General features: G+C 42.9%; 1 protein-coding gene across 2 annotated transcripts; it reads right to left on the bottom strand.

Annotated features, from left to right (window-relative positions):
* Positions 1-13,100: 13,100 nt before the first annotated feature.
* KCNJ16 (potassium inwardly rectifying channel subfamily J member 16) lies at positions 13,101-44,315 on the bottom strand. Of its 2 annotated transcripts, XM_051634854.1 has the most exons (3): positions 44,251-44,315; positions 32,071-32,173; positions 13,101-17,567 (listed from the first exon to the last, which is right to left on the bottom strand). In XM_051634854.1, exon 3 carries the CDS (start codon positions 17,489-17,491, stop codon positions 16,202-16,204), a length of 1,290 nt encoding a protein of 429 aa, XP_051490814.1. In that variant the 5' UTR covers positions 17,492-17,567; positions 32,071-32,173; positions 44,251-44,315; the 3' UTR covers positions 13,101-16,201. The 2 variants fall into 2 exon arrangements, with proteins under 2 accessions (XP_051490814.1, XP_051490813.1); XM_051634853.1 differs by lacking the exon at positions 32,071-32,173 and having other exon boundaries at positions 44,251-44,290.
* Positions 44,316-60,861: the final 16,546 nt, after the last annotated feature.

Here is a 60,861-nt window from a genome sequence, read left to right as displayed (position 1 = left end):
GCGCTGCCGCCTTCCCGGTCCCGCTCAGCCGGGACCGACCCTCTGGTGGTGCCTTCGGGTGCCCAGCACCTGCCACGGGTATATTCTCCCCCCCGATCCCCAACACCGGAGAAAAAGGCTTTTGCAAGATTTTACTGGAGACTTGGGAAGGCCCCGTGTGGGATCTGGATGCCCACTCGCTCCAGTTTTCTTGTCTCGGACTTAGTGTCCAAAGCCCCGTGTAGGAAAAACACAGCGGCGAGAGTAGTTTTGTTCCTTTTCTTCCTATCTCTATTTCAGTGGAAAAAGGCTCTAGAATGCAGGTAGCCCATAACAAACGTCCCACCCTGACACACACTAGAAGCAAGCCAGGCATACCACATCACAGCTATCAAACAACATCCTTCTCTTTCACTGAAATCAAATGTCCCTCCAAAACTAGAGCTTTGATACCTGAGCTAAGAATCTTTTGGAGCAAGGCTGGAAGCAAGAGGAGTGTTTGCCTGGCTGCAAAACGTAGGATCCCTTTATTTGTGTCCCAGATCACCTGTGGCCACTCAATCGTCAGGCTGACCAGCCACTGCTGAAATCTGCAGAAATCAAAATGATTTTTAATAGCTTGTCCTCCCTATGCTGGACCTGGCCTAAGACAAAGAAAACAAGGATGAAATGTCTGGCTGGGAGCCTTGCAGGAACAAAAACAGCCTTGTAAGCACACTCTGAAGTTTGCCAAACGCCAGCTCTGATGGACAGTGCAGGGGTGTGAGTTTCCGAGGCAGGTGTTGGTCGCTGCAACGCTCTCCTGCTGCCCTCGGAGAGCAGAGTTCCCCAGTGCTAACAGCTGAAATGCCTCACGGAGCCCTGTGTGGTGTGCTGGAAAGCTAAGAGCAAAGGGGGCTGCTGAACGGAAGGGTTGCAGACTGCTCTGGGCTTTAGAAATTGGTCTGAAGGTCTTGAATTGCAACCCAGGACTGCAAGGGTAATGGCTGCAACACCCAGAGAACGGCTGCTGGGGATGCTGCTGGGACAAGGCAGCATGAAGCAGCAGTCAGGTCTCCTGCCTGGAGATCCGGAGGGATATACTGGTCCGAGAGGATTGGCCACCCTCCCCTGGGAAGCTTCCTTACAATACCCAGAGCGGGCTCTAAATCTGATTCCCTACTCACCACAACAATGCCAGTGCCTGCAGTCCTGCCTAGTTGTTAAACTCTCCTCCTCCTCATTTGTTTTGTAATTTTACAGCTCTGACATTACCTGTGTTTAAATCCTTTGCCCAAGTGCTTGCTCATGGGGTGAAGGCTTTAGGAACACACTCCTCATATTGCTGCTGAACAATTTCCACTGGCTGCCTTCCCTTGCAGTGCTTGCTGAGTTCCCCATACCCCGAATGAGGAAGCACCACCTTGCTGCAGCAACAAATACAATGGCCAAATGCAGCTGGTTTTAAAAGTTCCCAGTGTTATGTGTGTGGGGTGTGCAAAATTTACAAGATGGGGAGGGAGGAAGAAAGGACAAGTGTTGTGTATATTAAGCAATTCAGCATGTTGGGCAATCACATGGTTTATGTGTTATTCTTGGGTGATGCTGTTCCTTTTAAGTGGAAGAAAAGTCATATAACAACACGGGTAGTTTTCTTATGAATGAAAAATCGGGGGGGGGGGGGGAGGGAATTGCAAGAGGTAATAACTGCAATTATTTTATTCATTCAGTCCACAGGACTTGAAAGCCATAGGCACAAATATTGCCCAGTCCATGTACCTATATCAGAAAAAAAAAAATCTCTCATTTCCCTGAGACTGTGCTTCCAGCCAAAACAGCAACAATCTGACCCACCTTGAAGAAGTACAAGCTCCTCTATATGTAAGTGAAATAAAATAGAGCTGTGATCCACTATTATTAAGAGTTTGTTGGGAGGTGGGTTTGACAAATCTCTGCATGACACCCACAGGATATGAGATTGCAGCCTGACCTTGCAGACTCTTTACTCAGCCTTTACTCATGCAAACCAACTGATGAAGACTACAGACCTACTAGACCCAGGGATCTGCCAATGTGAATAAGACGTATTCACAGCAGTCCAGCCTCCCAGGTCAAGCTGTGGAGCACTTCACCCTGAGGAAGAGTCCAGAATATACATCAGGACTATTTTATATCTCTCCTACAGTCGGAGCAGCTCTGCCCAGAAAGCTCTTCTTAGAATGAAATATCGATTCTAATCCGTTACACAGCAAATGAGAACCACAACAAAGCCTTCTCTTGGCTGCATGGACTTCAGCAAAGAGAAGTTCTTCCAAAACCCCCAAACAGGGAAGTTGAAGTTACAAGAAAAGTTGCTAAAAAACCCTTTCCTGTTGCAGCAAGCCAGGACAAAGAGGGTGAGAGACAGCTGAAAACTTAACCCTCAAGAGTGAGTGAGGGTTTGTTTTCCTTCTCTCAATGAATGGTTTTCTAATTTGAGGTAGTCTAGTTCCAGAAGTCTCTCCCTGCCCCACTACAGAGCCTCTTGATGGAAATACTAGAATAGCTACTTAAAATGGTCATAGTCTGAGGAGTTTTCAAGACAAGATCCACCACCTGCAGAAGAAATGGTATCAAGGGACTAGACGGGCTCTGAGAAGACAACACATTCATATTTCATACCAGTGTAGGAGGTGTAAGAAAAGGAGCCTGCGACAAAGCAGGATGGTTTTTCTGAGATAGATTTTGGCCAGTGAAAGCAGGGCCTTTTTCTCCCCATGTTTTCTTTTTTCTGGCATCCTTCTCAACTTTGCCCATGACAGCCACCCTGCCCCTCAGTCTTGCAGAGATCTGCAGATGCCCCGTGGAAGCAAATTCGAGAGTTGTATTGCAGGCATAGTCCTTGCCAGCTGGGACCAGAGGCTTTAGCCCCTGATCTGCTGCACGGGAGATGTTATTAAATTGCTTTTTCTGCCTTGGCGGTGAAATGACCTAATTATCAGATTGCATTAGTTGTCTTCAAGTGGCCAAATCTCCTTTGGTTCTCAAGGATTTTATTGCCAGCTGAAAATAGCTTAATTGTATTGTACTTGCAAAGAAAACATGCTCTGGTGGAATCAAAGCAGTCAGTTTCCACAAGATGAGAAGAAATGCCATAAATAACATGTTGGGCTCTTTTTTTTTTTTTTCCTGGTCTCACCATTTCCACGCATGTAAACTGGCATAAGTTTGCCTTTCTTCTCTAACCATTAAGTCAACTGGAAAAAATTCATCAGGAAAAGGTGGTTTTCCCATTCACAGTAAACCCCTGGGGTTTAGACATTAACTGGATCTTTATAGGTCTAACGCTGGGATCTCCAAGGAAAAATGAAGCCACATTTCTAATAGAAGAAATGGGTAAATCCAAGGAAAATTTCACAGAGAGGTGGTTACATGTTTGATAAGACTTGAGAGAGCAAATAAATATATTTTGTACTTTGCAAGCAAATAGGATCTACAGATGTGCAGCCAGTGACACGGTTATGTTGGATAATAGTGGTTTTGTTCATAGAAGGGGTGAAATACGACATGGGAAATTGAATTGTTTCATATATCTGAGAAGAGTGGAACTCACACGCCATTCAGATGTTTTTCTCTCCTTCTTTCTTTCCCACATACTTTGTGTCCAAAATCTTTGCTTAAGATTTAAGACTGTCTTGTTTAGTTTTATTCTAGAGTCAAACCACCTGCCAGTGAGTGTATTTTTTAAAATAATTAAGTATATACTTTTGGTCTGTTGCTGCAGATGGTGGATGTGGGGAGCAAGGTGAAGAAATCCTGAAATAATGAATTACAAACAGCAATCCATAGCTAACAGTAACTGTATATAACTAGCAAGTCAACAGCTACCCAGGAAGTTCTGCCAAAGAAAACTTATTTCCAACTCTGTATTCCATGTGGTTGAATCCTCAGTAAATTAAGATGACCAATTTAAAAGATCTTTAATTTCCAGTTAAACTTTCAGACCCAACAAAATATGATAAGTACCTGCTGGTAAAAAGTGAGCTCTCAGCTCTCAGCAGATGCTTCCGTGGGGTCAAAGACCTTAAAATTATTAGGAAATATTAATCTGATATTTAGCATACACTTGGCTAATTCTTTATTTTCCAGAAGCCTTGCTGTAGTTTCATTACTGTTCACTGATCTGTTTCCACAATTTAGAATCATGGACCATCTTTCAGAAATGCAGTAAGCTTAAGGGCCATCTAGCATTGTTTGTGACATGGCAATAATCTTTATTTTTCCTTGTCCAGCCCTCAGTCAGCTGTGGCAATTTGTCCTCAAAGGCAGCCATGAGGAATGTATGTTTGGATTAATGAGAAGAACCTTAGTATGAATGATAAAACTGACCAAGCAATTACATATTAATAAGGGTAATATTTTCCTATTAATCTCAAAGTTATCTAATGACCTTCCACAGTTCCCATTCTTCAGGTATCTCAAGGCAAAGGGAGTTAATGGTTAATAAAACTTGCCAGAGTGGTGAGAACATGCCCATGGAGCTGACATAGGGAACTTGACAATTCCTGGAAGGAAAAGGGTTAAGAGCCAGCAAGTTACACATACAGAACTGTGTGACCACACTTTCATTCTCTTCCTTACAACTCCAGTTGTTAATGTTACTGGCCTGCCAGGTTTTCTAAAATCAGGATAGGCTCATGCTCAGCTGAACAGAACAGGGTAAGAATATCTTTGTATTTCTCTGGTTTGCAGACTTGTGGTTATATAAATACTGTATGTAAGCAGGAGGGCTCTCAGGGGAGTCCTCACTGGTTTTTAACTGGCTAGCTACTGTGGGCTGTCACTGGTCAAGTCACCCACTTGCCCAAAAGCCCATTTGATGCTCAGCTCTCACCTACAGAGTCCTCTGTTCTCAGAGACAGTGACTGAGTGCCTTGCCCTCCTTCCTTGGGGGCTATCAGAGTTTGATGAGTTGATCCTTATAAATGGTTGTTAGCCAAGGGGTGAGGGTGAGGAGAGCTGCGGGAGATAAGGATGTGTTTCTAGCCTGCTTCTCTGCCCCCATGGCATCTTACCACCATCTTGGTGTTCTGTGCAGGATGAGGAAGGGGTAAGGATTACAGAGCCATGTTTCTTTCAATCACACCATGGCTGTAAGAGGAGGGATAAAGCAAAGATCTGCTTCGGCCTTTGTCAACCTCTGTGTGTCAACATCAGCAGAAAGGTGGACAATTTCCAATGGGAAAGAGAGTGGCAAAAAGAATAAAAAGTCAATTGCAATAGAAGAGCTAGAAGCCTTTCACCTTTTCTAAGCAAAACCCATGCAAAGTACAGGCCTTTTCTGCAGCTCTCCTGCTGACCCGTTTGTATTACACAACTTGGTTCACCAAAGTGATTCAAGTTGGGCAGCTTCACTTTCTCAGGTGACCTTTGGTAGCTCCTGAGAGGAAGATGATATGAAATCTGTGGGTAAGCAACGAAACCTGCTTCCAACAGCAGAACACTATACCCGGAAGTGACTCAGAGAACCTCTCTTAAAACCCTACCTGTTTTTCCTTCATTGCAATGTGCATGTTGCATTTCTGCTGATGTTCATTTCTTGTCACTGCACTTTACCTGTCAGTGCATCCACCCCAGTGAAAATGGCATTTATAAATTCAGAAGCATGTGATTGGTGTTAACATTGCATAAACTACTGCTCTCCTCACTTTCTCACACTTTTTAGTTTTGTATATTATCTTAGATACAAATAAATGTCCTCAGTGTTTTCTATCAGTTTGTACCAGAATGTAAGAACTTGCCTGCAGTCCATGGCTACAACGTAAATGACAATATCAGGGTTTATTTTCTCTCCTGGAAGGCAAATAAACTTTGCTAAAATCAGAGTTACATCATTGACCGTTGTGGAAGGAAAAGCCCAGTAGAAAACAAGCTAAAGTTTCCTGAGGAGCCAGAACTGTGCCCATTTGCATCAAATGTGAACTCCCAGCTTGATGGCAGTGGTGCAGACCACTCCCTGATAGGAGACTGGGTGACGGTACGTGTGTTTGTGCTGGCTGTTTCAAAGAACTCCCATCAAACACAGCAATTCCTCTACTGCGTCTGCAAGCACACCAAAGAGGGTTCTTGAGCTGCTAGAGCAGTCCCACCTTGACTGGGAGAGCCTCAAGACCTTTCATGGCCATGAAGCATCTCTTCTTGCCAGCGCCTGCCCTTCCCTGCTCAGGAAACCAAGCAGAGCAGGGAGAGCCTGGCCAGGAGGCCCGTCGCCTGGGCAATCAGAGGAGTAGGTTGCTGGCACAGAGAAGCAGTCCAGCCTGCTCCTAACTCCCGCCTGGCTGGGAAGGAGGTAGACAAATTAAATTAGCTGGCACCTTTCTAAATTCCCCTTAAAACTAAAATTGAACAGATGAGTAAAACCAAACCAAGCTCAAACTGTTTGTTAAGCTTCCTGATACTGTTTTTGACTGACTGTTTGGACCAGTCCTCCAAGGCCCACCCGCTACAACACCTCTGTCATTTGAAAAGTCTGTCTTCAGAGGGAAATAATTTTCAGCAAGTGAATGCCACAGCTTCCTTTCTTCTGCTGTCATGATCTTGTGCTACTTATTTGCTTTTCTGATGCCATTTCGTGCCTCCAGGCTAAATTCTGCATTTTATTTCTACGCAGACGCACAAGGGAAGAAAGATTCTTTGCCCCCCCTTGCCATCCTGCATCACAATTTGGGCTGAACTGCATGTCCTGTGCCCTGTTTTGGTCTGATCAAGAGGCACAGAGAGAGGGAAAGGACAGCCACAGAAGGAGGCTCTCCTGTTTTGTACTAGGAGGTATTTATTGCAACTCAAGGCAAGAGCCACAAGTTTCTTTGTAATCTCCCTAACACTTCAGAAGTTGGCTTTGATCCTCTGATATTATTTGAGCTGAAGCCCAAACCTTATTAAACAAACTTGTCACAGAGACCAGAGGAGAAAGGATCGTGCCACTTCCCATTAAGCATTAAAAAAAACAGCATGCAAAGTCGTGAAATGTCAAAGTCGCTGCAGCCCATGGTGACTGTGAGGCCCGGGGACATCACGGCCCGCTGGTGGCATCACAGGGCCTGGAGCTGTGGAGGCTTCCCTGGGCTGTGCTTGCTCTTTGTGCTGGCTAATGGGTGCTGCAGAGAGAGGAGGGGGCAGGGCTCGCTGCCCTGCAGACTGGGCTGGCACACCCAAATGCCAGTTTGCATTTTCTGCAGTTTGTTGCCGGCATCAAGAGATTTGCAGAACGTGCTGCAGCTCGGGGAGAAGACAGGCTGGTTACGAGAAGACCACACTCCTCCTTGGAGGCCTCAGACCAGCAAACCTTAATTCAGAGCAGCACTTTGATCTGTATTCCATGTTAATCTCATCACACACTAAACTTGGCAGCCAAATGCCTACCGAGGGCTCGGGCAGAGGGAACATTCAGCACCCAGCTTCTGGCTATCTTCCTTTGACAAAGGCTGGAGATCACATGTAGAGTCAATAGGTGGCAAAGAGTAAAGAGTGAGAGAGAAAGAGAGAGAGACAAAGAGATAAAGAGAATGGACAGAGGCTGGTTGTGTCGCTTGTTGCAGTACTGGAAGGTGCCAGTGCTCTCTGACAGCAAAGGTGACATAAAAATCCTTTGCAGAACAGACCAGACCAGAGCATAACCACTGACTGTGTTCATCTTTCCTGATGGGGTGACTGAGAATCGAGCGCCAACAATGCCAATAATTTCTGGGTGCTTTGTTAAAAAGCCAAATCCTCCAAGTTGACAGAAGTTAGAAATCACCAACCAGCTCACCTTTCCTGAAGCACCATCTGTGATGCTGGTCACCAGAACCACCAGTGCAGCCACAATGGGTGCACAATTCAGGTGAGCACATTTGAAAGCACAAGTGAAAGCTGCAGAGCTGTTTGCTTTGCATTATTCACACTCTTCAAGCTCTGGCAAATTGCTTTTCCTCTGGCTATACTTCACTATAATTTTTTCAAGCTGAACTTGTTTGGATAGAAGAAATGTCTGTTCTGAATCTTTATTAAAAATGTCAATTGACTTTGAATCTTTTTGGAAGGTCCAAAAGAAATAGAAGACTTTCAAGCATCTTTGTGCTTTTGGTGTCTGGAAGTGGCTTCACTCACAGGAGAGTAAAGAAAAGAAGCAGATCTCTTTGAGTAATTTAATCTGTAGAAGGTAATTTACTACAAGGCAACACTTACAGACAAGTATCCTTGACCTGGCTCTTCTCTACCCTCAGTTGTGTTTTGGCTAAGTCTTGTAGGAAGAAGCCTCCCAAAGGACCAAATCTACAAGGCAAAGTCATGACTTTCTTTGCTTAAAAAAGGACCCAGAAGACTGGATCAGCTGTATGTATCTTCTCCCTTTATATGGTGAGGCTGTTCCAGTGCTTTCATCGTCTCAGGTAAAATTAGCACTATAGTAATTACCCTGGGCCAAATATATGGGTGGTGAAAGTGCACATATTTCAGAGGGATGAAACCTGAGATGGAACTGGCAGGCACCACCCCCTTTTATTAAGGCTAACTTAAAGAAAGTGCTGGGGGCTATTTCAGTGCCACATCCCTATGTGCAGACCTACACTCACATAAAATCATAGAATGGTTTGGGTTGGAAGGGACCTTAAAGATCAACTAGTTCCAGCCCCCTGCTTCTACTCTGTTCTGATTTTCCCTATTAGAGCTTCACACCCAACTTCCTGAGGGTGCCAGCTTAAGGTTTTCCAACTCATCCCTCAGGTCTTTGGGACATACCACACCAAGGGAAGGCTGTGATTTTGGTATTGGGTACTAATCAGCCATAGGTTTGCTGGAGGGTGCTGGGAAATGACTTGTGGCTGGTTGTGTGTGGAGCTGTACGGGGCTGATATTTTGTGGGCTATTCTGGCAACTCAGATGTGCTTGTGAAGGATGATATTTGACAGCTTTACCTGGAACTTCTCCACTAAAAAGGATAAAATGAGAGGAAAGAGAAAGAGGAGCCAGTGAGGCAAGGCATGTGCCCTCTAACTCAGGAGGGGCACTCTGCTGTACCCTTGCAGGTGACACAAGTGACAAAAGAAAGGTGGCTTTTTGCCTCTGGAAGAGAGCAATCGCTGAAGAGGGGAGGTTTTAACCAGTATATACAGTCAGTAATTCCAACAGCTGCCATAAAGTGCTTCTCAAATTTTGTTTCCCCACTCACATCCTACCACAGGTCACTCTGGAAACTGCCCCATTGAAATTGGTGGGGTCACATTTACTTAACATGAGTAAGGCCCTTGATTTGGGTGGACAAGGAAGGTTTCCCCTCGGGTACACTCACCAGGGTCTTATTTGATTTCCATTTAGAGATCTGAAATGAGACCTACCCCTGTATTAATAATTGCTATTTTTAGGCCTTATTTAGGGCACACCTATCATCATGAGCACTTATCAGTTAAAATTTGTGCCAGACACCCAGTACAGATGTTCCACAGAGCCACAGCTCAGGGCAGTGGTATCAGGAAGGCTCTGGGACAGTCTCCTCTCTACTTCTGTTCTGTACAGTGGTCACATAGAGGCCGTCAGCTCATTTTGGCACCTGGACTAAGCAGGAATCGTGCCGAGTGAACATCAGACCAAAAATAGTCCCTCCCTTGTCAGGCAAGGCTGAGAGACACCCTGTGATCCAAGAAAGATGGGGAAACAGGAGGAAGAAATGCAATGCCCAGTAGTCACAGCAGCCCAGCTGCCTGACAGTTGTGGAGCTTCCTACAGATGCTGCTGGGAAGGAGAGTCTGAGGAGAGGATGTGAAGAAGGAGGATGAGATAGATGGTTCAGCAGATGTTTAACTGGAGCTACTCCCGTGCGTGAGAGAACGCACGAAGCTGCTCAATGGAAAATGTGCGTTCAGAAGTGGACATGGCACTGAATATGAGATAATTATTAAGGCATTTCTATTTTGGAGCCCTTCTGTGTGGAGTTTTACATAATCAACGCTAGCGTTGCCTTTATACGCACACACACAGTCCCTGGTCCAAACAAACAAGCAGCTTTTTGCTTCTTGTCACTGATACCTCTCGAAGTAAGTATCTTTGGCCACAAATAGATCATTGCCCTATTTGAAAAGTTCCTAGTGGAGGGTAGCCAGTTTTGACTGGCTATATATACCTAAGCTGGCAAATCAAGCAGCCTCTCAGCTTTTGCTTCTATATATAAAAAGGAATTACATAGAATAAATCACCTGGACGGCGCACACGTCAGATCGATTTTTCTAACAAAATCATTCACTTTCTGAGTTTGATTTATTCTACTGAGCCCGAGAAGGCAGTTAGAGGAATCCCTAACTTCTCGTGCCAAGTTTGGACCCTAAGATCGCTGGGCAACACCAGGAATTTGCTGACAACGGGTTCGTTGCTGGTGCCGCGGCTGTAACCGCCCCGGCCGTGCCGCGGCAGCCCCGGCGGGGCCAGCCTTGTCCGCAGGCCCTGCTGGCTCTCAGCCGCTGCGCAGCCCTGCAAAGCTGGGAACTAAGAAAACCGATCGGTTCGTTTGAATTTGCGGCGCTTTTCTTCTACCAGAGGCTCTTGGGAAGCCGCTCAGGGCCCTGCGAATGAGAGCGGAGCAAGTTCCGCCGGCCCCGGCCGGGACGAGCGGGGAAAGGGGCCGCGGGGACGCGGCGGGCGAGGGCGGCGTTGGGGGGCGGCAGCACCGCGGGCGGCCACCAGGTGGCGGCCAAGAGCCCGCGGCGGCGCTGCCGGCAGCGCGGAACGGGGAGAGCGGGGGGGGCTGCGGGAGGGTGCGGGAGATGCGGGGGCTGCGGGAGGGTGCGGGAGATGCGGGGGCTGCCGGAGGGTGCGGGAGGGTGCGGGCGATGCGGGGGCTGCCGGAGGGTGCGGAGGGTGCGGGGGCTGCCGGAGGGTGCGGGGGCTGCCGGAGGGTGCGGGAGATGCGGGGGCTGCCGGAGGGTGCGGAGGCTGCGGGAGGCTGCGGGATTGCGAGGGCTGGAAAGGCTGCGAGGAGCAGCGAGGGTGACGGGGACTACGGGGGCTGCGGAATTGCGAGGGTTGCGGGGGATGCAGGGATTGCGGGGGCTGCGGGATTGCGAGGGCTGGAAAGGCTGCGAGGGCGGCGGGGGCTACGGGAGTGGTGCGGGGGCTGCTGTGCTGCGGGAAAGGTGCGTGGGCTGCGGGGCTGGGTGCGAGCGAGGCAGTGGTCACCGGCAGGAAAAGCTGAAGCCCCGCTGGGCCAGAAAGGGAATTCTGGGGACACATCAGGGTTCCAACCATCCTTGGGCATTTCTGACCATTGTAGCCTTGGAGCGAACATCGACTGGCAGGTGGTAATATCGGGGCTTCAGAAACTCCCAGCTTTCAGGGAGAAACATGGGTCCCAGCTGGAGTTACCCAATTTCATTCCATTTTCACCTGATGTTTATTTACCTCCTTCCCCGTCACCCCCCCTCAGCCCTGGGGACTGACCCCAAGAAAAAGCTTTAACTTCTGGAATTAGCTTCTGTGTTGTGATTTTGAGCCCCACCAAGACGTTGATCCACATATTTCAGCCCAGACTAAAACTGCAACTGCTTCTTGTTTCATTCTTGTTTAATTTCTGTCACGCTTCCTGTTGTCTGCTTGGAAGTGAATTTGTTGTCAGATGCTTCCCTAAATGGGCCCACCACAGAGACACCAACTCTTTCTGTTTGCAGGTTCCCAGCTCTAAACCAGCAAAGTTTTAGGAGCTAAAAAAAGCTTACAAGCAATTTTTTCTTCCCACACAAACACTTCTGATAGCCTGAAAGGTACCTGTTATTTCCTGAAGTGAGTGTGTGTAAATGTGATGCTTCGAGTCAGGCAGGCAGCTGGAGTCAGACCTCCTGCACAGCCTGTCAGAAACAAGGGATAAATATTATGTCCCACATCTGAAAATCAACTTCACAAAAAGTATGCACTAAATGATATATGATAATGGGGAAGGAAATGCCAGCTGCCTTAATGAGCAGTGCTAGGCAAAGCTGGAAAAATAAATTATATAATAATCTCTTATTATATTCTCTTTCACATAAACTAATCTTGACCCACAACAGTGCTACTTTCCAAAAGAAAATAACCAAGATGTGGCCATAATCATGATACAGGAGTCCAATGCAAAGTGGTTTGTGTTTTCTCTTTGTTGTTAAAATTTTGCTTCATCTGGTACATTTTGTGGAAAAGACAGGAACAGGGTGAGGAACTTCCAGCTGAGGCAGAAAGAAATGCTGAGTGCTGCCTCGTGGTGGCTGGGAAGAAACTCCTGAACTTCAGCTCCATGTATTTGCTTTCTGAAGACCCAAGGAGCACGTGCAATGCTCTGGGAGAGCAGGAGGGTACTTGGGTTTCACTTCAGGTCCCAACTCACTGCACAGCCCACAACGCAGCCAGACACTGACTTTTGGACTGGTGGGCACTTCCAGCCATTTCTTAGGGATGAGTCAAGGGTTAGAGCTGTGTTTCTGCTGGGAGGTTGCATGAGTTATTATTTTTGATGGGTTTCTGAGAAGCTTGCTTGCTTCTGCATCGCTCAGCTCTGCAATGGGGATGAAGAAAACAACAAAAATCTAAATGGAAATCCTTGGAAATTATCCTCATCAAAAAGAGCAGACAGGTGGGGAATATCTTCTCTCTTACTTCCACAAAGCTGCTGTACACCAGTGTACTGCAAGGGTCTCTCCTAGGTCCTCTCGTAGGAAAGAGAGATGTAAGAACTGGCTCTACCAAGAGCACAGTCAGGCCCTACCTAAATATAGTTATGGCAGAGTCTGCACACTTTGTGGGCTTGTGTATCCCTTCTACACCTCTGTCCATTCCTGCCTTTGCCACCTGGAGCTATCAAAGATCCTTCATCAGGTGAGAAGCTTGCACGTTAAGGATGCAAGCTCTGAATGCCACAGCCATGCAGAAGTGTGTGTGTGTGTCTGTGAGCAGGGCTCAGTCTGGCTCACCCCTCCTAAGAGTTCAGCTAAGAAGCTTCCCCAGAATGCAGCTACAGCTTTGTGGGCTTGCTTGTGATTTGGCATCTTTGAAAGTCAAAAGATTACTCTGCACCTTATAAATCTTTCCATCATTTCTTAATGCATAAGATACAGAAGCTTAAAACTGTGGCTGAATGGAAGAAAAGTAAAAAGTGCTCTCACAAGGTGTGTGGTAGAGGCATGTTCTTTATTTCTGTGTCTTTATTCATAAAAATGCAACGCATGCTTTGCTATACATTATTATACATGGTTTTTATACTGTGATAAATGACATTAAAATATCAAACAGAAAACCCCAGAAAAAGCCAGACTGGTTGAGACCAGTGGTTCAACCAGTATCCTGTCTCCAGCACTGGCTGGTATCAGATGCTGTAGATAAAAGTAGGGGAAACTGTATAGTAGCCTGTTATGAATTAACATGCCCAGGAGAGAAGTTTCTTCCTGACCCTCATCAGTTAGTGGTTGACTTCTATGCCAAAGCATACATTGCTATACATGCTCACATATTTATATCTATCTATACCAAGAAGCATGTGACCAAATGCTAAATCAGCCTCCTGGTACATTCACTTACAGGAAAGTCATTCAGAGGAAGGAATTTTCTTCACCGCATGAGGCTCATGCAGCAGAGAACTGGGAGGGGGAAAGGCAGCTGGGATTCACAGCTCCGAAAGGGAAATTACTTTTACAAAGAGCACCTGAAATTGGCACCTTTTGAAGGTATTTTGGGGATTTTGATTACATCAGTAGTATCTCATCTGAGTAGCTTTACCCATGCAGTTAAGTGAATATTCATGTGTGTAAGTACCTGTAAAGTGGCCCATGAGGCAGATTTCAAGTTGGACATTCCCTTTTTGATGAAAACCATAAGGGCTGGAAGTTCAAGGCTGGCCATTCTGCATCACTCCTGAGAGCTGCTCTCTCCAAAGGGCTCCTGAGAGCCACCTCCACTGAGACTACACACCCCGCAGATCCATGGATGCTTCACCTTCTTTACAAAAGTCTGTCCTGATTAACTTCAGTCTCTTTAGCTTCAGTTGAAACCCATGTTTTCCTGTCCTACCCACCAGATATAGGCAACAGATTATCCTTCTCTCTTGAATTGCAATTTTTTCTGTTTGAGAATTATTTCTTTGTTTTCTAACCCCTTTTTAGACTGAAACATCTTCAGTAATTTCCCTATGTCCTCACTTGCATGTTTTCTAGACCTCTGGATTCTCTTCAGATTGTTCCATGTCTTTCCCAACATTGAATCAAGTCACCCAGCCAAGATCTTTCAAAGACAGAGGAGTGTGGAAGGATTACTTCATGTGTCTTGAAGGTTATATTCTATTTTATACAATCTGGATGCTTATCCATTTTCCTACATTCCTTTCCATTTTTTCAGACTCTTTCCCCAACTCCTGCCAGTGCTCAAATCCAGGATACAATAATGTGTTTTCTACTGCAGTTAGAGATGGGTGCTGCTGATGATTCAGCATATAAAAGAGGCTAATTAATGAGCTTTGGAATAATAGTCTCCCCCAGGCTTCTTAATACGCTTGATTTTACCTAAAGGGATCACGTTTATCCAAAGACAAGTGCTAAAAAAAGAGAAATACGAGATACTTTAAGATCATGCAGCACTACTACTGTGTGGAGTAAATTTCAGGGGAAAAAAAAGATTCAGCATTTTATTTTTCTTCATTTAATGTGATGAGCTCATAAAAGCTTCTAATTAGTCAGGATGATGTGAATGACTCGTCAGACCTAATTTTAGCAGCCCAAAGTTAGCCAGCATTTCCACAACAGTCATCTCAGCTCCTTCCACAATAAATGGAGGAGGATGAACATTTCCAGGATAAACACATCCTATTGCTGTCAGCTCCCTAAAAAGCCAGAGTGAGATGGGATGAACTTATCTGTGAAGACAGAACAGTTCCAGTAACCACAGAAAGCCTCGACCAGTAGGCAAACAATTACTTGATGGCTGAGGTCAGGTGAGATAAATCCCATTTTAGGCAAAAACAAATTCTGAGAGAATTACTTTCATATTAGCATGATAATTAAACACAATGCAAATTAACTGTAATCATCAGTGGGGAAAAAAAGCATGATGAGATATTGCTTAGTGAATAATTGCAGAGATGTGCAGAGCATGGAAATTCCATGTCACAGACCACTTGAAAACTTGAACATTTTACTTTTTTCCAAATTGAGCTGACAGCTGGTTCTGTTGAATTTCTCTGTGAAGGATCATTTCTACCCAGTCATTTCAGATTAATAAAAATATTTAATTTTGACAAAATAATGTGGTTTGATCTCCAGACTGATCTTTGTCTTTTTAAAGAAGCATAATATCCTAAAAAGAAAAGCATGGCTGACATTCTGAAATGGAAGAGATTTCAAATATTGCACAGCTCACTCTAGAAACATGATCTCTCTGAGGCTCAACCTGATTTTGCTGATTTTTGTTTCAAACTCAAGGTTTCATTTTTATTTCTGATCCGTGCAAAAGAATCAGTCTGGCCAGCCCTCCAAGCTGTCAGAGCCACCTAACAACATCTTCATGCAGCCCCAAGCCAGCTGCCATACCTCAAGCTGCTGAGGGACCAGCACTTCTGGAAATGGCTCACGACTAGGAAATGAGAAAAGCTCCTCAGGATCCTACTGTGGATCCCAGAGGACTAGGCAGGGTGTAAGCAGATTTCCAAAGCTACCCAGTAATACCAGGTTCTGTTATTCTTTCCTGTTCTCCTGCAAAAAACAGCCCCATAGATTCACCAATGTGACCCCAGGATGGGGGCTTCATTTGAAATGCTAGAGAGGGGCAATTGCAACAACACACAAACAAACAAACAAAGTTTGTCCTGATTGTGGGGAAATTTTAGAGCCTCCCAGAGGGACTGGAAACTGGCCTTCCAAATAAATTAGGCAGCTTTGAAAAACCTGACCTAGGGTGCATACTGCCTTCTTTTTGTTCCCTATTCACTATCTCTGGACATGTCCAACATTGGTCTGTGCAGGCTAATAAAGTTTACCTTAAGTTGCTCAAGTGCAGTAGCTGTCTAGTCAACCCCAATGTAAGTGGTTTTCTTGTGCCAATGCTGTCACTGATATCCACCCCTAACCCATGTGAAGCTCCTTCCAGTAGCTCAGCAACGTATTCCAGTGTGGGCATGCTGGCAGGGATGTTTAGAGTATAAATGCTTGTGCGCACAAGTTCATTGTTTAGATTCAAAGCTATGCTGGGATAATGTGTTGGAAGTGATTTTAATTGGAGTAAAAAGCTAGATTTGGGACTCTATTGATAGCCTGCTTAAGGTCAAAGCTGCTTTCCGATAAGAAACTTCTCCAGAAGGCTGATTGACAGCTGGCATGGGCTCTTCTGGATCTTCACAACTGGTGATAAGGGCCACTGCACTAAATGACTTTTGGTTAGTGCTGAATGACTTGATCTCCAGTGCTGACTTCTCTGCTTCTTTATCCCGGGTCTTCTCGGCTCGGTTCCACTCCTGCTCCTTCCGATCCAGCTGCATGGCACTGCAGTGAGGAGCATAAACCTCTGTGGTTTCTTCAAACTGCAAGCAATCCACCTTATAGTATTTTTTCTTTACGTGTAGGATGTCATTAAACCTATGGCCCCAAAGAATCTCCCTGGGGACATACGAGCTTCTTGACTGATGTGAAGTTCCTGTTGAATCACCTGTGTAGACAAAAGTGACCAAGATTTCAAAGTTGTCCTTGGCCAGAGCTTTCCGGTCTAGGCCATACAAGGGGCTCTCACTATCAATTTCATGTACAACTGTCACAGGTGTAACAAGTATGATCTGGTCATTTAGCAACTTCAGGTCCTTGTATTCCATTGTCATTCTCCCCTCCTTGTCTTCCCTGTAGCGCAGCAGCTGGGCGCGCACAGAGCCCTCCACCATGTGGTTGGGCCGGAAATCCCCGATGCGCCACATGAGGCAGAATTTGTCGTCCCTCAAGCCCACCACAGCATAGTAGCTGAACCGAATGGTTTGAGCTCTTTTTCGAGCTGTGGCCATTTTAGCCAAGGCTGCTCCAATGATGAAGGTGTCAATTATGCAGCTTAAGACTGACTGCAGGATAACCATGAGGATTGCCACAGAGCACTCTTCTGTAACACAGCGGTAACCGTAACCGATGGTCGTCTGGGTTTCAAGGGAGAACAGGAATGCTCCTGTGAAGCTGTGGACATTGGCAACACAGGGGGTTATATCTTCATCATCGAATAAATCTCCATGTTGGATAGCTATCAGCCAGAAGACAAGTCCAAAGAACAACCATGAAAGAACATAGGACAAGGAGAATATCACAAACATGTGGCGCCACTTGATGTCCACCAGTGTGGTAAATATGTCCACTACGTAGCTCTCCCATTCCCCAAAGATGTGCTTGAAGTACACATTGCAGCTGCCATCTTTGTGGAGAAATCTCTTCTGCAATCTTTTCATCCCCATTTCAGGGCTTTCTTGACCAGTGCCTTTGTAACTGAACTTATTTCCCTGTATGTTTACAGGCCTATAGCAACCACTCTGGTCAGTCATCGTTCTCATATCTGCCTTGTGGCATCAGTTTAGAGAACACACTTCTTTTCCCAGGGACTATTTGGTTTTTTTGTTCATTGGAAATCTATGAAATAAAAGAAAAAAATTATTGTGTTTAAATTTCCTCTGCCAGAACCCAGTAATGCCAAATTTAAATACATTCACTCTGTGGCCATCATGAGCAATCTTCTGAAGAGTACAGACTCTGACATTCATTACACAACATAGCTCAAAAACGTAGGCCTGGAAATATGAGGCAGCTAGAAATTAAACCACTCAGAAATGTCCATATCAATCCTAAAATTTGGTAGGTAGATGAAAACAGAAACCAAAAACCCTGGTGGTGACCCCACTGTGAGCAGGTCTTCTAATGTTCTGGCGAAGTAACATTCCAATCAGGGTGGGCTCTTACAAGCAGTCACAGGAATGGCACTAACACTCTGAAAGGTAGCCAGATATTTGAGGTAGTTAATTATTTTTTTGCTGCATGTTTGTTTGGTTTCCTCCATTAGAAGAATTGCCCAGGAAAACACCCTCATTTCCACATCAGACTTCAGTAGCACGGGCAGGCAAGTTCAGTGCCGATGTGTTTTAACCAGAAAATGTATCAACCACACAATCATTCATCATTATTTGTGTTTCAGTAGTGCCCAGAAAAACCTGGTCGTGGAATTGAACTTTACTGGGCGAGTGCTACAGAGACACATTTGTTCAATTTGTAGAAAAGTATTTACATTTCAAATGAAAAAGAAACCTCTCTGAGGTCCTGGAAAGCCTCACAAATCATTCCTTAAACAAAAAAAATCCGGCTGCCAGAAAGTATTTAAATGTTTATTAATGAGTATGAAAGAAACATGCAGCATGTTAATAAAATTTGTGGATGACACAAATATAGGAAGTAATGTGAATTAGGAGACTCCTCTGTCAGATCAGAAGAAAGCTGGATGTCTTTGCAGATTGCAGCCATTTGAACTTCAGCAGTATGAAGTGCTAGGGTATACGTTTAGTGACTAATAACAAGAACTTACGTTAGAAACTGAGATCTCATCAACAGGAATCCAATAAAAAAGGAAAGACTTAGCTGAGGTAATCATTTACAGGATGCTTTGGAATTACTTGTAGGACACAGCACTGGAAAAGGCAAATGCCTTTTCCTGCAGCTCTCCAGCTCATTCTACCATATCCCAAGTGCTAACACTCAACACACTGACAAGTCAGAAGTGACAGGGTACACAGCTAGAACAATTCCCAGTTTTTGCCAAATGTCATGCTTTCAACTGATGTTTCTGAAGGGAAAAAAAAAAAGCTAATAATTTTGAGGAAAAACTGTCATTATTCTTCAAAAAATTGTGAGTTTTCAATGGAAAAATGGCAAGTACTTTTCCCAGTTCTAAGCTGGTTTCAGCTGATGAAAGTTCAAAGGCAGGTTTACAATGAAGCCAACATATTTATGGAAAATGAACTTTAAAAAAAATTTCCAAGTGGTAGTCTGTTTCCTCAGCTCCTCATTCCCTTCGCCTGAGTCTAAGTGACTGCACACGCTTCAAGGCAGAAGAGAGTCACAGCCATAGAGTGTAATATATATTGGATGGACTAGATTAACAGACCAAAAACTCTTCTCCCATCCAAGGAACAATGACAAGCATGCACAGACACTATTCCAAAAACACTTAAAAGCCAAACATAGTTTCCATTTCTTTTTTCTTTTCTTACTTTTTTTTGTTTGTTTGTTTGTTTGTTTTTCAGTACAGAAATGAATGTGACATATGGTGTTGTAGCCTCAGAATGTGGCCTTCATTACAAAACACAACATTAATGTTTCCAAAAATACTTATTGGAATACAGTCTTTGGAAACATTCATATGACTTGCTTTCCTCATAGCTTTAAACAAACAGTGCAGCCTAGTCTATCGAAGACTTCTGACCTAACATTTTATAAGTCATATTTAACAACAAACAAAAACTGGAAATTGTTGAGTTATTTTTTTAAGAGCCTCGTAATGTGAAGTGTGAAAATGAAACAAACTGTAATCAGGAGCCAATATAATCTGAAATACAAAACATGCTTAGGCTTATACTGTTTTTCTTATTGACTCAAACTACAGTTCCTTGAAAATACTCTCAATCAACCTGGGACTCTAAAAGGGACTAAACAGTGCATGAATCAAACACTACTGAGTTGATTCCGCTCTCTGCTGTTCCCATCAGCAAATCATCATATTTTAAAACGGTGTTTTGCTGGCACTACCTTTAGATTTTGTTGGTGCTGGCAAAAATCACAGGCATGCAGCTCTGTAACGAAGTCCACTCTGATTTTACAGAGGAGACAACTTTGATTGTGAGGCACCTTGCACCAGGAGCTCTGACTCTACCTGTAGTAGTATACCTACACTCCTGGATGTCTGTGATGTGTTTTTGACTGGTATGACTAAAGCCATGTATTAAGACACTAGGTTGCCTTTTGCAAAGCAATTAGAAGTATGTCTGCAATACCAAAAGGAATGTGATGCAGAGCTTCCTAAGCCAGAACCAAATAATCTAGCCCTGGAGCTGGCTGGAATAAAAAAGAATCAGTGCAGAGCAACACTAACAGACATATATTGCTCTCAGATCTGAGTTCATCTTTCTCTGTCGTGTTGAAAATTTAATTGCTCAGAGCCATTTGGCGTGGCACAGTGGAGACGTGCCCCAGATGACCTAAAATCCCAAATGTGCTTGGAAGTCAGAGGAAATAGCCTCCTCAGCCACTCAAAAACATCTAAAAATGCTGCCCAGTATTTTGGATGTGCTTAAAGGCAAGCCAAGTCTGAACTTTTCCAGGCTGCATCTTGGAGTCTCTCGAGTGTAATAATAACCATGCATCATAATTAATAACTCTTTTATATTGTCTGATGTTTCTCAGAACATTTAAGCCTAAAAATCCATCCTTCAGTGTTTCTGAATCATGGAAGTCTGTCTTACGATTTGCACTCCATTCATGGGGACACTTTGAAACAGGCATGTAATTTTCCTATTCCAAATGAGAGGCTGTGAAGCCAGATGTTCATGGCTCACTCTTCAGAGACATGCTGCCCTTCGCAGCACAGTCTGAAGATGATGATGATGATGATGATGATGATTATTATTATTATTATTATTATTATTATTACTATTACCAAATTTTAAAGAGGAGAAGACCACCGATTTCTGAACTTTAGTCTTAGAGCCATTTCCAAAATCTTCTTTTTCAAAGTGGAAATACTTCACACATCCCTAAGAAAGCCATACAAGTTACATTAAAGGTCCTACTACCTGGTAAAGATTAACAAAGGGGGTGGGGGAGGATTTGAAAACATTCTCCACTCACTAAGGCTCATGGATCCGTTGCTGCAAATGATTCTCAGATGTTGCCAGGAAGCGTTTTCACCTTCCTCTAACACTAATACACAAACCCTTGCCCTGTTTTGTCTTGCTTTTACTTTCCATGTTGTTGTGGATTTTTTTCCCTTTATCTCTGGGCATGTTTGTACACATCATGAGCCTCTTCTTGCATATCATTCTGTTGTTCGAAGGAGGAAGTGTGCTGAAATGTGCAGTGCTTTTGCTGACCATTCTTATAAATGTATTTCCCACCCAAATAAAAAGTTTATCAGAGATAAAAATGGAGCAATGAAGCCAGGCAGGAGAGCAGGAAGACAGAAATAGAGAAATCTCAAAGATTTAAATAGTGCAAATGGCAAAATGGGTTCAGAAGTTCTAAAGTATAAATGTACCAGACTCAGAGTCCAGAAAATCAGCTTATATTCTTAATTATCTAAGTCAAGGCTAGGATTTTACTGTGTTGGATACTGAAACATGCTGAGGGAGATGACTGCTCTAGACACCTGTGTTCATAGCATCTGCATATTGACCCCCTAAACTGGTATATTTGGAAATGACACCACAATTAGATGTGTGAGAAAGGCAAGTAAACTCCTGTATTTCAAAGGTCCAAAAGCAGTGCAGTGGGTGTTCCACCCAGCACCCACTTACACCCAGTGAAGAGCTACCACAAGGCAAACACTAGGAAAAACAAGCCTTTTTATTGTGTTTATCATCCTCACCTAGTTCCTCGTGACCAGAACTTGGACTCCTGATTTTCATCAACTCAATCAGAACAGTAACATAAAGCCTTAAGCATCGAGTTTAGCCTTTTAAAGACTTCTACTAAATGTAATTGGCAATTTAATCTTGATATTTTGAGCTTAGGGCTTGGTGTTTTATGACAATAATCCCTATATTGTACCTTAACCTAATGCCTACTGAGTTGTTGCTACACCCATTTTATGACTGTATTTTCCCATTATGTAAACAAGTTGGGGTGAATTTTTATTCAGTGACAACTTCAGTCAACAGCCTGTTTGTAAAACATTAGGCAAAACAATGTGAAGATCTTGGTTCCAGAATAATTCTGTTCTGAGATTAAATCAAAAAGAAAACAACTCAAAACCTCCAAATGAAATTGGGTACTCTAACCCCACACACATGGAAGTGGATCTCTCTCTCTGTAGTGTTGGTTAAGCAATCACCTCAGTTTCCTGCTTCACTTTGGAAACGGTCTGAAAGGTTTCCAGTTTTAGTAATTGTTGTGCAACCCTGCAAGACTTTCAGCTCAGAGACCAGAAATGTGACAAGTAGAAATCTTTTGTGCTGCTTCAGAATTGACTCAAATACTTGTTCCTTAAAAAAAACCCCACCACACACAAAATCTAAATTAATCTTTTATAGGACAGCACTGAAACTCCTCATTCCTTCCTTCTTTCCTCTTCTTCTTTGCAAAGGGACCTAACTTCTCCTAACACTTACAGCCAATCTTTCTGCTGCTGGTACATCCTCCCCAGAGCAGGGCTAGCACACACCAGGTGTCACCATCTGTGTATGCCACTGTCATCCAAGCTGTGTGCCTCTAGAATAAGAAAGGTGAGGAGGTACAGGGCTGTACTCCTGGTGGCATTGCAGTTAGCTCCTGCAGCCCCAGGTACTTCAGTGCTCCTGCAGCTCTCTGTGTGTGCACAGATAGCAAAAACAACTGAGTGGAGAAAAGGTTACGTGGCTTTAACCAAAGGGATATATGAAAATCAGAGAAGCCCTTGTACTGCCTGTGCCAGTTCAAAAGGCTGCAGCTTTGACAATGGAAAGCCTTGTGCTGGTGTTGATGGAGTCTGGATCAGCTGCCTTGCTATTGTATTTCATCTAAGGAACAGAATAGAACAGAATCCCAAGTTAACAGCATGAGTGAGCTCTGTTCAACAGATGAGAGAGTAGGAAGCCTGAGGATCTCTGATTTTTTTTTGCTCCAGCCCTAGTAGAAAATTCCCTAAGGTGTAGTTTGACACCAGTTACTAACTTATAAGGGCCATCCAAGGCAGAAAGGAACACTTGCAAGTTCCTACTGATCTCAACCTGGGGCTACTGACAGCAGGAATTCCACTATAATACCCAGAAGCAGTCTCATCCCACCTAATAAAATATTTCAAATGCCAGTTAAATCACCAAAGCCTTTACATTTTCAAAACTAAAGTAAGGTCTAACAGTGAAAGTATAATTTCGCATTACTTCTTTGAAGAAATAGGAGAAGGGAAAAAAAAACCCAAATAAAACATGTAAACAAAATCAATCCCATCCACTATGACCTCATTTTTCAGGCAATACCACAAAAAGACCTGCTGTCTCAGCTTTCCAGACTGATTCCCAAATCAAAGAAATTGAGATAAGTTATTAGATACAGATCAAGTCAAACAATGTATCAGTGTTTGTTATTTTTTTAGGGAAAGCACAAGAGAAGTCTGTGACTGACATTCATACACACAGTCAGATAAACCAGGCAATCCTATACTTCAAGTAGTCAATCATTACTGGGGTCAAGAATTACTACTTGCTTTTCTGAGCAGCTTTTCATGACCCTCCTTTCATTTGTGAATATAGACACAGCAGAGGTCCACCTCTCATATGCCTAAATATGATTTTCTCTCAAGTTTGGTAGAAGATATCATTTAGCTTCTATGACTGGAGCTGCTCACTAAGGCCCATAGTCCTACATGGCATCCCAAGTTTCAGGTTCTTCAAATCAAAACATGTTTCCACATTTATTTGAGCAACTTGGTCTAGTGGGAAGGTACACCCGCCCATGCAGGGAGGTTAGAACTAGATGATCTTTAAAGTTCCTTCCAACCCAAAACATTCTATGATTCTATGACTCTATGATTTATCACGCTATATGTGTCACCACTTTTTAAAAGCCTGTGAAATACATTAAATGGTTTCAGAGATCAGAGGCCTGATCCAACTCCTACTGAAGTCAGCAAAGTGGCTGTCTTTGATTTCTTGTTTTGGATCAGATCTAGCTGCTGGGTTTCTTGGTATCACCACAGGCAGTATCTATCACTGTTCTTCAGAATTGGCTTGGCTTGCTGGAATGACAGCAACACTTCCTAAGGAAAAAGGGCTTATTTTATTTGGTTCACAGACTTTGGCAGAATGCTGACTTTCCATATTGTTACTCAGTTCCACTGGGGTCTGTAGAAAATTTGGGAATGGGATGCTTCTTTCAGAGATGACTTTCAACACCTTGCAGAGAAGGTGGCTGAACCTCTGTGGATACATCCTCATGAGCCTCAGCCTCAGTGCGGCTGCATGGGATCTGGAACGGGAGGTTTCTCAGAGACTCAGCAGCTGTTTTGTTAAGACTTATACAGAGAATGATGTTGGCTACTCTTGTTTTCAACTGTCAGTCTCTTCCCAAGCTCAGTGGTGTAATTTACAGTATATTGGGGTTTTGCAAGTCGGATAATTAAAATAATGTGGAACCAGAAAATCTTGTGTGTGTGTTTGAACCGTGCAGTTAAGAATTTCATTGTTACCTCAGTGTGCAGGTTGCATAACTGCCTTTTTGGTCTCTTGAAGCTGTCCCGCAGCTTATTCCTGATCACCTGAGTCTCTGGACACAGGGATTAGTATTTTAAGAAATATGAAGAAAAGCAGAATCTCCACTCAAAGCTTGTATCTTCTCCCCCAGAGAGATACTTTTTGTAGTGATGAAAAACTTATGTCTTGACCTTGTTTTATTCTTTCTTTGATTTGTGTTGACAGCTACTAATATTTTTAATGTAATTTCCTAAAGATTGTCTTTATTTTTGTACCCATGTTTCAACCCCAATGTCAAACCTGCACTTGCCAAACTGTTGGTGAGTGAATCCCAATTACTCCCTCCATGAGCTCCCCAGGGAACAGACCCTTCAATCATTTCTTTAGCTCCTGAAGAGCTTGAGAGGAATCCCAGGCCAGGACAATCTAAGAGCATTGTGTTTAAATCTAAGAGAAACATTCATGCATATGCTTAACTATATAAGCACACAGTAAGAATGAACAGAATCCTGCTTCAAATCTTTCTGAGACTGGAGCCAGAGAAGTAAAACACTTGTTGAAGACTTCACAGCTGACCACTGGAGGAATGCAAGAAACTGTTTTCTCAGTCCCATCATCATAAATGTATTGGATCAGCAATTCCCTCAGGTGGAATACTTTTTTTGTTGTTGTTGTTCAAAATATGTAACTGTTTACAAAAGTGGCAGTGCTTATTAAGGAAAAAAATTAAAAAACAGAAGTTGCCTTTACTAAAAACAGTGGCTTTAGGTCCAGCCATTTGCATAGAGGCTAACCAGGCTTCCCTCACTGCCCTCTGTGGTTGCCTGTGGCGTGGAAGTTTTTCACTCAGCAGCTCTACTGACCAGATGAGCTACTTATGGGAGGTTCAGCTCATTTCAAGATGTTTGTCATGAACCTGCTCAGCACTGTGTGTTTTTCCTGTTTTACTCCTCCAAGGCAAACACTGAACAAGCATGCAGATCTTATCAAGATGATGCTAACAAAAATACATCTAATAAAAATTTGTTACATTACAAATGTCAACACTCACTGAAAAAACGATATCTGAACTACAGTACAGTTGATTTTATTGCCAAAGCAATTCCCAAGGATCGGTTTGAGAAACAACTTTGCTGGTTTTCCTCATAGGTGTTATGGACCTGTGAGACAAAGGTCTCTCTCATTTATTACACCTTAGCTTTTCAGGGGTACCCTCATCAGAGGCAGCAGTGTGTCTAGAGAGTTTCACCCTCTGGTTTGACATTTACTTTCTCTGTCCCCCAACCAATTCAGAGTGGATCAGGCAGGGGTCAACACAAATTCAAAAGTGATATACCCAGCCTAAGTGAGAGATGTTTTATCCTATATTCTCCCTGCGTTGATTTTATTCCTGTTTTCACTGTGTAAAAACATCACTGTCTCCTGTCACCAAGCCAGAGTCACTAAAAAGTCACACAAATCCGTAGTTGATTAATTAAGCCTCAAATCACTATCAAGGGCTGACAAGCTCCAAATCACATGTTATTGGATAGGTGGCATTCTTCCTAAGGAGCATTTTGTAGAGTGCTAAGCTGTATTCATACCAAAAAGGTCTTCAGGGAATCAAGTCTGTGAAAAACATGAAGTGGTGTTTCCCACAGAAAAAAGCAAGCCACACCACCTGGGTGCCTTAGTCTGGGAGCAACTGCAGTGCTGATTAAGCTCAGGAGAGAAAGTACAGATTAAGGAGACTAAAAAGTAACCTGAAAGGTTCTGGGAGGAAGCCAGAAGCACTGTAACAAAGGGAAAGCAATCTGAAAACAATAATGCCACCAAACATCCCGCGGAAAGAAGCAAGGATGACTCTCCAGTCCATAGGAATGCTAGACAGATGAAGTTATCTCCCAGCCACTGCCAGCACAAACATCATTTAGGAAGCCTGACAGCTGCATAGCAATCAGGAGAGGAGCTTGTGTTTACTTGTGTTTAAAGGCAGAAGCAGAGACTGGGTTCCAGCAACATAATGACGCGTGTTGATAATTATGATATTATGCCATTGATTTGGTCTTCGGGTGTTTTTCAAATCAGGACTTGAAATCTCTTTGTTCTCCTGTGTAAAACTCAGCTTTGAGGTCATTCTTCGCCTTACACACCCTTGGCTGTTTATGAACATCCTCACAGCACTCAAAGCCCATTTCCCATTGAGGAAGACAAGAAACAGGTTGTGTCATTGCCTGGCTCAATTGTTCTGCAAAACTACATAGTAATTCCAAAGCAAGGAATACTTACCAGTCTTATTGTTGTAAAAGCCTCATATCAACAATGAAAGGATACGCATGGTACCAGAGGCATGATTGAGGAGAACCTGCTTTTTATATTAAAAGAAAATGAATGAGAATGACATGCATCTGTTTGAAAGGAAAACTGGTGGAAGGTTCAATAGGGTACCCACCTAAAATGCAGGTTAAGGGCCACTGCTGCTCTCTTGTCACCAGAATAAATGGCTGCAGACACCTATGAATGACACAGGTCCCCTGCAGACATCCCAAAGGACATCAAGCCGAGTCTTTTATGCTTTTGGCTTCAGGGTAGAGGGGCAGACTTTGGCACCCTAACCTGACATTTCCTTGAAGCTACAAGCAACATCTTCTCCTGTCCTGATCTTGTGCATTGTTGCTCCTAGCTGTGGTTGCATTTTATTAGTTTAGAGAGTGTTCTGGGATTTTTCAGAATAAAAAGATCGTTTTTGCAGAAGTTGGAAAAACGTCAGCAGAAGGGATGAAATACTGCCCCATGCCCTACCATACTGAACAGGGAATCTTTTCTTCCTGTGTTGATTTAGAACTTAATCCTGCAAGGTCTTGTCTGTCAGCAAATACAATCAGGTTTAAGAGCATGAATAACCATCCTAGAAATCACTGGAAACTATTTTGTTAGTGCAAAATGAAGCAAGTGCAGAAGTTCTCCAACAGCCTTGGACCAGAGTACTCAGCACCCTGCAGAAGTGAGCCTTTGGTTCTTAGAACCATTTATTGTGTCCAGAGCAGCCATTCATTAAGGCTTTGTGCAGAGAGGTTGAATTTCACTCACTTGGAAGATATTCTTCCTAACCCCCTGAGACACACAGACCCTTTGGCTGATTTGGAAAACAAAATGATTAATGGCACTTTATAAGTTTTTCCACTAAACAGATTTCAGTTGAAGTCTGTCACAAGCTAAAGAATTTGCAGGAATAGTGTCAATCTGATGACACAGGGGCAATAAATCCTTTTGTACTGGATTAGGTTTTTACCCATTAAAATGCTTTGACCTATTGTCATCCAAGTAGAACCACATTCCACTGGCTGCTCAAGAGGTTCTGATTTCACTCGATTGTTACCAGGGAAACTGCACCTCAATCCAAGACTCTGCTGCACCAATAATCTAACTCAATTTGAACACTCATGTAGATAAAGCAAAGCACTAATTATTTATTCCCGTTGAAAAAGTCTACATCAAATCTTTCAAAGACCTGAATAACAGAAACAGAAGTTGTTTGAGGGTGGGGTTTTTTTAGCATAAAGCACCGATTGCTTCATTTCTTTGGGGAATAGCTAGCTGTGGTGACAAAATGCCATGAAAAACTTCATATTCTTAGTCTATCCAAAACAAGAGTGCATTAGGAATCTCACCACAGGCCACTCCTGGAAAGAGTTCTCACTCAGTTGTGGAAAACTAGAAGGATTTTCATTAATAGTCAAACAGCTGGTTAAAGCTTGTAAGTGGAAATACAAATATTTGAATTTCCCTACTGAGATTTCTGGTGGAAAGCAGGCTGTGTTTCATGGCATCTATTTTTATATGGATTAAGGGAATATCATCCCAGTTGTTCAGATTTGCCTTCATTTGAGCTATCTTTGAGTGAGAGAATGCCAGTTAGAAAATGTGCATGTTCTGTGATAGTTGCTAAGGATCAGCATTCCTTGGACAGCAAAAAGGGGCTACCTGACCATGTCAGGAATCAGGTCAGTAAAGGCACTTCAGGTCTGATCACTGCCAGGATGCAGACTTGCAGAGAAACAACGAGGAGCTGCTGGTGCTGCAACAAAGAATATTTGAAAAAGACCCGGGGATCCTTGGTGTTTGCAGTTGCCTCAGCAAAGGAGATGCCCCTAGTTCTTATACATGGAAATTTTCCAGCTAGTTTTACTCTTTTATAGAGATAAGCCTTCATTTCATACCACCTAGTGAATCCTTTTCTTGGTTGTCCTTGGGAGTGTAGGAAAAGTTTTCTGGAAAATGGTTGTTCCCTGAAGTTGCCTCTATTCAGTTTGTTTCCTGAACTGTTCATTTATATCAAATGTCAATTATTAGAACTTCTCAGGCTAGTATTGACCTACTATCCTCTACCATGTTGACAGCAAAGAGAAACCAAAAATTCAATGCTTCCTCAGCTGAATCTTTCCACAGGAAACTAAGGACTGAAGCACTCTCCACTCTTCCAATTCTCCAATCCAGTGTGTCACCACAAATAACATGTGAGAAGCTGAATCATATTCTCCCCTGTCTCCACTCTCAAAACACAAATTTAACTGCTTTAAAAAGAGGAACCGGTGCTACTATCATGACTGCAAACTACAAAAAATAAACAGTTCCTTGTGAAAAGCAGCACAGTGGCTTCTTGGGTTAAAGCATTGCTTCCTGCCAGATGGGACAGACAGCCAGGCTGCTTTTACAGTAGGAGATGAAAAGATGAAGGCTCAAATCAATCTCTTATCCCAATTTAAAAAGCACACAAAAAAGAAATCTGAGGCTGTTTCTTTTGTTTGGCTTGTTTGTGTTTATCATCTGGTATTTTAACTGCACAACAAGTTACTGGAAACAGACGTTCTGTTACCAAACCTTCTCACCAAAAGCTCATGGTGAGAATACTGGGCAAAAAAGGTAACTAATAAAAGAAAAACCAGCAAGGCATCAGCCAGTCCAGAGAAGCTTAGTCATCCTGGAGAACAGTGAGTGAGTCAATTAGCAGTGGCCGGTTGAAAAGCAGAAACTTTCTCAGTATGAAGTGTTTTCCAACTGATCTTTCCAGGAGCTACTCAGAAGCCCCTCAGGCAGAAAAGTTTCTCACATTTCAACCTTTTTGTCTGCTACCACCTCCTCTGCAAAAGTTTGTTTCTTTAGAAACAGTTTCCTGAACAAATGACCAATACATCAGTCCCTGCTCTTTCTGCCTGCAGAATGACAGATTGAGAAATCCTGGTAAGAATTTTACTTGTATTTCTGACATTTCTTCCCCTCTGTTGCAGTGCTGAGTTGTAACAGCTACACTAATGAGGCCCATCTAAAATATGGATTGCCTGGACATTGCCTGAATTTAGCGAGTTTGCAGCTGGTTAACTCTGATTGATCAACTGACATTTGCTAAGCAGAACTAAACCATTTCTCACCATGTACTATAATCTTGTGTTTACTGTGCACAGATCAATTGCCTGGCCTGTAGGGAGCTTGGCTTAGTACCACCAATCTGGCTACATCAGTACATTCACAGCCTTTGAAAAGCAGTAATGAAACAAGTGCATCAGAATGTTTGCCCTATTTCAAAAATGTCCATCAACATGGTATAATGTGTCATGTAGATGCCCCAAACCTTCTTTGTATTCCTTTAAATCATGAAGAGAAGAGAAGAGAAGAGAAGAGAAGAGAAGAGAAGAGAAGAGAAGAGAAGAGAAGAGAAGAGAAGAGAAGAGAAGAGAAGAGAAGAGAAGAGAAGAGAAGAGAAGAGAAGAGAAGAGAAGAGAAGAGAAGAGAAGAGAAGAGAAGAGAAGAGAAGAGACACAAGTGCTGTGAGGCTAGTCTGTGAAGTCTTTGCAGATCATGAAAGCTAAAGAACTGTCTTCCTTTCCTTCTTTCAGTGACTAATTTCTGTTACTGTAACTTGCAGCAGGAATGTTTATCCCCACCAAAACTGAAGCATTCACTTCCCCTTCTCCATCTCCTGTGGTCACTTGAAATCACTTCCCTCTCTATTCTCGTTCTGGCAGGAAAGCTTATAATGATGCTACAAAACACACTACCTATAAAATAATTCCTTTTGTGTATTAAAAGCTCACAGTCTCACTCTGTATCACCATCCCCAAGGGGAATGGGTCAGGGGTAATAAGAAACACACCAGCACAAAGTTCCCAAGACACCACACTACCAGTGGAAAGGAAAGTGATGTAAGGCCAGGACACTGCCAGCTTGTTGACAGCAACAGTCACATGGACAGACCACCTTTCCTCCCCACCCCTCTCTCATTTGGATCACCTCTGTCTTCTTCCCAGCCTCACAACTCTTCCTCACTGCCACAGGGGGAGAGCTTTGATCTAAAACTACAGCACAGGTGCAAGTATTGAGGGAAGTTTAACCCCAAGGCACATGTAGTAACCAGTGCTACTAGCGAGTGCCAGTGCTACTAGCAAATGCTACTAGCCAGTGCCACCCAAACCCCTGGCGAAGGCATTGCAAGCCCTGCAGTCAGCTACATAGTGACTGCATTGTTTTTCTCTGCCATCTTTCAACTTGGTTTTGTCTATTGGGTTAGTATTACTAGACAGGTTATCTTCAGCAGGCACTCCTTGGCACTAGAACTGAAACCCCTAAATACACAGCAAGGAAAGGAAATCCTGTCCACCAGTTTGCCTTTTATGTGACCTTCCCAGAGCCTCAGTCTGCTTAGAAAAGTATTACAGAGCTTTCAGTACAGTTTAAAATGTTTGTTTAGGATTCAGAAATACAGAAATAGGGGCGCCTCTAAGGTGGATGAACATAATGCTTTCTTTTTTACCTTTGTTTGCAGATTTTCATGGCATACTAGGAGTCAGAATCTCTCAGCAGACTCCTCACACACTTCTGCACGAGTGCACATTCACACAGGTCCTCACACACAGACACTCAGATCTACCAAAATTGTGTTCATTCTTGTATTTCAGGCCTTCACTACTAGGCCCCTTACAACAAACTGGTTGCCCAGACCAGACTCATTAGGCAAGCTCGGAGACAGAATGATTCTTCTGACTCACACTCATTTCAGCCAACATTTCTCACAGTCTGTAACCTTCAATTTCCTCTGGTATGAGCTGAAAGTGCCTCTGCTGCTCTGCCCTCTTAACTCAAGAATGCATGCGGGCAGTTTTGCTACACCTTAGCTTTGTTTCTCTTCTGGTAATGACAAGTTGGATAAACCCCACTAAAAATGAACGGGGAGGAATGAAGGAACTGCCAAACTGGATCAGACCCACAGTCTGTCTAGTCTTGTATCCTGTCTCTACTGGTGGCTAATACCAAATGCTCCAGGAGAAGGTGTAAGAGCCCTGCAATAGGCAGCTTTGGAAGATTTTCACTCTTCTAACAAGTTCTTAGCCTGATCTTCAGTAATTAGAGGCTGGCTTCAGCCCTGAAATTACTCAGCTTACTCTCCTTCCCAAACAGGTATCCATACAAGCACTGGAGCTCTGCCTCTTTTTAATATTCAAATGAACATGAACTCATCTTCTGAATTTCAGAGAGAGAGACTTGTTTCCATACAACAACTAACAAGCTGCCAGGTTACAATGCAAAATATACTTCCAGTTGAACAAGATAAAACAGTTTATTTTCATACAAGTTATTTAGTCAGTTAAAAGCTCCCTAAGGTAACAGAATTTCTGTTCACATGTACACACACAGAGGCAGGCATAACTAAAGAAATGAGAAACAGGCTTTACCTTAATGTCTGGCTGAGACATGAAGGAATCTCTGCTTCACTCCCTCCTTTCTTTTTCTCTCTCTCCCTCTCTCTTGCATGGCTGGACTGACAGGTTGGCAGAGCTGAGAAGGACAGGTTGGGTTTGTTTTTTTAGGCAGAACTCCTCCCCTTCTCAAAGAAAGAAAAAAATGCAAGACTGTTTGGGAAAAGTTCACAGAAAATCCTATCCTTTCAGCACATTAGAACTGATGAGGATTATGCTACATTTGGGAGCCCAGGAGTTTTCTAATTTTTCTCTCAAAAATGTTCAAGGTCTACTTTGCAGTAAGTATGAAGCAAGAAGAGGATTCACACCAGGAAGTAGTGTGACTCAAAGATTTCCCATTTCTCTGTTAACGGATCCAACAGATAATTATAGCCCCTTTAAGGCAGCCTTGACAAGAGGATTTTTGTAAAAGTGGAAAAAGTGTTTTCTGCATGCAGCACAAATATCCTTGGGCCTTGGATTTTATCCTTGCATCCCACCACCACTCTGTGTAATAAAAGCCACCACTTGATGTTTGAAGTCCTCATTTCCACACCCCCAGAATCCTCTGCTGCTGCTAACCTGCCTGAGCTTGTAGCAAAAAGCATGTTATTTTAAACTCCTACTCCATTCTCCATCATGGTTGCAGTGTCACCTGAAATATGACAGTAATCCCAAAAAGCTGGGAGAGATCTTCAGCAGGCCTGACTGGCCACAGAAATGAGCTCAGTGTGAAAAGAGGCACATGCAATGGGAGAGCAATATCACCAGTTAGTGGTTAGTGTGTTAGTGTGTTAGTGTCCACACACCTTCCCTGGTTTCCTGGCTCCCAAAATACGTTCCTGGAAACTCTTGCTACTGTAAAGTTTTTAACTCAACCCATTGGAGAGTGTTACACACAAGATGCAGGCAGTGATCTTACCCCGAGCTTATCAACAAGGCCTTCAGATTAGGGCTGTGTCATATCAACTCTGCCTGCTCCTGCTTCCAAACATTGCTGCTGCTTCTGCCTGTGCCCACTTGGTCACAGGGCTTTGCTACTGGGGACCCATGGGCAGAAATATTAATACATGCCAAAAAATAGGAGGCAAGAGGTTTTTGGCTGGTGATGAAGTAGCCTTTACACTCCCGCTTCCCAGCAATCTATGAAAGAATTGAGTGGCAAGTCTCTTGTCTGCTCTAATACTTTTCCTAAGATGGCAGTTTGGGCATGAATCTGCAATTTCTGTGGCCTGTTCTCTGCAGAGTAGCTGTCTCTTCCTTACCCTGCTGCTTCCAGCAAGCATGAGTAGACTAATGACAGTCATCTGCATAAATTTTATCACAGACTCCTCGAATAGAATCCATGTCTCCTCTGGGTCAGATTTGCAGCTGGTTCATAACAACGAAGTTTCAGAGGCTTCGTTTACCTGTGTCACCATGACTGGTGTCACAGTACTCAGGGTGCTGAGAAGTAACAGAACTTGTGGAGAAATCCAGCCAGTTTGGTTTGACAGTATGGTTAGAGGTGAATTCAAAGGATATTACACAAATTCAGTATGACATCAATGATGTCCACTTCTGCCTCTTGCTTCTTCAGTTTCTCCCATACCAAGGGAGGGCCGTGTCTGTTCCAGGACCAACTTCCATTCCTTCCCTGTTTCCTGCAGAATGCATTTACTGCCTCTTCCATCAGGCAACTGTTCGCAATCTTGTTCAACTCCCTGCTTATGATTTCCAGAAAGATAACAAAAAAAAATCAGGAATCTTTCCTGCCAGTGGAACAAGTTAACTGAATCCAGACACAACTGGCCAAGGCCAGCACCAAAGTTCAGCAATAATGAATCATGGCTGAATGCACCAGTGCCTGCTGAGTTCCTCTATAAAGTGAGAAACTGTTTTAAGGTTACAGCATGGTAATGGTCTTCATGTTTCTGCTTTAATTTCTAATACAGATGGGATGGGGATAAGAATGTATTAGCATTAAGTGCATGCCAGTCTCAGCATTACAGTATCAAAGGTAGATTTACTAGCAGAGAGATCCAGCTGTATCTTGCTTTGGCACGGATACGTAAGAGTCTTCTCAGGCTTCCCTCCTCAGCATTATGAGGCTGGAGATCCAGATCCTTCTAAAGATTTGCAACCTGCAGAGCCTAAAGGAGGTTCAGCAGATTCAAAGGGGTTAACCCTCTCTGCTGACCCCTGTTACACGCCCCAACACCAAAGAGCCAGGAACTAAAGCATGCTCAGCAAAACACTCCTGCTTTTCCCCTGGCATACTGGCACCACATGGACTGGCTGGCCTGTGGGCTCCTGGAGGAGGACAGAAGCTGAGCAGCATTTCACCAAGGGAGAACATGCCGATCGCCAGCTCCAGCTTCCTCCTCAGTCCCAGACCAACCCTGTGATGCAAGCCTGGAGCATGACATGTGCTTGTGTTGCTGGGCTGTGTCCACTCCAGGAGCTAAGGGTCTGTACAAGCCAAGAGCTGGCCCATACTTCTTAGTAAACACAGTTGCTAGAAGAGCTTAAAATCGGTCAATAAAAGCACTTCAATTAGGTTCTACAGTGAGGTCAGGTTTCTTGTTTTTCCTGTTCAACTAGGAAGTTCCAAGACAATCTAATAACGAACACTCAGAGCACAGCTTATTGCAGCATCAGAAAGGTTGCAAAATTGCATACAATTTCAGTTTATTACACTCAATTAGCTACACTCCTTTTAAAAAAAAAAAAAAGGAACATGTCTCATAACGTAGGAACTTAATCCAAAATGTCTTGGTACCAGTGTTGAGATTCCCATGGCTTTCTATTAGCTACAGATCAATATAACCACTGTAATAAACCTGGGATGTTCACATATTGCAGTGATTTGCAGTGGGATGCTGTATGCCTTGATCCCCTCCTGCTGTGAGAACGTCTGCCTCAGTGCCTACAAACACTGTTGTCTGTGCAAGTTTCTTGGGCAGGTACCAATCCCACTGGAGCCATCTATGGATTGCAAAGGGGGAAAGGGGAAACAAACTCTGCCTTTCAGCTTTCAGCCTTTGGGAGCAGGGATCATTCAAGCCACCTCGCAGTGGTCACTAATCTACACCCATTGCCTCAAACCCCAGCTACCACGTGCCTGCCTTTTTGAACTGGCTGAGCCTGTTGCTCTAAAGTTCCACCCATTCCAAGTACAGACCCTCTCTTTATTACCTACAAACTGTAGGTACTTAAAGTGAGGTGAGAACAGGGAGGTGAGAAGCTCCCTGCAGAGAAGAGCAGCAAATGGGACAAGGTGTGTGATCTTCAGTGCTTACAATTGGGTGGTCCCATGAAAATGACCACAAAAGTTCCTTTTAACTTAGTGGGCACAGACAAGCCATGTGGATGCCATGGATCCTCTGGCACCTCTGAGAGGACATAAAAGCTGTTGGGAGCTACAGGAAGGCTCCAGCTCTTTTACATGTTCTATGGGACAATATTTCAGTCTGGGGACTAAATAATTCACGAAAAAATCAGCTGGCCAGTGTGGAAATAATTTTAAATGAGCTGAGCCCTTAGGTATTACATTAACTGGATCTCCAGGGAAGGATGTGGATTATTGCAACTGAATAGAGCCCTTATTTATCAGATGGAAAAGGTTAATGTCATTTCCTTTCCTCCATGGTTTTTCTTACCACATCACCATTTATGGATAGCATGAGGTGCAGACAGTGTAAGAACATGTGCTTGATTGTTTAAATGACCAGAGCTGTTACTTTAATGGGAAGGAGGGGGGTAAGAAATTAAGATTTCTTCTGGTTTCCTGGGGGGAATTACAGGACTAGGAAGCATAAAACACTGAAGAAAGGAAATGGGCTTGTGGAGCACCTGGTCTTTGATTTGACATCCAAGAGTACCTAACTGAATGAGGGCATTTTTGCATTCTCATCTACTGCATGTGCATAATAAGAACCAGGATTAAACTGATCTGATATCCTTATTTCATACCTCATAAAGAGAGAGTGCATCAAGAAAGGACTTTTTTGATTGTTTGTTTGTTTTTGTTTTTACTCCTTAATGACATTTAAATACAGTTAAATTAAGTTCTGATAATAAAAAGTCTATACTTTTTCTGATTTGCCTCTGGAGTCTCCATACCTGTTGACCCAAAGATAAATATCAGAGCAGTTCAATGATCTATCTGATGCTTTAATAATGATGTTAACAGGGCAATTCTGATACCAGCTATGGAGACATTTTCCATGACAAAAAGACTGAGAACAAGGAAAGCCTAGATTCAGAGGAGAGAGCTCTTTTTTTGGTAAAAGGTTCAAGAGACCTCAGTTTATTTCCCTGTCTCTAGCACACTATATCCTCAGGTAAGCCACTTAGGGATGACCTCCTAATGTAGTAAAAAAGATGGAGCTAAAACACATCGTCTGTTGCCAAAGTCCAAGAGGACGATGATCACTCCTGACCATTTGGAAATTCAAGGAAGCCAGTACATGGCTCCCTATATGAGTCAACAAAGAAAGATGAGTATGGCACTTGTCTTAGGCTTCTGAGTACAACCCCTCCTTCTTTTCAGTGTCTAGAGGGACTCAGATCACTCAACACAGGTGTCATGCACATTTCTCCTTGCCATGCCATAGATAATAGATGGTTTGAGTTCCTAACCACCCTATTTCCAGAGCTATCAGTAGAACTTCAGTCCATGCTAGGTCCCATAAGAAGACATCTCAGTACAGCTGTTGGTCTTTCTCACTGCACAAAATTGCAAGATATGAAATTGACTCCTTCCTTCAAGGTCCAACTGCTTCCCTCCCCCTGAATCCAACTCCATGTTGTAACAAAACTCAGGCATGCACCTTTCCTCTCTCCACATGCCAGTATCCATGGAAATAATGGAAAGAAAACCAGACTGAAGGGATAATGAAGGTGAGAACCTCTGTATATTTCGCTGAACAACAGAAAAGTAACCTTTCTGTCCCAGCTTCCCATCTGTGAAACTGAGGCAGTAGCATTACCTTACCTTGCAGAGGTGTCCTGAGGACAAAGAATTAATATTTGGGGGCACTACAATGGGGATAACTAATTCCAGCTCTGAATGAAATGAGCAGAAATATGCCCATTGACTTATGTGGGATTTAAAATGAGCCTTTATTCATTTGGCATTAGCCTCTGAACAGCCATTTGAGGATAGCAGTGAATAACTATTAATACTTGTGCAATTAAACAACCCGCATTTAAGGTATAATGGAGTAAATTAATGTATGTATCTAAGGCAACCACGATGTGACTATTGAGTTGACTTCATGAAGTGAGTATTTGCAGAATATGAAAAGAAACACACGTAAAAGCTGAGTGCATCTGTTCTGATATTTTTCTTGCCCATAAAGGAACAGCTTTCCTGGACAACCAAGCAGTAAGATACTATAGCAAATAGTCTTTCACACAAAGCCAACCCTGACTTTGTTATAATTGCTATGTAAATATAATCCTACTCATCAGCTAAATGCACCTCTCCTGGTCTAGAACATTATACATGTTCATCGAGGTGGAATCCCTGTCAATTCAGTTTGCTAACTCAGTATTCATGTGCATTAGCCTTGGAAAAGGGAATGTGATTGCTTGAATAAATTCAGCCACTACCTTCTGCATCTCTGAATCAGTTGACAAACATCAGTCTGACTGGAATATGAGTTCAGAAATATGTTGCCATGGAAATCCTAAATATTCAGCTCTTGGCAGGGGAATTCAAATGGGATACCTGATAAATAGAAATAGCCCAGCCCTTGCCAACCACATAGCTAACCTCTTGGTCTTCAGATGTTTCTGAAAACCAGGATGTTTTTTCCAAAGTACCTGAAGAAGAAAAAGTCTTAATTTTCACTAACATCTGTACCCCCAGGTTCCACCCTACTTAGTGAGTCAGGAAATCTCTTCCAGAACTTCTCACTGCATAAGCACAGTCTCTCTAGTGGGGTTACATTATTTTTTAGCTGTCTGGATTCAACCAGTTCCACAGGCCAGAGGGTAATTGTTAATGGTCTCTGGCTGCTTAGGTATTGCTGCTCAGCAGTAGCCCTTGCCCTCAGGGTGACCTGTGCTTTCTGTCCCTGTACACCACCCACGTGAGTCCAGGCAGTGTCTGACCCTTTGTTTTATGGTTATTGTCCTGTGTGACTGAACATTCTTAATAACTCAGCCCAGTTCTATAGCTTTGCTCTTTCCTAAGCATAGTTGCAAACTTTACAACCCAAAATACAACCCACAAATAGATTTCCCTCTTGGGCAGAATCCAGCAGCTGTTTAACAACGTGCAACATCCCCCTGCAGCAGTTTAGCAGAAAAGTAATGTGTGTCATACCTAATTAAGCTGCAGGCAATTCAGGCTGGAGACCAATTCTTTGCTCAGTGTTGGTAAAGCAGCACAACAGACCATTACTGGGGGCACTAAGTCCTACTGTAATATTTTAAATGTCAGCAATTACTTCGGAAGAGAAGAAATTAAGTTCCACAGAGCATAGTAGACATTGTCCATGGACACTGAGAGAACAAGTCTTATGAGGAGCAGCCGAGGGAACTGGGGTTGTTCAGTCCACAGAAAAAGGAGGCTGAGGGGAAACAGCTCTCTACAACAGCCTGAAAGGAGGATGTAACAAGCTGGGTGTTGTCTTCTACCAAATAATGAGTGATAGGATGAGAGGAAATGTCCTCAAGGGGAGGTTGAAATTGGATATTAGGAAGAAAATCTTCACTGAAAAGAAATGTCAAGCACTGGAACTGGCTGCTTAGGGAAGTGGTGGAGGCACCATCCCTAGAGGTATGTAAAAGATGCAGAGATGTCCTGCCTGGGGACATGGGTGGGTGATGGACTTGGCAGCGCTAGGTTGGCCTCACTGATCTTAAAGGTCTTCTCCAACCGAACTGATTCCTTGGTTCTCTAGCAAAGCAAGCCCTTGGGGCACAGCTATTTGGAACAACTTTACGTCCAGGAAACGTCTGGCAGCGCGTCCCTTTTCCATCCCGTGTGTAAAGCCCCTCGGAGCCCCCCGGGGCGGGCCCGGGAGCGGCGCGGGGCGGGCGCTGTCCCTTCAGCACCACGGCGGCCGCGGCCGGAGGGGGAGCGGGAGGGGGAGCGGGAGGGGGAGCAGGGGGTGCCAGGCGTGCACAGGGAGTGCGGCGGGGAAGAAGCTGCCCAGAAGGGCACCCCGCGAACTTCCCTGGCTCCGGGACGGGGTCAGCAGCCGGCCATCAAAGCCAGCCCGTTGCTGCCGCTGGGACCGGCCGCGGCTGCCCGCGCTGCCCGCGCCGCATGATCTCATCTTGCGGCCGAGGGGGGAGACAAGAGGAAAATGCTTTCCCCTCGGTTTAGGTTGCATACGGTTTTGTACTGGAAAACAAATTAACCTAAGAGGATTTTCTGAATTTGAGCTAGGAACAAAAGACAAGGTGAAAGTGTCTGACTTTTGGGAACGTGCCAAAGGGCCAAACTAGCAAGTTCTTTTTCTGCACGTTTCCTTGCCTTTCACCTGCACTAAAAGTATATATAGAAAACGTGCTTTTTCTCCTCTGGAGCTAACAAATTAAAGATTATCTAAAACCTATTTTCAGTTAACTGTTGATTGTATTTTCTCCTCCTCTCAAAATGATCCTGTACACAGAATTATGCCAGAAGAAAACTAAGCAACTATGATCTAGATTATATATATCTATCTATATCTATATATCTATATCTATATATATCTATATATATATCTAGATTTAGATAAAGCCATCATTTGGGTTAATGAAGGTTGGGACTTCGTTTGGCTAAGACACACATCTCTGCCATTCTCTTAAATATCAGTTATTTCTTTTTCAGCTGAGACTGCCTCATATTCCACGACTGCAAAATAATCTGCCTACCAGCTGCATAACCTCAGTTCATGGCATGCTTGTTCATGGCCTCGTGTTGGCTCTGGAGAGAGCAAACAGCTGCCTTCAGAATGGAGCAAATACCTGGAAACCTAATAGCCTCCTAGGATTCAAAAAATATTTGGTACACTTCTTTCCAGGTGAGAAATTTTCCATCACAGATGGATAATATTAAAGTTTCTGTTCAAAATCAGGACCTCCATAGTATTCCCATTTTCTGTGTTCAATATTTAAAACATTGTTCATAGCTGTCCAGAAGAAACATTAAAAATAAATGCTTCTGCTTCCTTCTGTTGAGAGAGGAAATTTCTAAACACTGGTGGAAAAGTGTACTTAGAGGACAGGATTTCTCTTCCTCCAATAAAGTTCATCATTCACAATTTTCAACTCTCAAGCCTTTGTGCTAAACAAAGCAAAGAATTGTCATAAAAGTCTAAGGTGCCCCTCAGAGGGCTTGTTCCTTGTGCTTCAACCAGACACACACTATCTTCTTGACCAGGTGATAGCGATCATGGTCTGGGTGCTTGGTTTTAGTTGCTATCAGAAAGAAACAGATACAGTTCAGATCACAAAAGCTACCTGTCCTTTCCTAGAATCTAGTAGTTTTCCTGCTTTCCAGAACCCCAGAGATTTCTCAGGTTTTTCACCATTTGACTCAAATGTGAAATACTACTATAGGACTTCTTAACAGCTTTTTTGCAAGGCTCAGAGATCCCACGCAGCTCTGACAGCCCAGCAAGAACTGAATTACCAGCAGAGGGGGAGTCAGAGAGACATTATGATTTGATCCAATATCCACTGAAGTCAGTGGAAGTATTCTCACTGACTGTGTCAATAAAAAGAAGGAAAAACCTTCCACTAGAGATGTTTGTGTGATATTTTCCCCAGCTCCCATATTCTCGATCCTATCCCTAACACCAGTTTTCCTTGCTATTTATAGGAAAGATTGTTCATTACTTTTTCTGTGCAACAACAACCAGAAAAAAAAAAAAAAAGGCCACATATGGTCTCATGAACAATGATTGAGATGAAAAAAATTCCTCCTTGACCAGAATGAAAAGGCACTGAGCAGCTTTAAGCAGAGAATGCCGTATGCCAACCCATCATGCCCCTAATAAATCTGCATTTGATCGTGCGCTCTAAGACCTTAAGCACATTGTAGAAATGGAGCAAATCCTCTTTTGGAATTTACTGACTTAAAAAAAAAAAAAGAGAAAGCAACATAATTCCATTTATTTTAACATCGTTAGACTCTGAAAAAGAAGCCCTGATCATATCATGGGATAGTGTTCTTGTTATTTCTGTGATTACTGCTTCATTTGAACACTTGACACGGCTCGTTGCTGCCAGCCAATTGAGTCTGTGGCCCTGGAGATACAGAGGAGATTTTAAGAGCTGGAGTGAGGCACAAAAAGTAGTTACTGCTTCACAGTTTTTTCCCATAGAAAATCTAATCTATTTATTGTCAGAATTATGCCACTGACCCTGGATGGGGCAGTGGGGCTGGAGAAGGATGCTTTTCTGCTTTCTCTTTGTATGTCTCTGAAGAACGATTAGGTGCTATCCTAAGTGCCCTATCCTTGATTATCACCAAAATGTTTTTGGAATGGGCTTCTAGCATTGCACTAAAAAGCAAACAAAGAAACAACTGGAAACAAATAAACAAACAAACAAACCCAAACAAAAATACCCCAAACTAAAAGCCACCCAACCAATGAACCAAAACCCATACACGGCTCCAAGTCACATTGGGCTGGGATTCTTGCTGCTGGGTCTGTCACACCAATCAAGACAACAGTTAACTCAGGCAGAAGGACCTTGTCCACTTTCAATAAAGGCAATACAGAATTATGCCACATCTCATTTCCCACCTGCTCCTCTGGAAGAGCCCTCAAGTTCTTTATCCCCTTTTTCCTTTAACAACTTCCCTTCTGAAGCTGAGTTGTGGCAGCTCTACTGGCCTAAGCAAATAGCCAGGAGAAAGCAATGAAGATCTCCCCTGGTTCCTTTCTGATATGTGTTTGCTTTCACCAACAGGCACAGTGTCCTTAAGTCCTGTGAGAATACCAGTTCTCACTGGTCCATTGGCTCTTTGGCTCCTTGTCAAGCCCTTCATCTTCAAAGCGCTCCATCCTCTTTTGATGCCAGCGTCTTTATTTGCACTTTGTAGCACCCAGAACAAGCTGGGCAAACATGTTTAAAGTCCAACATGGACTTTGTAGAATTGCCAGATTGGGAAAAAAATAAAATGCTCAGGAAATGGAGAAATCCATGGACCCTAACAAACATTAAACTCCTGACAAAAAAGGAAGACAAATTCATCCTCTGCTGACCTAGGTCATCTCTGAACAGACACAAAGTTCTTTATCATCTTGCCAATTTTCCCATTCTTTAGAGAACAGTTTTGTGTTTTGTTGTGATTTCTTTGCTTGTTTATCTCTTAATCTTTGAGTAAATTCCAAAATATGAATTTGGCCATTTTAGAAACAGGTTCAAGGCTTCACAGGTGACTTCCAACTTACTTCATAATCAAGGTGTCAGTCTCTTTAAATTTATGCAAGTCCTCATTAAACTTTTCTATCTATTCTATCTTATTATTCAGATTTTTATAGTCACTTGGGTCTATATTCTGACATTCTCCCAACACGTACTGATTTATTCCACCAATACCCTCACTCAGTTCAGTATTCTTCCCTGGGAGGAAAGTGACAGAATCTACCTATATGTGATAGATATTTTAAAAGTATCTGCTAGCAATTATCATCCCTGCTTCATCCCTTCCTTATGGTGCCAATGACCTGTAGGGCTAAACAAACAGCAGGATCTGATCAAAAGATGGAATAGCAGAGTCTTTTTCCTAATCTAACAGGCTTAGAAGAATCAGAGATGTGTGAACTACTCCCAGACTGTTATGTGTAGTTTCATTTCAGGAACTATGAAGATGGTGTGATCACAGTGCTCAGTGATGGGGCCACTTCCACGTTCCATAATGTGCCTGCGAACCCTTGCTCACAGGATCCTAAGTATTTACTGGCCAAATCCTTTTGTCACCAATATAGCTCAAAGATAACGTAAAGGAACAAAGTTATTCTGAAGGCAGCACACACCGAGTTGCAAATGCTGCTGTAATAGAAATCAAAATGCAAACAGTGCAGCTGCAGCCCCTTTAGACATCCCCTCTCTGCTGGCACTCAATAGTTTGGACACGCTCACCCTCACAAGGCAGCACACACACAAAGCACAGAGGGGAGACTGCACCCGGGTTTTCTAAAAGAAGGTATTGGGGCTGAGACTGCTTGTATGGAGATCACACCTGACTTAGAGGATTTACTCATGCAGTAACGTGGTATTCTGAGCACCTGGGAACTGGAACAACTTTGTTCTTCTTTTACTAAAGTTGCTAACACACATTTCTCTTAAAAAGTTATTGTTTCTTAAAACATGCTATATTTATCTAATATGTAATTATACAACACAATGTACAGCTATTTTTGAAATGTCTTTAAGTACCTAACTTCCACTCCTCAGCTTCATTCAGATTTCCTTTGATGCATTACCCTGTCTCAAGTTCAGCTGTATCATCTTCCATGTAAATTTATGTCACAGCAAAGAAACAAAAGATTTAAGCAAATTATTCCTTCTCTCAGCAACCAATTTTGAGCCACCATGTAGCATATATAGACATGCAACATAATTTTAAAACAAGTATTCACACCATATTGATATAGTAACCAGGACAACTGTGAGACAAGTATCTTAGTAATTTCTGTACCGTGGTGATGGGTGCCCACCTCACCAAGAAGCTTTCTCCTAGAAATCACTGCTTACTCAAGAGCAGAGAAAAAAAATCAAATGTGCAGGATGTAAGCAAAAGTTAGTGGAAGGACTGATGTAAACTCAGATCTTCATAGTGCAGTCATGCCTCTCCACAGGGAGAAGAGGCAGAATTTTTCAGACTTGAGCAGTACAGAAAACAATTAAAGGGAAAACACTCATTACAAAGTTAAGGTTGTTGGTGTGAAGGAAAGAGTAGTGAAAAGCAGAGTGTGTGCACCAGGGAGCACAGGAATGTCTGAACAAATCCACCACACATACTCTTCTCCTATGTATAGAGATACTTTTCCCATTTGTGTCACATTAGGATGAAATTAGCTGGATGTATCTAGTGATTTAGTTTAAAAAAAGAAGACACAACTAAACAATGCTTGTTATTGACAGGTTGTTCTGCCCTAACAGAAATGCAAAACACAGAAACATGCAACTGCTTTCCCATGGATAGGTATGGAAACAATAGAAAAGGTACTTTACCTTTGCTCATGCCTCCATGAGGAAGTTCTTTGAAGAGTCCTTTGTTTCTTTTGTGCCAGCAGCTGTGCAACTGTAAAGAAAAACAGGGGTTGGGTTAATAATAAAGAAAAGTACAAGCCCTAGACTCCAAAGACTCAAGTTAAATATTTACTCGAGTTTGTTCTTGTGAGCAAACTCAGAGGGTCTGTTTTGCTAACTGCTGGCATCTTGAGAAGCAGGTGACAGCCAATCTGCTGCCTGCCCTGCTAATTCCCTGATTGCAGCCCAGACACACACAGCAAAAACCAGAAATCACCTGTGCACATCTAGGCTCTGGTTTAAAACACAAGAAGCAGGAAATTCTCCCATGTAAGAGAAGCCCTTCACAATTCAATAGGTACTTCAAATATTTACACATGGAATTGGAGCTGGAATTACTCACTGATAAACCACTTCAGAATAAACAAGTTCAAGTTTATACTTCCATTCTATTTTATTTATTCAGATTTTTTTTTTCTTCAGAAAGTCTTTTCTTTCTATATCAACATGAGGTTAAGGTAAAGACTTCCAGTCTAGACAAGAAGAGCAATCTCGTTTTCTAGGGAAGTCACAGAGCAGGTTGCATTGTATGTCAGTCCCTACTAGGCAAATACCTGGAAAAAGGGGAGGGTGGTCCCTACTCCAAAGCTCTGCTGCTTTGGGACCTTTCAGTGGGTATATTAGCTACTACTTTTCACACAGAGCTGTACTCCAGTAGCTGAGGTGCTAGGCTATGACTCAGGAGAGATAGTATAATTCCTAGCTCAACTGCTGAGCTGCCCTACAACTCAGGGCAAAATGCCCTTTGTCTGTCTGCTCTGGTTAGACTATGGGCTCTTTGAGGTAAGACCAGTCTCTGACTGGATATTTGTACAGCAACTAATATAATGGAAATCCAGTCTCAGTTTGGTAGTTCTGTAATACAAATTAATAACAATAACTAGACTTGACTGCTTGACAAAAAGCAAATAGTTTGGAAAAAGCTGTCTTAAATCTTTCTATCCCACTTCCCCAGACCAAAAAAAATCTACAAATGTTATTTCTTTTGGCAGCTGAAACCCAATCCTACCTTGGTTAGCATAACAGAGAGAACAGGAAGTGCTGTGAAGGAATTTTTCATTCCCTGGGACCTCTTTGATCCCCCTCCCCTCCCTTTTCCTATCAGGTAATTTTCAAATCTGGATGTTTCCAGTTCGTCTAGGTATCTTCTTGTTTTGTCTACTTTGGTCAATCCTTATTTAACTCCCATTTCATAGATGAAAAACTGGTCTGCGTTTAGACTTTGCTGTTGTGTAAGCTGGAACCTGAGAGCTTTAGAATCCCAAAAGGGAATACAGCTAAAATTCACAGCCCTTGCTGGTGGAAAACCAATCATTACTTTGCTTTAACACAGACAAGGTGCATTCATACATTACAGAAATACTAAACAAACCATTTAATAATTTTCTGTTGCAGCCACCACTTTTTGTCACTTAGAGTTAGTGTCTCAGTTCAACTTTGAGACATATGGAGGAGATTTTTTCCCCATTATACATCTTGATTTATGCTCATCTGAAATGTGCAAGGCTCAAAAAAAATTCATGTCTGTTTAATATTTGGGGTCCTGAAGGAATGTGTCGACCCTTATTTCAGACCCACATGGTATGTGAGACTGCATCTCATGTGGGCAAAATTTTGACAATAAAACAAGTAATAATTAAAATATGCATGACCCTCAAAGGGCTTAACTGCCAGACACTGCTGAGTGCAGCCTCATACTTGTACCAAAGACAAGCCTGTAGCACTACAAAGCAGGAGATGACAACACATGCAAGATAAAAATGAAAACAAGATCATCTTGGAGGAGATAACACAACATCCCCTTTGCCTGCAGATACACAAGCTACAGCTCCAGTAGCATGTGCAAAGCACATCCATTGGAACTGAAGCAGCTGCATCTGTACTGTCTTTTTTTGCCTTGGCTCCTCCTGCTTTGAACCAATCCCCATTTGCCCTGCCTGATGATTGTAGCTGCATCTCCTTTTAGCCTTGACCTGTTCAGATGGTCCTTCTTTTTCTACTTATCAGCTGCTCCTGGTCAAACATACTTGGCAGTGGCAGGGTTAGCTGCGGCAATGATAAAGCATCTGTCATGCATCTGAAGGAGGATGTCACCTGCCATCTGCTTCAAGGTAGGCTCAGAAATCTCTGTTCTCTAGGAGGGATTTAGCTCTTGAGTAACAAAATGTCTTACAGTCCCACAAATCCATGTATTCCATCCTGCAGTAGGAACACTAAGTCTCCTTTTATGGCTCACAAACTGGGGTGCAGAGACACCAGATTACTTTAAGTACTGTAATTGTACTTCACTCAAAAAAAATCCAAACCCAAGCAAAGTACAACCTAACAGGGAGATTTCAATTAGCTTTGGGGGTTTTTACTCACACATACACAAACCTTGGCTTCAGGAGACTCTTGCTGTGGTACTTCTCAATGGAATAGTAGATGACGTATTCATAAATCCTTGCACCCAATCCCATACTACATCAGGTCCCACTGTACCTTTTTCTCTTTCTAGACCATAATATACCTAACATTTGCTACCAAATACTGTGCATGCTTCCAGTTTTCTGGTAGAATGACTAACAACAATTCTCCTTGGTGATAAATGAGGGGACATTGCTTGCACTGGAAAATAATGAACGATAATCAACAGTGGTTTTATCACTGATTCCCTTATCTGCAAAGCTGTCTGTAACTGGAAGCCACTGGAGCACACACTGACTTGTTTACATGATTATTACTACTGACTGCAGGACTGTTAAGCCTGAAAGGTACCAATAGACTGAAGTTAGACTCAAGTCTTTTGTGTCTCTCTTTTTCCCCTTCTCCTTTTCTTCTTCACCCAAAGATGGCCAACGTTGCTCCCTCCTTCTCTTAAAAAAGTTACAATAAAAGTTACAAAATGTGACTGGAAAGCAGATTAAATATATAATTTCCCTCCTTTTTATGACTTGAACTTGTGAAAATCCAGGAACGCTTTTCTTATTATTCCTTGTTATAATAACCTGCACATGGAGGTAGATTCTAGGCCATTATTGACTTCACTGGTCCTGAAACAAGGACATTGCTCAGAGCTCCATTTACACAATGTATGTACCACTGTTCTGCACTCTTGCTTCCAGCTATTTATAACTCCCCAGTGCCTCAGAGCAAACAGCTGGGGAATGAGTTAGGGGCTCAATGGCACTCTTAGGACTCAATAGCACTACACTTTTCCTTTCCATTTTTTCCCTTTTAAAACTGAATTCTTTTCAGCATCAGCAGAATAGGACAGGCAGACAAAATGTGCACAGAATTAGCCAGTACAAAGCAGTCGATACCACCAGCCTGATAGTGCTTGTTTGTTACTGCCTGCGAGTACAGATGCTGTGGAGATGAGTGGCCTAAATAGGGGCTTGTGGCTCCAGGATCAATGTACACTGATTATGCACCAACCTTTAAGTATGTGTAATGGACTGTGCCTGGTAATGACCCAACTTTATTTCAAGCCCTTCTGGGGTGGTGGTTGCTAAAGGGATTTATATAGGCTGGAATTGCTCTTAACTCTATGTGGGTGACTCTGCCTCGTCAACCTGTGCAAGAGCCAAGGACACATTAGGTTCATTCCTACTTACCTAGCAGAAGGACGGAAGAAGAAATTAGAGACTAAGACTTTCATTGTTACAGGATGTAACAAGAGAAGGATGGACTTATCTTGCTGCAAAGAGAGGAAATTAAATGGAGATGCTCTTCCTTTTTCTCTTTCTTTCCCCCTCTTTTTTTCTATATTAAATAGTTCATTTGAAACCAGCTTAGAAACATTTTATCCCATTCTAAAGCACAGATCTCTCCTTGGGCTTTCCAGGCTGTGAGAGAAAGTGAGGAGATCAGAAAGATGATGTAGCAGATTTCTATTATTTTTTAAGTGAAGTAATAAGCCTGGAAAATATAATCACTTACTTCCTTTGCTTTGTAGCACTTCTAGGATAAAAGAGCAGAGCCTTCTGATGCACAGTACCACTGTCCTGCAGGTCCCAGTGTTTCATGGGAGTTTACACAACTTTCTGTGTGTCTGGGCCAGTATTGCTGTCTCCTCAACTGGTAGGTTTTTGAGTGGGAAATCTTTGAGTGGGTACTCTTGCAGAGGCAGCACTGGAACCTGCTGTGATGGGAACCCTGGCAGACAAACAAACAAAAAATGCAATAAATACAACACCAGAAGGATAAATACAATTGTTCTCAGTGCATGCTTTCTGAATCATAGAATCAGAGTGGCTAAGGTTGGAAGGGACCTTACAGATCATCAGGTTCCAAATTCCCAGCTATGAGCAGGGACACCTCCCACCAGACCAGGCTGCACCAGCCTCATCCAACCTGCCCTTGAACACCTCCCGGGAGGGACATCAACAACCTTCCTGGGCAACCTGTTCCAGTGCCTTCCTACCCTCATGGGGAAAAATTTCCCCTTGATGTCTAAACCTAAATCTCCCCTCTTTCAGTTTAAAACTATTACCCCTTGTCCTATCACTGTCCTCTCAGGTGAAAAGCCAGAAGGGCTTCTGAAAGGGACTAAGCCCTGGAGCAGCTTGCCCCTGGGCACAGGCTTTCTCAGCGGATGCTTTTCCGCTGTGGTGTCCTGAGGAACACCTCAGCCCCCGCTGATCCCCCCCTGGGACCACAGGAGGGATTAGGTCATACACATCCCCCTGGTGCCTCGTACCTTGGTCACCAAAGAAGCTCCTTCTCCCTCCCTTTTCTCCACACTCACCCTCTCTTCTTGCCCTCCCAGCCCGCCATGGAGAACCGCCAGGCACTTGATGGGGCTGTGGGAGCCCTCAGAGGGGCTCTGCGGGCTCTGCGGGGTCTAGGGGCTGCTGGCAGCGCCCAGGGCAGAGGCAGGAGAAGGTTTCACAGAAACATCGAAGGCAAAGAGGGTGCGAGAGGCAGAGCAGCCCCCAGGCAGCCTGAAGGGGCTGCAAAGCCAGGCCTGAGGTGGCAGCTGGAGCCACGTTGTCGCCTCAGGGAGAGGGACTTCGGGGCGATGCAGAGCGCAGGCAGGGGCCTAAAGTGGGAAGCCTGGAGTTGGAATTCAAAGTTTAGAGTTTCCCATGGCAGGGCCTAGTCATTAAAGAAACAAAAAAAGAAACAAAAAAAGAAACAAAAAACAAAAACAAACAAAAAAAAAAAACCACAAAGGTGACAGACACAGGCCCAGGCAGGGGCTGTCCGTCTGTGCCCCGAGATGTAAGGCACCAGCATGAGGCCACTGGGTCTCTTCTGAAGCTGTTTTGCTTCTGTAACCACAGGTGAAAGCTGTTGTGAAAAGCTCTGGCATCCTAAGGCAAAGCAAATTCCTGCCCAGGTCCTGATGGATTTTCTTTAGGTTTTTTGGAAGTCAAAGAGCGAAGGGGCCCCAGTGCAAACAGCAGCCACCAGTGATGGAGTGGTTTTTGCAGGGGCTGAACCAGTGTAAGAATTACTGACAACTCAGAATATGGTCTTGCTATTATTGCAATACCAGAGATCATGGTGATTTGACCACTTCCCTTCATCCTTTCCCCTCCTTTCCAGCAGGATTTAAGAGAGCACAACTAGGAGAAAAAGGAATTTTAGAAGGTCATTGGAAAAACAACGAAAAAGAAATTGGCATGGTTGTACAGATAATAAGACTTAATGATTTTTATTTCCAGTTTCATCTTTGTGCTTTCTTATGGGAAGAGTCTACTTTGGGGTGACAACAAAAAAACCCCAAAACAATTAGTGGAATGAAACTGGGATGACAAACTGTGCTGCATTGTCAGATCCTTTTATGCAACTATTCTAGTAGCCTTAATGAGTTGTAGGCATGTGGTTTTTTTTTTAGTTGCCTGTGTCTTCCTGGCTTTGAAAGTGCCAGTAGAGGAATTGTTATTTTGAAAAGCAATGCAATAAAATTTTATTAGACAGAACAGGCTGGTTCTGGCCTGGTAGGGACCAATTGCAGTGTAGGACAGAGGAAGCAACATGCCAAGCACAATAAGGAGTGAAGCACTGGAATGTGACATTGGTATTTGTCTCCAATTGATTCTTCACCTTGGAGGAAAGATTTTACTCCGCAGGAAACTCTTTCCTCTTATTCATTGACAACTGGGAAATAATAGAGTTGTTCATCAAGCAGTTGTCATAAAAGACAAAAATAGCTCAGAACCCCTCTAGCAGCCCCTCAGCAGCCCTAGGAAAGACCTCTTTGCTAATCCTGCTGGCTCCCTTGCCAAGCCAGGACTGTTCTCTGTGCTGCAGTTTCTGGTGCTTTGTTAAGTTAGTTTCAAGTATTCCAAGAGATGTGCCTCTATCATTTCTCTCTGCAGAATGTTACAGCCTAAGAAGTCACAGTTTCAGAAAGCTTTCCCTGCTATCTAGGGCATTAGTTTCCTTGAGTCCATCCCATTATTTATAACTGTGTTTTATATACCCCACTCATCTATCCCTTTCCAATGCTGATATTGCATTTCATAAAACAAGGCATGCAGGCATACTATTTTTATGAATCTGTTTCTCCTGCTCAGAGTAGCTATTGTTGATCACTTCTGAATGCTGTCCAAGACGATGGTACTATTTTTGTATAAGATTACCAAGGACTGAGTACTCTCATCTCTTTACAAATAGTGGTTGAGTTATTTTCTTTTCCTTCCACCTGCATTCTTTTGACTTGTTTTTCTGATTCTTTGGGTGGAAAATTATATCTATATATTAGTAAATTCCTTTTCTGTACAGACTGAAAAAGCAGGCCTGAGACTTGGGGTTAGTTCAGGGTTTCAGGTGACCGTGGCCAACTCTGGTGTTCACCTACATATAAAAATGCAAATCATATTTACCTGCTTTGAAAAGGAAACATTTACTAGCAAATTTGGTTTTATGAGCATTCATCAATGCTGTTTACATAATACACCATGATCATTAGGTTTTTAGCTGTGATTGAAATACGATCTTGCAAATTGACTGTTATCTAAAGGTTTTGTGTGTTTTTTAAACAAGGATGTATTAACTTCCCTGTGACTGGCAGGTGGCTGCAGGGCAGCACAGCACTGAGGCAGTGCTACTGCCTCTTCACAAGCTGCCTCTCTGCAACAGCTCCCTTTTGGGTGCCCTTCTCTGCCTGTGAATTCCTGGCTCCCTATGGAAGGAGTCCGGGCACAAGAAGGGTTTAGCAGGACTTGTTCAGACCTTTATGGCAGGGATACAAAACCCCAAACCTGTGCCACTGAGTGAGTGTGTGAGAACTTCTTGCAGAGACTTGAAGAAGCTCTTTTCTAAATTTAACATTACTTTAGTCATTGTCTTTCTAATAAAAGTAATTAAAAACAACCCAGAACAAAATATTGTCTGAAAGAACATGTTTATAACATCATTTTTAGTAACCCCCACTTTAGTAGAAATCATAGCTGCCAAGTTAGAAAAATACTAATTTAATTTTTTCTGTGGAACCAAATGTGTTTGGCTTGACATTTGTAATCAAACTGCTCTTCCTATCAAAAGAGAACACACCCACAAGGTTGTAAAAGTCAGAGGGAAAAAACAAAATGCGGGTGGGGAACATTTTTCTTGTGAACTGAGGGAGATTCTTCAACTCTTATTATGGGTTATGGGAATAAGCATGACCTGAGTTTCCTCATTGAGGCTGAAATAACTTCTGTACATTCAGAATGCACATTTCTGAGAGGTATGAGAAAGATGAAGAGTGTTGCCCAGGGATGTTGTACTTGATTAAAGAGTGGGTTAGGCCAAAACCACAGATCCCAAAACCTCTTAAACTTTCCCAAAATGTAACTCCTGATCTGAATTTACCATCTGTCTGTGTAATGAGCTGAACTAAAGCTTGACCTCCAACACCAGTGAACTTTGGCTAAGTTCCATTTCCTGGTTGAAGCTGGATTTCCTCCCTCGAAATGAGCTATCCCAGGAAATCGAGAATTTGGTACATTGTTAAATCCACTAATAATACTTCTAGGTGTTCTATACACAGGCTGTTTGATGCCAAAATGTTATATTCAGCTCCTTCCAGATGATATCTATTTAGTGAGTAGACATATGCAAGACCTCATACACCTAGAAGAATTAATAGCAGTGGAAACTATTTGAAGAATTGCAGGTGAGGCATTTCATTGTGCCCAGGGGTATTTATGACCTGGTTTTAATAATGAAGACAATGTTTTCACAAGGTCACTAACAGCATTCAAATCCGTCCCAAGAAATGAAGCTAGCGAATAGTTGGGATGGAGGAAAAAAATCAGTAGAAACAATATTCTTGTCTACTCACCACAAATAAAGTAACCCGGCTCTCCAAGAACAAAAATCCAAGGGCTTATTAAGGATCCAAGAGATGCTGTATCCCCAGTAGACACAAAAGCTTTCTCTCAGGACAGTGAGGTGTCACACAGTCACAGCAGGAAGGTTCTCCAGGCAAGTCCAGCTCTGCCATGCACTAACATCTTTGTGATGTTAGGAATGTTTGGGATGTCACTGGGTGCTGGTATTCTGGATGGATGCCGGCAGAAACACGGGGCTGCTCCGCAGCCTGCACGCGCCTCCAGTGACACAGAGGGCAGTTCTCTGCAGCCAAGGAAAATGTTTGTTTTAGTAACCAAATCTAAGTGAATAAATAAAATAAGTAATAGGAAACAAGCCAGTATGTTCCTATGTTGGCAATTCATTTAATAAGTAAGAAGATTTAAGTCTCCCATATGTCATAGACACCACAGAACAGGAAAACAATACACAGTGTAGCCTCTTTGAGCCCTGAAATAGCAGTCCTATCTGCCACTAATTAACTGTGTAAATCCCCAGAGGTGGGCAGAATGACTAACCAGTATCCATGAATCAGGGAATAAGCTTCGCCAGCTACGTGATTTGCTGCTCTGGAGTTAAACTCCTGTTAAACTGATCGAGAGGCTCTGCATCCAAACAGAGCAAGGAGAATGGGGGTGGAGATGGGTCTGTAAGTACCTGCAGGTGCAGCGGGTACTGCCCAACTGCTGGAGGAGCATGGCACACCTGTGTTAATGATACACAGTGAATTATCCACAGGGCAGAAATGCACTCCAATTTCCATCCCATAATTACACAATAAGACACACCAGGCTGTGCATTTCTAGGGGATTATTACACTCCACTGAAATCTGAAGTTACTCGGCCTTTGGCCTCCCAGAACCACCCAAAGCTCTCAATAATCTCCAGGGCTCTGCTCCCTGTTGTGTCTTTCTCAGGCAAATGGAAAACACATTTTCACTTCAAACTAATCCCCATTAAACATCACTGAGACCATGCAAACCCTTGAGCTGATTCTAATAAAAAAAAAAGAACGTATTTAGAAGCAAATTAGTCTTGTAACTCGGGTACTGTAATACCATTCTGTGAAAACTGCTGCTGGACAGCTGTGATTAGCTGCCTTCAAAATGCTTTCCTGGGCCTGAGTGACAACTAGCACATTTCCCTCAGCCACAGAGATGATCCAAGCACTCTGCAAGCAGTTTAAGTCTTACCCTGTGTTGGTGTGGGCTTTTCAGCCCTGTGAAATTACACAGCATTACGGTCTGTGGTGGAAGGGAGAGCCAGTTCTGTACAAGGAAGCTAATCTGGAGAAGGGAACTCTGCCTTGGTCCCCCATGCCCTGCTAGCTTTTAATTAAGCACCTTCAGTACAAGGTGTGTGCTGTGATTTATTTAGAATAGTGAGCAAAATATTGCAAGTAAGAATCTCAGCTTTGGACTACTTGTTAGTGAAGCCCAAATAAGCTATTTCTGCAGGATATTGAATAAAACCCGTTCAGCTAAAAAGCATTTTTCCTGGGCCACATTCAGTCTTGCACGGGTACTGCCTGAGTAGCTGATACCTCATGGGCTGTCAAGTCTGCTCTCCAGCCACTAGCAACACTCGCTGGTTCACAAAGGTGAAACATTTCTGTGGTATACCTTGCCAACACGTTATTGTTCTTCAGGGAAACACATTTCTTCCTGATCCCTGCAGTGATCGGTCCACGCAGTGAACATTTTCAGATTAGTGTCTCCAGCTGTGGAGTTTGCTCACATTTGGAACATGGTGTAAAGCTCCTCTTTCTCGCCAAGCATTGTTTTGAACATCACTTGTGAGGGCTGGGTTTTGTTTTGGACTGGTCTTTTTTTGTTGTTGTTTTTGTGAGTTAAGGGCTTTGCATGGAAAATTGCTTTGTGAGCTCTCTGCTATGCTCCCATTTGAGCTAATGTGTTGCTTATTTTTAATTCCCCCTTCCGTACTCCAGGCTCAGTGCACTGGTTACATCCAGTGAACACTGAAGATGTGCAAATGTCTTAACAGCCTATTCCAAAGCCCACTGAGGCTTTCTGTTTTCTTCAATCGACTTTTAATTGGGCCATAAGTAAATAACCCGGAAATTTTAATTATTTTAACCTTTGTCCTACCTTTCTTCTTTCTTACACTGACTCTTTTATTTGCATTTATTACCTCACATCTATATTTAAAGATACAAATTCTTCAGATTAAGATTAATGCCTTTAGCTTTCCTCTCTTTATCTTGTACATATTTTGGTTTATTAGTTCTAACTGCCTTAAATGGCTTAGAATCAGATCTGGTTTGTAAGTGAAATTGCTACCAGTATGAATTTCTGTTCCCCAGGTCTGTACAGAAAAGCCATTAAGAATGTACAGGACAAACCTCTCCAGGGTTGTGTTGTGTTTTCCCTTGGTTTGTGATGCAATGCCTTCTCTCCCACTCTGGCTCAGGAGATGGGCAGCATGTCCCCTTCTCATCCCAGCCCCTGTCTCAGGTGACAGCAGAACAAGCTGGCAGTTGGGAAGGGTCTGTGCTCTCCTTACTGAGGAGATCAGAGATAGTAACCAACTCCTTTGACCCATGGAAGATGTTCTGGAGGCCTCTTGTTGGTGTGTTCTTTGACATTGCACAGTCAGGGCTTCATCTGGCCATGGGTAACCACTTCCATTCCTATCACTTCCAGCTATTCCTCTGCCATTCCCTGCTCTTCACTGGGCAGCGATTACCAGCGCGGTGCTTTATGTGCCACAGGGGCTTTCTGGTGCTCAGAGAGTAGCAGTTGGAGGAAAAGAATGGAAGAATGCAGAGTTCAGTCTGGCTTGCCTGCCCTGCTCATCCAGGAGCTCTGGCAACTCCCCTACTTGCAGTGGGGCAATGCTTTGTGTTTTCTGTCCCTCTACTTAGAGTACTTTTCCACTGATTCAAACACCGGGTTGCATTGTCCCATGGATTTTAGCAGATCAGTGCCAGATATTTTACAGTGTCTTCATTCATCCTGTAGGTAGGAAAATGGATTAGAGTGTGTCATGTTACCTTCAGACTGTGCATGGCCTTCCCTGGGGCGAAGAAGAGTGCTGTGATTCTTTTAGGCAGTCTTCTCTGAAAACAAACAAAAAATTTTCCATTTCCAAAAAGTCTGTCAGGGTCAAAGTCTTTGCTTTGCAATGGATACATTCAGATCATACTCAGGGTTATACCCTGCAGCTACACTGAGGCCAGTTACTTGGTATTTAATGGCTTTTATTATGGCCTTAGTTGGCTTGAACAGGAATAGTTAGCAAATAATAGTTAAAATTCAAACAGCCATTAAAGTCTGGTCCTGACAAGATGCAACTACTCTGTTACTAATGGACTTTCCCCCACAAGGACACATTTGTTAAAGGAAAACGTTTGAAATATTTGGCCAGTTGACAGTGGAAAATAAAGGAGAGAGCAAATTCTAAAGTTCTTAGGAAGCTGTGGTGGTAGTATCCAGTCTGCACACATCAGCAAGACCCACTAATCAAGAGAGGCAGCATTGTCCTTAGGAAAGTTTTCCACCGGTTGTCTTTCCTTAAACAGATTTGTGCTCACACATTCCCATCAGCTCGGTGGGGAATGCTCAGAGGAAAAGCTACTTGCAGACCCAGAAATAATGTTTGACCAGTCAGCTAACAAAATAAAGCTTCTAAAGCTACTGAAGCTTGGAAGAGTTCAGCCCGGCTCTGTTATGCCTGTAATATTATGGGTTATCTATGTTAAGAAGAGAAATGAAGTTAGAAAGATTCAGGAGCCTAAAAGTTTGAGTCCTGCAAGATGACGTGTAGAGCTGCATGTGGCAAACACCATACCCAGGATGTGGGACAAGAATTGTGAGGTTATGCATCAATTTCAAGGAGAGAGAAGCACCTGCACAGATTGCAATATGTAAAGATACCTGTTACAAACTTGGTTTGCTCTTGAAACTATTGGTCCTCCATTTGGGCCAAGTTGAATGTGATTTAAAGCTTGTTAGGCAAGTTAGGATCAATATAAATGAGAACAGATCTTCCTGGACTTCAGATCATAGCAGCCACTTGCCTGTTTCTTCAACTGACTATACTTCTTTATAGATTTTGGTTCACTCAGCACTAATTAATCCAGAGACACCGTGCATGCACTTAACCATTTAACAAGATGTTTGTAAAGGAAGATCTGGTCCACTTTTTTCTTTCATGTTCTCTACTGTGCTTGCCAATATTACCTTCATGTAAATAGTGAATGATAACAACAACATCTGGCATGGCTTTATATGTTTTGTTTAATGTCAGCTGAAGGGAATACAGATAAAATTCAATCATGACAGACCACACTCATGCTTTGTGTTTCTCCTCCCAAGATCCCTTTTAACTTCCCCATGACGAAATGTACATTAAGAGGAGGGAGAAACCTTCATTCTCACCTATAAAAGTTGCAGCTGTTTTCCTGTTTTTATAGAAAGCAGCAGGCAGATTTACTGTAAAAGAGTAAATACTCTGCAGCAAGGATTGTTCACCTTGAGGGATGATGTCAGAACCATAAATAACAGTGCGGGAATACAGAGATGTCCTTAAAGGCCCATTAAGAATCATGTGAAAAGGAAGTGAAAAATAGACAAGCAAGTGTGCTGTGCACAGGAGGCACAGGATGAGCATCACTGTAATTTGGATTTGGTCTCAAGTGCAGGAGTGGATTGAAACATCGACAGCATCAAGAAACAGTGATTACAGTGCAGTTAGATATGTGTTCTTTCAGAGAGAATTCAACAAATACTCACAGAATGCACATTTTGGGGGGTGGAGGAAGGAGGCAAGTGGTCCTGTTCCATGTGGTCGCTGGCCATGCTCTCCTGCCTGAGTGTTTTCATTCAGAGTGACTCAGAACACAATTTTCAGAGATTGCTGTTGAAACACATGATATAAAACTCAATCATAATGTATCCTAGAAATACCAGAAAATCAGAAGAAAAGGAAATAGCATGGTTTCTTCTTTGGAAGTCAGTTGTGCATTCTTACACACCCAAGGTTTCTGTAGTTCGTTAAAGAACTACTGGTGCATCCCCTTGTTGGTGCTTTCATGCTTGGTTCTCCATTCCACCAAAGACAAAGGTACAGAATATTGAAGAAATTATTACAGTTTTAAAAACAAACAAAGAAACCCACCCCAAAAAACAAAAATCCACAAACACAAAATGACCAAACCAAACAAAAAAACCCACAGTCTTCCAGTTAAAAAATTATCTACATGAATACAACAGTAATATTTTCCTGTCTGTGAATATTTCCTCTGATACATTCTAACACTGGATTAATCTTTTTCCTCTGTTCAAACCACATCTTCCTTTTTTTTTCTTTTTTTTTTTTTTAATGTGTCATATTCTGAATATGTAGCAGAAATTTTTTTATTACCAATTATGCTTTGACACTAAGTGTTACTGAATTTCCATCTCACCACCATTACTCATCCGTTGGGACTGCTTGGTTCTTCCCTTCGGTATTTCCCTCCTCCAGCATCTACATTTCAACCCCAATTTTTTAACATGCCCGAGATCATTGATGAAAATTTTAAAATCAGATTAGTGTAAGGACTGATCCCAAGGAGCCTCATTTTTGCCTTCCTGTCTCGTGTGTTGCCCTTTGAACGAAGCACCTTCTCCTTCCATCTCTTACATTAGCCTTTCTCTTTAGTTTAATGAATATCTTTGTATGTGGCAGTTCACGTAGATTTTCATCCGCTATCAGGAGAAGATGAGTAAACTGTTAACAGTAAACAGGTTAACAGTTAACAAGAGCAATCAGCCTTGGGGAAAACCATCATTGACTCTTACACCTTCATTTGGACAATTCTCGCTGAAGCTGGGTCTGGCACTGTACCGGAGTGTGCTGTGTGCTGCATGTCCTCTAGGGAAGAAATAAAAGATCCTTTTTTAACTTCTCCTGGGTGCAGATTCTCTGACAAAGAAGGAGGTGCCCATGACATGAAATCTCTTTTTCCTCCATGTGTTGTCCCCACCAGTGGCACCACCCAAGGTGGCTGAAGCTGCTCTGCTTCCCATCTCCATTCACAGCCAGCCTGCATCTCCTCTGGTATTTGCAGCTCTGGCAAGATTTGGTTGCCTAGAGGAGTACAAAAGAGAAAGCAGCAGGGAAGGGAGAGGGTAAAAAGCTGCCTTCTGTTTCCTAAAAACCAGCAACGTAGTCAGAGGAGGTAAGATCTCTGAACATGGCTTCCAAATGGCATCATCAGTTCATTCTTGTGGTTTCAGCTTGCAAACGCTTGCCATTGCACTCAGAGCAGAACAGCTGTCTACCAAATGCTCCAAATGCCTCCAATTAGCTATCCAAGAGCACCCATCAGAAGGGAACATTTCTGCTGGCATCCAGGACCATCAGGCTTTTATGACATGTCATTCTTTGCTCTGTCCTCATTCAACCTCGCATTGTTTCCCAGGCAGGGCATATCTTCTGAATTAGAGCGAGATTCATTATTGGGAAAATATGGAGACTCTAGTAATTGTACTTGCTTGTGTAACCTCTGCTTAAGTTGGATCCCACTCCTTTAACACCACCAGTGATGGAGTTTTCCTCTAAGACAATGGAAAGAGGAGAGTGTCAGGGCAGAAAGGAGTATTCTGTGCTGATTTGACACTTTCTGTTTTATAGTTGATACAAACTTTTTATTGGGGAAATAAAAGGAAAAGTTTTCTGCAATGACTCGGATAATATCAGTGCAGAAATTGGCTCCAGGTTTCCTGTGGCAGTGAAGTTTCTGGTTAATGACAAGCGTGTTTGGAATTGGATCTATCCTTCCTCATCATGGTCCCATGGTAGTTTTTGGGAGCCAAAAAGAGACTCAGGTAATCACAATACACGCAGCAATCTGGGTTGGCAGCCAAGGGCACCAAGACGCTGCTGATTTCCAGAAGTGTGTTACAATGGAAATGTGTCCTTTGCATGCCAGGCAGCATCTTACTCAGAAGAGTAAAACAAAGGGGATCATTTGCCTATATGAAATTACTGGCATCAGAAATGTAGCCAGGACTCCATGAAAGGTCTTACAGGAAAATAGACCTCAGGACGTTCACTTTGGCCTAGAGACAGGTCTAATGATTTTGTGTGGTTTATTATCTACTGGCCTTTAAGGGTTTGGGGTTCTTTGTTTTCCAGTGAACATGACTGGAAAAAATGGCCTCTTCCTGTGGGAGAGGGAGCCAAATTCTCAGTTGGTAACAAGAATGTTTTGTGTATTTAAACCATACCTTTTTCAAAAGAACAAAATGATCTTGTAGTGGTAATTGACACATGTTCATTATAGAAAGTGCTCCTAGAAAAGCTGGAAACTTGCTCAGTGCTATTATCTTTTAAGCTTGCTCCTCTCCAGCAGACACCCCACAAGGCTGGAAGTCTTTGCTTTTTTCCTTCTGATGTGCCCCAGTGTGGTTCCTGCTGTAGCACTGTGCTCAGCAGCGAGTTCAGCTCCTATGGAACCATTCCTGTTTCTCAAAGCCCTGCCAGCATCTTATAAAACAATCACGCAAGGGAGATTTCTCTTTTTTCAATTAAAAATTAATTAGTGGTCACCTCAAGCCATGTGTGATGCGATGATTTCTAGCTAGCTTCAAAAAATTGTGCCAATATTCTATATAAAGAGGCTCATTATGCACATATCGTTTTCTTAATCCACTAAATTTGTAATGACAGTGACATCTTGTCCTTTTATTTGTACCAGACATAAGAAGAGCCCTTATTCATCATGGCATCTTATAGGCAGTAGATAATAATAGCAGTAGTATTTGTGTCTCACAGTAATAAGATTCATGAGTTGCTTTGTTTTCTAAGAGCTTCCTTGTCTTGTTCCTGAATTTTGCTGCCATAAAGTTTGTGGAAGACTTTTTTTAATATTATCACTTAGGGTGAGTAGGAGCGAACTTTTATACTTTCAACACTTCCAGTCTCTCTGTCTTCACTGCCAAAAGTTTTGCATTGATTCAAATGAGACAAAGGCCATATATATTAGAAAGATCTGTGACTCAAATTCCTTTTTCTTTGTGGGATGACTACAGAATGTTTGCTTGCATATGCAGATCCAGTGCCCAACTTGTTTGTTCACAGCTTCTTCAGAATATAAAGCCATTGTGACCCTCTGATCTTATGATCTGCAAAACACAGGCAAGGGGATTTTGCCCAGTGGTTTGTGTATTAAGTTAGTAACTTATTTTTTAGCTGCACAACTTCAGAAATACAGGCAATCTTCATTGTCCTTCAGAAATG

This window comes from Apus apus, chromosome 17, assembly GCF_020740795.1.
Source record: "Apus apus isolate bApuApu2 chromosome 17, bApuApu2.pri.cur, whole genome shotgun sequence".
In the NCBI taxonomy this organism is placed as follows: domain Eukaryota; kingdom Metazoa; phylum Chordata; class Aves; order Apodiformes; family Apodidae; genus Apus; species Apus apus.
Note: the sequence above shows the minus strand (reverse complement) of the source record. Positions and strands in the feature narration are given on the sequence as shown.

Bases quoted from the DNA above. Each gene is read 5' to 3' on its own strand.
- KCNJ16 (XM_051634854.1), bottom strand. From the start codon at position 17,491: ATGAGAACGATGACTGACCAGAGTGGTTGCTATAGGCCTGTAAACATA.